This window comes from Gossypium hirsutum, chromosome D03 (genome assembly GCF_007990345.1).
Source record: "Gossypium hirsutum isolate 1008001.06 chromosome D03, Gossypium_hirsutum_v2.1, whole genome shotgun sequence".
Taxonomy (NCBI): Eukaryota; Viridiplantae; Streptophyta; class Magnoliopsida; order Malvales; family Malvaceae; genus Gossypium; species Gossypium hirsutum.
The window spans coordinates 7,034,482-7,106,570 of NC_053439.1; the positions used below are offsets into that span (position 1 = coordinate 7,034,482).

Sequence of the window (72,089 nt, forward strand, 5' to 3'; positions counted from 1 at the left end):
ATTGGTATATTTTGATATGTATATATATGGCCTTAACATGTTTGATGAGTGTTTGAAATGGTTGATGGATGGAAAACATATAGGTATATTGATGATTGGTTTGAGAAAATATATTTGGTAAAATATGCATATATGTGTATTAAGTTAATTTGGTAAGATTGGATACTTGGATATATGTGGTAATATATCATGTTCAAGACATGATTTTGACTTGTTTTGGTTGCTTTGTTATGGCTTGTGAATGTGCAAATTAATGTGTTAGGTGAGAAATGTGGCTTGGAAATGACCTATTTTTGTCCACACGGGTAGAAACACGGACGCATGTCTCAACCGTGTGTGACACACGGCCATGTGACATGGTCGTGTGTCTCAATCGTGTGTGACACACGGCCATGTGACACGGTCGTGTGTCCCTTGTATTTTAAAATTTTTTGCATAAGTCAGTATACTCAAAATTTTTCACACGGCCTAGCACCCAGGCGTGTGGTTTGGCCGTGTGTCCCTTGCATCTTATAAATTGCAAAACTGAATGTTCAAATTATTCACACGGCCTGGCACACGGGCGTGTGGCTTGGCCGTGTGACCTCTGCACCTTATTAATGCAAGTCAGTATGCTTACATGGCCTAGCACACGGGCATGTGACTTGGGTGTGCGACCCAAGTCAGAGAGCTCCCAAGTTTGGACACGAGCTGGGACATGGCCGTGTGTCCCTATTTCGAATACTCACATAGCCTGAGATACGAGCATGTCTTTTGACCGTGTAAGACACACAGCCTAGCCACATGGGCGTGTGTCCCCTGCACCTTTAAAATTTTTTTATATTTTCCGAAAAATTTTCTAAGTACCCGATTTAGTCCCAATTTGTTTCTAAAGTGTATTTTGGGCCTCGAGGGCTTGCTATTTCCAAAGTTTGATGTGGCAACCATATCACCATTTGTGTAATACTATCCCAACTTGATATTTTCACATATTACTAAAAAAAGAACCGTTAATAGATTTAACGACTATCGTTTATGTCAATATTGAAAATTTGAAATTCGAAAATTATGGAGACTTAAATTTTGAATTTAACCAAATGGATTTAACTGTTACCATTTAAATCAAGACTGAAATTGAATAATTCAAAACACAAAACTAAAATAGATCAAATTGAACTATAGAGACTAAATTCAACTTAAGCATAATAAAATATTAATAGTAGAATTTGATCATAAAAAAACTATATCCTAATTTTATTTTATCTTTTAAAAATTGAAATTTTCATTAAAAGGAAGAGAAAGTACTACTATGCAATATCTCAAAATTTATTATTATAAATTTCAGCTTATAAAGTAAAAAAAAAAAATCACATAGGATAGAAATAGTTGTTTGCGTATACAGCTAGGTAAATATAGAAATAAATAGAGTAAAATTAAAGTAGTTTCTATACAAATACACTAAATTATTGTATCAAATTACCCTGGAATCAAAAACTATATGTAATTTAGAGATTTTTCCCTTATAATTATAGGTATAATTCCTATTTTTGTAAATAAATTTAAATTTATTTCTGGATACATAGAATCACTGGTTGAGCCACCATGTTTTTGTACAATAATGTGGATTAAAAAACTCATAATAAAAAAAACACTTTGCAATATATGAATGGGTGTGAACCCATGGCAGTAACAGCCTCAGCTCATATGCCTTCAGACAACAAAACATAAATGGAACAATCATCTGTTCTAAAGGATTCTTTCAAGTCATTTTATGTGATTTTCTTTTTGTGTCTATTCATGCCAGCTTTGGCATGCCATGCAGGCCACCCCTATGGCCGATGGCTGGACCAGATGAGGTTTCATTCCATGCACGTCATTAACTAACAAAATGGGTGGCCCCTAGTTGCCCTATTTAGGGTGGGCATAGAAAAAGATTTTGGTTAAGAACTAAGGATATGGTCCAAATCGAATCAGACATTTAATTTAATTGATTCATGTAATAATTTTTTTTTGAAGTTATAATAGTTTTAATATATTCAATCATTACAAGATGCAATAATTAATTCAACAACTAAATTGAATAATTAATTAGAAAATTTACATATTTTATATAAAATAAGACTCGAACCTAAGATCCGAGGGCCCTATCTTACCATTACTATCAACTTAGGGGCAGTGACAAATCTAAAAATACGACTTAAAGGGGGCAAGGGAGAAGTCAGAAATTTTTGTTGGAGGGGCCGGAATTAAATTATATATTTTTATGATAGTAAAAATACAATTTCGCCATTTAAATATCCTATATCTCTATAATTTTTAGAGGACTAAATCAAATTTTTATTATTTTTTGGGGGTCAAGTGTAATTTTATTATTACTAATTTAAAATTTCATAAATTATAAAAGGCCTAATGAAAAATTTTCCATTTTAAGGGGGTCGGGGTCCCTGCTAGCTCCCCTCAGATCCGCCCTTGCCTAGGAGTGAGCCAAAAAATTGGAGGTGAAATTAAGTTGTATATTTTTACAATAGTGAAATTGTAATTTCACCATTTTAATAGCCTATATCTTTATAGATTTTAAAAGATTAATTAAATTTTTTATTATTTTAGAAGTCAAAATACAATACTAATTTTAAATTTTATAAATTATAAAAAAAATTAAAAGTTAAAATTTTGAGCACCCCTGCCCGCTCTCCAAATTCTACCTCTGCATTGAACTAAGGGTGGGTTTGGATGGACGGTGCGTTTACTTGTGGTTAATGTAAAAATAGCGGTGGCGGTGATATTAGATACTGTAGCGTGAGACAAAAAGCAAGCTAAACGCACCGTACCGTACCCAATCGCCCATCCAAACCCATCCTAAGAAATCATTGACGATTCAAGCAATAATCTTCAAAGTTTGAATTCTCTTCTATTTAAAGGATGGGTCTGTAGAGGTGATATTAATCGATTTAATGGTCACATTCTTGGCCATCTAATTACTTCTAGAGGTTGTTTGCTGTCATGGGTTTTGGGCACAAGGTAGCCCCAAATCACATTTATATTGTCTCCTTTGACAGACCAACCCTACTGATTTGAAGCATGGCAGGTTTAATCACTGCCTGGACCATACTCCATATTGCTTTTTTTAAATCTTTAACACTGTTTTTGACTTGGGAGCACCAAGAATACAAATATTTTAGTTGTTTTTTTCCTTTCAAGTCAACTATGGAGAAAGCTACTTAAGATCTTATCATTATTTTGCAATAATAATAATAATAATTCTATTTCACAATCTGATTCCTTATTACGTTCATTGTTACATGATTGAATGTTTTTCTTTTCGTATCAAATATAACGCCGAATCACATGCACCGCACATGGAACTTAATCCTTAGCCGACTAACCCATTGTCTTGGTATTGGATTATTATCAAGCAAAGATTCTTTTCTTTTTTTCCAGGTGAAAGTTGTTTTTTTATGAATATTAAATTTAAATTTTTAGAGGGATTAAATGTTGTTGAGAGGCAAATTTTTTCGAGAGAAATCTTCGAAATGTTATTCTTTGGATAATTGGCAAGACTCTTAACAACATCATGGTATTATCTCGTGGTAGGATTTTTCTCACTACTTTGCAGAGAGTCCAAGTGCCTTAAAAGGTCTGTCATGAGCGCAAGTTCACAAAGTTAGGAGTATGTTAGTTGGTAGAGATATGACTTACAAGGCTCATGAGAGAAGTGTCAGTGTAATGCGTGATGGTAATTATGTAAATAGCTTGACCTACGTGCAAGAGAGACACGAACTACCAACCTGAGACATATAGGCCATTTACTTGCACATATGGTATCACTTGGGGAAATACCTCGATATATATTCTTAGGTGTTTGGTAGGCTGCCCAACAAACAACACTTTGAAAACTTTTTTGGAAATAGTTTCCTCCTCAACAAATATAATTTTAACTTTTTATAAACTTAAAATTTTATAATTTTAGAGGGATCAAAATATAAGTTTACAGTTTTGAAAGAAAAAGAATTGAAATATACATTTTAGGTTTGAGGGAAACGTTAGAAAAATCTTATTACCTTTAAGTTTAAGTGTGCTTGGATAAGAAATTTTAAAATTTTAGAGATTTTTTAAATGTTAGTATTTTAGAACTCATTAATTTGAAATATTAGTCATTGTAATTGTTTTGTTTGTATAAATAATTATTTTAAAAAATATTAGGTTATTGGAGTTATAAAAATAAAAAATAATTATAAAACAAATTTATTGATATTAAGAATAAATAATATAAAAAATTATGGTAAAAAATATAAATATTTTTAATACAATAATTTTTTTAAACTACCTTAGATTGGCTTTATCTCAAGCGGACTATTCTGAATTTGTCATTTTTCCTTTTATTGTAGATATTTTAATTTCGAATTGTAATGGTTGTTGGACAAAATACATTAGCGAACAAATATAAATATAAATATTAAATACAAGATATGAACAAATAATATAAAAAAATATTTATATTTATATAAAAACACCAGATCTAAACAAAACAAATTAAATAAATATTTATATTTATTTAAAACATCATATCTAAAAATAATTAAATAAACAAAATTTTGAAAAACCAGAAATCGAATAAGGGAATCGAGTTTTACTAGATGTTGAGTCATGTTTTCACAGTTTTCTTAAGACAGATTCAGCTGCTCCTATGGTACTTGGAGAAACGTTGGTCGTCTGTCTCCTAGGATACAACAACAAAATGATCACGGCAGTAGTACCTATGCAGTGGTCAACGAACAAACCTTGCCTTCTTCTATCACCGTAACTTTTGAAAATTTGGAGAGAAAAAGAAAAGATTTTTTTTTAAAGTGAAATAAATTCGTTGTGTCTCTAAATAATTCTACAGTATTCTTTAGGCTTTTATAGGCACTCAATATGGAGGAATTTTAGAAATTTCCATAAATAAATATACAAATCTGCATTAAATGAGTCTTTAAATCAATTTGAATAAAATCAATCAATTTGATTTGGAATCAAATCAAATCGAGATATTTTTCATTTTAAAACAGATTCTATATAATATTTGCTGAGAAAAAAAATTATGTATTGAGATAAAATATCTGCAAGTTCTTTTTGGGTCTGACTAGTCCGGACATTTCGCGTCACTCACGTCGTACAGGTGCGCCCTAACCCCAATGGGTTTGGATCTGCACCACTTGCGCGCGAGGCAAGGTTTCAACCTTAGTCATTCAATAACCCTCAAGCGGATTCTCATATATATACATATCTCACACTTGGTATTTAACCAATGTGAGATCTAAGCTTTTCTTTTCCTCAACAAACGTTCACAAATAGCTTACTTTGAGCATCAATTTCTCATTCATCACTCATTCATTTTGAACATATGGCATACCGTTGTAAAGGTATCATAGAGTAAAATATAAAACCACAATTTTATGCTTCAACTCTCCACCTTTACCAATCAAGAATATACCTCAAAGTTTCCAAAAATTACATTTTTTCCAACAATCCCCCACATGAATGAAAATTGATAATTTTAACGAAAAACATTGACTCGATGTGGTGATAGAATCTACGATCGATAGTTGCATAGGATAGGTAGATATCCACCCTTAAACCTTCCATTGTGAAAGTATATTTACTTTACTAGCTAACCAGTAGATGCGATGTTCTTGAACTGTTCTGCCGTTTGTGTAAACGATGATATACTTCACACAACTACATCCCTGGTAAGGTTTTTAGTACTCATGGGTATGTTCATATGGTCGTGAATATCTTTTTAGTTATGCAAAAGTTTGAGAGAAATATGCCCCAATAGTCTCCTCGAAGCGACCCCATTTCACTCTCACATAAGTGACTTATGTTGCTCGGCTCACCGAAACACACAACGGTCATTAAAAGCATTGCTTAACCTATCCCATTTTTAGTCACTGTTTACATCATAGGAATGGACTTGGGATAATAACCCCCACAATGACCTCACAGGTCTATGTAAGTAGGTTGTCCCTTTGAACCTAGATCATGGGATCTCCAATCAGCTAGGTCGGGTTTTTCTTCACATAGCGCCTTTTATTTTCATGAGCTTTAGTCTCATTCCTTTCAATATTTTATCAACATGATCTTAATTTAAGCCTTTAGTTAGCAGATCCGCAATGTTTTTTTTTACAAAATCAATAGAGAATTCCATTTAAGATCAGTTGTTTAATGGTATTGTGTCGATGACGCATATGTCTCGACTTACCATTATACATTATGTTAGCAAGACACCCCCACACTTTCAAGTGGTTGTAGGATGGTTTTTTACCTTTCCATAACTCATATGGTGTCTTATCCCTTTTCTTGCGGGACACCTTATTTAAAAGGTAATTAGTTCATTAAAAAGTTTCCCCCCACATTTTTTATGATAACCCAAAGCTTTCTAGTAAGGCGTTCATCATTTCCTTTAGATTTCTATTTTTTCGTTCGGCTACTCCATTTGATTGATGAGAGTATAGTGGTGTTACTTCATGAATAATGTCATGTTGTGTATAGTATTCATCAAATGGTTCAACATATTTACCACCACGATTACTTCTCACGATCTTAATCTTTTTATTAAGTTAGTTTTCAACTTCCTACTTATATAGAATAAATTTCTCTATAGCTTCATCTTTGCTCTTAAGCAAATATACATAGAAATATTTTGTGATATCATCGATGAAGATAATAAGTTATTTATTCCCTCCTATCATTTGAACAAACTTTAAGTCACAAACATCGCTATGTATTAGATCAAGTGGTTCTGTGCTTCTTTCAACAGTTTGAAATGAAAACCTTGTTAATTTTGCCTCAACACATGTTTCACATTTATGATTAGAATTAATGTGAAACGAAGGAATGTTTTTAAGTTAATTAATGTTTGTAAAGTATCGTAATTAACATGTCCGAGCCTACCATGCCATAAATCAAATGACTCAAGCATATAAACAGAGGAAGAAGCGACATTCTTATTCATTGTCTTTGTTTTTACAGAAATTGCATTAAGTTTCCACATGTCATTTAATATATATCACCATCCCACAAACATTCCCCATTTAGACAAAACTAGCTTCTAGGATTCAAACAGCATCCTAAAACCGTGTACACCTAGGAGTGTCCCAAAAACAAGGTTCTTTCGTATGTCAGGCACATACAACACATTTTGGAGCTTGAGTTATTTGCCAGAAGTCAACTTCAAGACCACAATACCCTTCCCCTTGATCTTGGAAGTCGTAGTATTGCCCATATAGAGCTTCTTCCCATTTTCACAAGGCTTCAACTCAGAAAATGAGTCTTTGTCGCAACAGATATGACATGTGGCACCAGTATCAAGCCACCATTCTCTTAGATTTGAGTCAACCATGTTGACTTTAGAAATCATAGCACATAAATCCATATCTTCCACAGCATTGGTGGGAGTTTCCAGTTTCTGTTAAGATTTCTGAAACGAAACTAGAATTAGAAAAATTATCAACTTTTGTTAGACAGCAGGAATTTAATAAAATCCGAAACAAAAGTTTATATAGTCTAATCGAAAAATACAATAAAACAATGCACCGGGTAGGTAACCCTGAAAGATATGTGGTGCACTTGACACGCTTAAATACCTAGTCTTTCAAAAAACCAATTCTAGACATGCACTTTCATATTGTCTTTTTAATTCACAATTGATAAATTTCTTTTTCTTTGATGTCACAATTTTAAAGCTACAATTTAAAGCCATAATTAAGGTCACAATAAACAAAAAAATTAATTTCCAGTTAATATTACCATTTGATTTTGTTAAGCGGCAGAATTAAAATTCTGAAACAAAATCAAAATCAATTCTATTGAACGACAGGATTGAATCTCGAAACAAAATTATTTAATTAAATCTTATTTGGAAATAAAATCAAAATCGAATAAAATATGTTAAATGGCAGGAATAATCCCGGAACAGAATTATTCAATTAATTCTCATTTGGAAACAAAATCAAAATCGAATAAAATCTATTAATGACGGGAATAAATTCCGGAACAGAATTATTCAATTAATTCTCATCTGGAAACAAAATAAAAATCAAATCAAATATGTTAAATGGCAAGAATAAATCCTGAAATAGAATTATTCAATTAATTCTCGTTTGGAAACAAAATCAAAATGAAACAAAATCTGTTAAACAGCGGGAATAAATCCCGAAACAGAATTATTTAATTTTAACTTTTTTATGCTCAAACATAATACGTTTTTTTCGCCTAGGTGTCTCGTTCGTCTTGGATTAGAGAACTGTAAAATAATAAGTTTATCTTAAGATTGTTGGACAAAATACGTTAGCGAACAAATATAAATATTTATATTTATATTAAATACAATATCTGAACAAATAATATAAACAAATATTTATATTTATGTAAAAACATCATATCTAAACAAAAAAAATTAAATAAATATTTATATTTATTTAAAATATCATATTTGAAAACAATTAAATAAACAAGATCTTGAAAAACTAGAAATCGAATAAGGGAATCGAGTTTTACTAGATATTGAAGCCTGGTTTCACAGTTTCCTTAAGACAGATTCGGCCGCTCCTATGGTACTTGAAGAAACGTTGGTCGTCTGTCTCCCAGGATACAACAATAAAATAATCGCGGCAGTAATACCTATGCAGTGATCAATAAACAAACCTTGCCTTATTCTATTACCGAAACTTTAAAAAATTTGGAGAGAAAAAGAAAAGAATTTTTAGAGTGAAATAAATTTGTTGTGTGTCTTTAAAGAATTTTGCAATATTCTTTAAGTTTTTATAAGCATTCAATATGGAGGAATTTTGAAAATTTCCATAAATAAATATACAAATCTGCATTAAATGAGCCTTTAAATCAATTTGAATAAATCAATCAATTTGATTTGGAATCAAATCAAATCGAGATATTTGTCATTTTAAAACAGATTCTATATAATATCTGCTAAGAAAAAAAATTACTTATTAGGCTAAAATATCTACAAGTTCTTTTTAGGCCCAAGCAGTTCGAACATTTCGCATCGCCCATGTCATGCAAGTGCACCCTAACCCTAATGAGTTTGGATCTACACCACCTGAGCACGAAACAAGATTTCAAACTTAGTCATTCAATAACCCTCAAGCGGGTTCTCATATATATACATATCTCACACTTGATATTTAACCAATGTGGGATCTAAACTTTTCTTTTCCTCAACAACTATTCACAAGTGGCTTACTTTAAGCATCAATTTATCATTTATCACTCATTCATTTTGAGCATATAGTAAATCGTTGTAAAGGAATCATGAAGTAGAATATAAAACTATAAATGTATGACTCAACTCTCCACGTTTACCAATCGAGAATATGCCTCAAAGTTTACAAAAATTATATTTTTTTCCAACAATGGTGATAATGCGGAAAGCTAGGGTCGGATGTATTAGGTAAGCCTATTGACTTGGGGTTCGTTTCTTTTCCTCATTGTCTTTGTTTTTTCGAATTATTTAAATGATATGATATTTTCGTAAAAAAAGGTTATTTTATTTTATTTTATTTTATTTTACTGTGGGACATATATATTAAATTAAATAAAGTTATAACAAATTTTGAAAAACCACTTTTTTTTAGGTGAAATTTGAATAAAAAATTTTATCTACTCAAATCCACTCTTGAAATTCCTCACAATTTTTGAATTTCTTTATTATTTTTCCTAAACAAATAATTTCATTCTTTTTAAATTTTGAAAATCTTAATTAAAATAAATTTTCTCCAATAAATCTCTTACCAAAAACATCCCAGAAAAATGTAGTGACATGTTGGCTGCTATTGATCAATGTGTAATCAAACAAGGGGAAAAAGAAAGAAATATGTATTATTACTCAAAATTAGCTAAAAGTATCATGGAGCCCTTGTATTAGGAGTTAGATTATAGTTTAACTTTCTACTAAAAATGAGCAAATTAGTCCCTGTATGTTAGACAAAGAGTAAATTGCTCATTTCTATTAAAAATTTCATCCCTTTATATTGTTAAAAATTAGCTCAACTGATAGAATAACTAGATAATAGCACGTGGCATACTACGTGTACCTCATATTGACGTACAAGACTTATTTTTAACAATAAAAATAAAAAAAAATAACAAAACTAGTTTATTTTTTATTTAACGCATGAAAACTAATTTACTAATTTTTTGAGTATAAAAACTAAAATACAATCTGATTTTTAATATAAAAACTTTCATAATACTTTTACCAATAAAATTAAAATATCATCATATTTTGTATTTGCACTAAAGATTTAGGTTTATTTCATTTTTTAAATATGTTTCTTGTTAAGATTCATCATTAATTGTGAAAATCATATTTGTCAGCAATCCTAAATTAAGTAATAAAGCTAAACCCAAAATTTGTAGACTTTATGCCGTATAAAAATGTTTAAGGGTTGGTTGGACAAAGAATCATATGTATCGAATTGATGGGTAAGATATTCATCATTACAAGTATGATTTTTGTTTGAATCACATTAATTAATTGGTGTTAGAATTCTGCTCTCTTCTTGTAATTCATCGTAAAAATAAAAGATATGTTGTAGAAATATAAATTTGATATAGGGATGTTTTAATCATTGCTACCAAGTAATAATAATACATAAATGTTTTTATATTAAATAATTTAAATAATTAAAACATGCCAAATCATATTCTAATATATTGTTTTACATTTTACCGTCGTGATTAGACTTGACCTAACTGATAGCCAGATTTATTAAATGCAGGGTTGATGCCCACCCTCAAGTTGAAAGAGAAATTGCAAAAGCATAATTTAAAAAGTTATTTGGTGGTGGGGGCAGAGTTGGGGTTGGTGGCATTGCTGACCCTCAAGCAGCCTCAGACAAACACCAGACATGTGGGCTCTAAGTGAAGATAGGGCTGAGCCACTATTCACCACTCCTTCACTTCCAAGAATATTGAAGGATTGATTTGTACTAATTCCTAATTACTATACATAATTTATGCAAGTTCTGCATAATTTTAGTTGCATAATTTAAATTTCATTTGGATTCAACTCCTACTATACCCTTAGTTTAATGATAGAGTTTAGATTTTAAAAATTTTGTGAACTCATATTTGAATTTCACCAATATAAATTGTGTGAATTTTTTTATTTTTAATTTATTTTGGTTTTAATCATATTATGTATGAGCTATATTCATATTTATTTTATTTTATTTTATTTTATTTTAAATTTGAATATATTGTAATCGTTTGTTGATACAAATGTTAAAATGAGAGGAGATAAAAAAGAAAAAATGGTAGTGCAAGTAAGGTTGGTTCACTTAAAGAGGCAGAGGAGAAGGGTAAGGTAGTAAAGAAGATTGAGTGCTTGGAAGTGCTTAAAATTGTTGGAAATGTTAAAATATTCCTCTTTCATTGTTCTATAGGGTATTTATAGGGAAAGGTCTCGTGCCCAATGATGTAACATCAAGGAAAAATTCAAGACATAGTGATTGTGCGATCAACTAGGTGGCGAGACCATTGTACATAGGTTGTCATCGAGTGTGGTGCGACTTTAACATAGTACGAGGTTGTTATACTTAATAGCCTCCTATTGGAGATAGTGTATTCCTACATGACCAGTCACTGTAAAGTGGTAAACCATTTGGGTACTTTTTAAGTAAGGAGTTAAATGTTGTAAAGTGGAGAGTTATCTATAAATATTTCTTAGATATGTTTTTGTGGTGCCACGTGTCCTTATAAGATATAGGTATAATATTATAATTTTATTATATTTTATAATGTTGAATGTTGTTTAAGCTATTCGAATATACTTGTAATTATTTGTAGTTTTTTTTCTAAAAATAACACTATTGCAGCTATTTTTAATCTTGATCACCTATTTAAATGGTTTTTGAATGTCGATATACTTGAATGAATGCAGTTGTTTTTATTTGAATTTTTCTCTCATAGGATAGGCTTTTTTTATTCTTAGCCTTTAATTAATTAGGCGTATAAATCATGTTTTGGTGTATGTTGATTCAGAGGACAAGGAAGACCCCCCTTGACTTGATAATTTTAGCACCCTTCACGTAGATTTTCGTGTGTGAATGTCTCGACCACCCCTCTGAAAATGATTGGTGTCTGATTTTCTAATTCCATCAATTAATGACTTGTTTTTCGCATCATCTATTCACTCAACAATTTATTTATGATGATTTTCCCATTGCATTATGCCAAAAATTCTAATTTATTAAGGGCACTTTTATTTTTTCTTCTTTGTGCGAATTTCACCTATAGTTACATGGTTTTAGGTCTAGAATTAGATATAGCCACATATAGTTACCTTAGTATTATTTTGCTTTTGCATTTTATTTTCTCGATGTTTTGACTATTTAAGTTTGTAAGATCTAATTTGTTCTTAATTTTTCTTTATTCTACTGTATTTATGTATCTCTTACTTTAACTACAAATATTCATGTTTGTTAAATATAAGACTCATATTTGATAGCTTAGAATAATTACTTAGAATTTAATTGTTTAATTAGTTATAATATTTTATGATGAATAATGTGGTTGTGTTAGGTTTGAAGAAGTCTTATGTTTGTTGAATAAGTTCCTAATTATTAGGAGCATATCTTAGTTTTTTATTGTTTTTGAATTAGTCTTTGTTTCAGTTTTTTAGTTTCTTAAGTTAATGTGATACGTTAGCTTCTTTTTAACTTTTCTATTTTTGTAAGGCTATTTAAAGCCACTGCTGTTTGCTTTCAAAGTTATGAGAAATACAGATTGCATTTCTCTGTTTGCTGTTTGCATTTTGTAAGAGCCCATTTTTGCCCGGCCCAATAAACCAAATGAAAAACCAAAAATAATAATAAATAATAATACAGTCCAATTATAAAAAAACATCTTTAGTTTATTACAACGGAGCCCAAATCGTTTTTAACCCAAACCTAAACCTGATCCTAAGCCCAACAAACCCGATTCCAGCCCAATAACCAAAACCAGCCCAGATTTTTATAGAAACCCTAAACAGATTCAGAAATCACAGGCGCCGCAGCAATGGGATCCAGGCCTTCGCACGTGCATCACCGCTACGTGCCACGCCTCTATGCGCTGCGCCGAGCCACGCCACGTCACCGTACGGCCTCCGTACACCTGCAACACACAAAGAGCGCAAGCAGCAACCACGCACAAAAAAACAGCAGCAAAACGCAAAAAAAGGCCAGAGGATAACAACAAAAAATAGAGGGATTTCTTTTGTATTTCCGGCTATAAAAGCCATCAAGATTTGTAAAAGGAACCTTTTTTTTACACAACGCATACTGTATCAAAAATCAAAAAAGAAATAAAAACCGAGAGAAGGTGACTCTTTCTTCTTTTCCTTCTAATTTTTCTTTGCTTTTTTTCTCTGTTCTTCTATTTTGTTATGGTATATAGATGTATATAAGAAAAGGGGTTAAAGGAGGAGGAGCAGCATACCTGGCTTTGCCCACTCCGTCGCAATCAGAGATCGGCGAAGATCAGCCTGGTCATCGGCGGCGTTCAAAGGGGTTAAGGTTGAAACCGTAGCAGAATTCTCCTTTTTTTATTTTTTTTAAGAAATGAAGCAGAAATGATTTTAAGGAAAAAGTTTTGTTTTAAATAACGAAAAGGAAACGACGCCGTTTCACAGTATAGATTGGCGAGGTGACCCGACCCGGGGAAGGATTCGCGCGTCCAGCCTTTCTGGTCTATTTACGTGGCGAGTCCCTCTGGTTTTGTGGAGTCTCGATTTGATTTTCTTCAATTCTTTGAATTTGTATCGCATATTTGTTTTTGTTTTCACTTGGATCCAATTTTAAACGGCGCCGTTTTCTGTGTTAAGTTCTTCTTATTTATTTTTTGCGTTTAATTGCTAATTTAGTCCCGTAACATTAAGTCAGATTTTAATTTAGTGCACGTTGGTCTTTCTTTTTTATTTTTTATATTAGATTTTTTATATATTTAATCCTATTTTGACATATATATCAAAATTTAGTATTATTTTAATATTTAGCTTTTGATAGTTTTTTTATTTCATTATTACCATATAACAAGTTAATATTTTGTATTATTGATCATATCTTTTAAATTCACCGTGCAATATTTTTATTATTATTTTTGTTATACGTTTTAGGAAAATGTTAATATTTAATTTATTATTCATTAATACACATTTTTGAAGATTTGATATAATTTATATGTATATTTTTGTTTTATCTTTGTTTAAAAATTTATCTTTTTAATATATTATATATCAAAAATTTACATAATAATATTTTTTACATATAACACAATTCTTCATACACATGTGAATTATTAATTATTTTAAAAATATGTGTTAACGTTATGATATTAGATATTATTAAGATTATGGATTTCAAGAATTTTTAATATGTTTATGTAGATATTTTAAATCGATTTTATTTATATGTAATTCATTAAAAAAATTATGTATGAAATTTTATATATATGTATGGTATATTTGTATGATTATGTTGTATACTATTTTTATGAAATTAATAAATGTATATTAGTTGTTACGAATTCGTTTCAAAATATTGTTCTATAATGCTATTATCATTTCATGCCAAGTTTATTATAAATTCATGTATAATGTGAGTAAAATTGTTGTTACTTCATTTGTATTTATTTATTGCTTATTCGGCTACTTCTTAGTCTAAGTTTGAATTATCATTGATCTTTTACATTACATGCTTCTCTTAAAATTTTTACTTTTCTCATTCTATTTCATATTAAAAAAGGCTAGTGTTCATAATTCTCGAAAGAATTGTGCCCTAACTTACTGGGTTCCAATTTTTCTCGATGAATTTAGTTAGCCACGTGCTTATTTTATTAAAACCGTCCAATTTTAAAACGAAGCATCTAGGATTTCAGAATGTTGAATCCTAACTTACTGAATGTGACATTCTGTTATCCTGATTTTAAAATAAAGGCAATGTTTAATGTTTAGGAATTTCGAGAAATTGAACCCTAACTCACTGGATTTTGATTTCTCGTTAGACTTAAATGACCAAATGACCTTCTCAAAATACATGGATTATAAAAAAGACATATTTAATTTCAAAGATCGAATTGTTGCACCCTAACTCACTGAGTGTAGCAATTTATTTCTTCAAAATGAGTCTGCCTATTATTCAATTTGGTTTATTCAAATTTAAACTTCAAAGATCATATTTTAAAATCTTTTCAAATTCTCGACACTAAGACATTAAATAATCAATTCGGTACCAATTTTGGGCGTCACGAGGGTGCTAACCCTTCCTCGTGCGTAACCGATTCCCGAACCTGTTTTCTTAAAATTTGCAGACCTAAAATTATTTTCAAGGTGATCCGATCACACCTCAATAAAAGTCGGTGGCGACTCCCATTTTATTTTAAAATCGATCCCTATTTTTTTCAATTTAAAAATGGTCTAAACACTTATGTTTGTTGAATAAGTTCCTAATTATTAGGAGCATATCTTAGTTTGTTATTTTTTTTGAATTAGTCTTTGTTTCAGTTTTTTAGTTTCTTGAGTTAGTGGGATACGTTAGCTTCTTTTTAACTTTTCTATTTTTGTAAGGCTATTTAAAGCCACTGCTGTTTGCTTTCAAAGTTATGAGAAATACAGATTGCATTGTGTTGCATTTCTCTGTTAAGTTCATCATTTTATTTTACATTTGGTATCGGAGTCAAGTCCAAGAGGCCTGATTGAAGAAAAGAATAGAGTTTTCTTTTGAGAAAAACATGAGAGAAGAGTGTGAAGAATGGCAGAAAGCAATTCCAACAGTGGTGTGTTTGTGCAACCTGCTATTCCCAAGTTTGATGGGTACCATGAACACTGGGCAAAGTTGATGGAGAATTTCCTTCGAACAAAGGAATTTTGGAGCCTAGTAGAAGATGGAATAGATGAAATTCCAGTAAGGAGAGAACCATCTGAAGAAGAGGTAAAGTTGTTTGAAGAACAGCAATTGAAAAATAAGAAAGTGAAGTATTATCTCTACCAAGCAATAAGTAGAGAAATCATGGAGACCATTCTCAATGATGATACATCCAAACAGATATGGGATTCAATGAAGCAGAAATTCAAAGGATCAACAAGGGTCAAGAGAGCACAACTTCAAGCTCTAAAAACTAAGTTTGAAATATTGAGAATGAAGGAAGGAGAAATTGTCAATGCTTATTTCGCAAGCACTCTCTCAATTGCCAAGAAGATAAAAGCATGCTAAGAGAATGTCAAAGAAGTTGATATTACAAGAAAGATTCTGCGATCCTTAGTTCTTAAATTTATTATGTTGTATGCTCAATTGAGGAATCAAACAATGTTGATACTCTAAAGGTAGATGAACTTCAGAGCAGTCTGTTGATTCATGAATAAAGAATGACAGGACCAATTGAGGAAGAGCATGTCTTGAAGGTCACAAATGAAGATCGAGGTGGAAGAGGCAGAGGTTAGACTAGAGGTCGAGGAAGAGGTAGAGGCTGTGGCAGACAGAGTGTAGATAAAGCAACTGTAGAATGCTACAAGTGTCACAATCTGGGGCATTATCACTATGAATGTCCCAATTGGAAAAAGAAAGCTCATTATGCAGAAATTGATGATGAAAACGAGAGGCTGCTGATGGCAGAATTAGATCCGAAGCAAAACAAAAGGGAAGGAATATGGTTTCTTGATTCCAGGTGTTCAAATCATGTCTGGAAACAAAGAATGGTTCACAAGACTTGATGAAGGATTCAAGCATTCGGTAAAACTTGAGAATGACTCTAAACTAATGGTGAAAGGGGAAGGAGACATCAAGCTGGAATTTGGAGGAAAAGTCCAAACAGTAAGTGATGTGTATTTTGTACCTAATTTATGCAATAATTTGCTCAGTATAGGTCAATTACAAGATCGAGGCATCACTATTCTGATCAAACATGGAGCTTGCAAGCTATACCATCCAACTCGTGGGCTTATAATGGAAAGTACAATGACTGCCAACATAATGTTTGTGGTCACCACAAATATTCTGATAGGGGGTTGCGCGCGGACGCAGATCAAGTGGCCAAGTCACGAGAAAAGTCCTAAGAAAGCTTTAGACAATCGGATCTGAAATGAAACAGAAAATTAACTTAGAATCAATTAGATCTAAAACGAAAATACCCAAAACACTAAAAGATCAGCCAAGAATTAAAAACACTTATGAATAGCTAATCTTGGAAGCCAAGAACACGGAATTGAATTCAAGAGAGACTCCAAACAGCCGAATCTGAAAAGAAGAACCCAAAAAACAACAAAGTCAATTCAAACTCAGCAGATCACAAAAATCAATTTGAATTAGATCTAAGTTTGGGGCGGCAAGAAAGAGGGAATTTGTGAATCAAAAATGTTTCTTATTGTCCAAGGATGTTGCCGAACAGATTCTTGAAGGTTGAAAGGGCTGGAAAGGCAATAAGAGAGTTTAAAAAAGTTAGTCAATGAAATCGACATAAGCAGAAAAATTAAGAAGATTGAACAGCAAGAAAAATAAAGAAAAAGTCCTAAGAAGCCTTGAAATCGAAAAATATTTCACAACTCCCTTCAAACGGTTCTAATCTCCCTTCCACTGTAGAACAATGGCAAGAAGAAGGCTGAAGATGGCTCCTACAATCAAAAAGATTGTTAAAACTCTTTCTAAAGAAAACTCAAGAAAAAATTCTTGGAGAACTCAAAGAGAATTTTCACTCAACAAACAAATCTAATTTCAATGTATTATTTCCAAGTGTTTTCATAAGGTGGCCGGTCAAGCCTATTTATAGGCCTTCTAACTATTTTCCTAATCTTATTAGGAAACAAAAAAACCTAATTAATAATTTAAAAGGGGAAATTCGACCAAGGCTTTTAATGAGCTACTTGGGCTGAATTTTTACATAGGAATTAAATCATAAAGTATAAAAAATTAAAACTAGGTACTTAAAGAATAATTTTACAAATTGAGCCGCTTTGATAATTTGGCCTGATTTTCAACTAAGTTTAATTTAAATTTCTTGATTGGGCCTAGAACATCTTATTGGGCCTTGCCTTCAAGAACTTGGGCTTGTAATCTGTTTTCTACCAAAATTGGTTCGTTGCTGCTCGTAACTGAGATCCAATGCGCCTTAGCTGTAAGATTCGGTTTCTTAGACCAAGATTTCCAAGATTTGAAATCTTGATTTTCTTGATTCTTGAAATCGCTCAAAACAACAAAATTGGACCAAGATTCGGTTTCTTGATTTTCTTGAAAACAAGAAAGTGAATCTTGATTTTCTTTTTCCTTCGTGTACGCATCTAAGGCCTTGCTAATAAATTCTTGAATGGTTCCATTTAGTTTTGAACGCATTTGTCTGGCCTTTGACCTCGTTATTGGGCCTTGTGGTAATTTGAGCCCATCACGTTCTTGAGCTTGAGTTGAGCCTTTGTAACTCGTATCATATTCTCATGACATCAGCCACCTGCTTCAACATATACAATGAGGATTCCAAGGATATTTGACACAAACGATATGGACATCTAAGATACAAACATTTGGCATTATTGCATAACAATGAGATGGTTTAAGGGCTTCCCAAAATCAGAACACTAACAAATAGATGCACTAGCTGCATGGCAAAGAAACAACATAGAGAAGTTATTCCAAAGAAGAGTAAATTGAAAGTAGCAAAACAACTGCATCTCATCCACTTTGATATTTGTGGCCCCATTTCACCTACATCATATAGCAAAAAGAGGTGCATGTTAACTTTCATAGATGATTTTCGTCGAAAGTTGTGGGTTCATTTTCTGAATGAGAAGAGTGAGGCATTTATAACTTTCAAAAATTTTAAAATAATGGTGGAAAAAGAGTATGGTTTATCATTGTGCAATTTAAGAACAAACAGAGGAGGAGAATTCAACTCTAAGGAGTTCTCAAATTTTTGCAAGGCACAAGGCATCAAAAGGCAACTCACAACAGCTTATACGCTTGAGCAAAATGGAGTTGTTGAGCGTAAAAACTATACCATTCTCAACATGGTGAGATGCTTGCTTGAAAAGAAAAATACCCAAAATTTTGTGGCCAGATGCTGTAAAGTGGACGTGTCATGTGTTAAACAGAAGTCCCACTGCCTACTTGAAGAATAAAACCCCTGAAGAATGCTAAAGTAACCTCAAACCCAATGTTTAATACTTTCGGGTGTTTAGATGCATTGAAAATGTTCATGTACTCGAGGTAAAAAGACAAAAGCTAAATGTAAGAAGCCAAAAGCAAGTTCTAATCGGCTATAGCGAAGAATCCAAAGGGTGCAAAATGATTGATCCATTAACAAAGAAAATCACCATCAGCAAAGACGTGGTTTTTGAAGAAAATGAAGGATATGATTGGAACAGTACAAAAGAAGAAACCATAAATGATGTATTAGATTGGGGAGAAGCCTATGAAGATGCATACAATCAAAATGATGAAGATGAATCAGATTTAAACGATGAAGATTTAGCTGATGAGAACTCCACCTCAAGAGACGTAGCAAACCTCTCCAATGATGAAGCAGTAGCTCCTCAAACTCGAGAAAGAAAGGCTCCAGCATATCTAGATGATTACACGAGTGGAGAAGGTCTCTCAGAAGATGAAGTACAAAACTTTGTGTTATTTTTATCTACTGATAATCATTTATCCTGTGAACAAGCGGTAAAATCAAAAGATTGGAGGAAGGCAGTGGATCTTGAAATTGAAGTAATAGAGAATAATCATACATGAAAGTTGGTAAAAGCTCCCTCCGGTGTGAAAGTGACTGGAGTCAAGTGGGTCTATCGGACAAAATTGAACAAAAATAGAGAAATTGATAAGTGCAAGGCGAGACTGGTGGCCAAGGGATATGTTCAAGAGAAAGGGAAAAATTATAATGAGGTGTTCGCTCCTGTAGCAAGATGGGATACTATACGAATGGTATTAGCTCTTGCAGCAAGAAATGGCTGGAAAGTCTTTCAGCTCGAGGTCAAAAGTGACTTTCTACATGGTGAACTCAGTGAAGATGTATACGTCGCTCAACCACAAGGTTATAAAGTGATGGGAGAAGAGGACAAAGTGTAAAAATATAAGAAAGCTCTCTACGACTAAAAACAAGCTCCGGGAGCATGGTTCAGCAGAATTGAAGGATACTTTATCAACGAAGGTTTCAAAAAGAGCTGATGCAATCACACTTTGTTTGTCAAGAAGCATGAGGATAACAAGATTCTCATTGTAAGTCTCTACGTTGATGATCTCATTTTTACAAGTAATGATTTGTTAATTATGCAAGGTTTCAAAAACTCAATGAAAAATAAGTTTGAAATGACTGACCTAGGTGAGATGAAGTACTTTTTGGGAATAGAAGTATATCAAGGCACTAATGGGATCTTCATCAACCAAAAGAAATATGCCAATGAAGTTCTTGAAAAATTCAAAATGGGGGCTTGCAATGGAGTCAGGAATCCAATAGTTTCTAAAGCAAATTATCAAAGGAGGAAGAAGGAGCACAAGTCGATGGAACCTTATTCAAGCAAATCGTAGGAAGTTTGATGTACATGACAGTCATAATACCTGATCTGATGTACAGTGTATGTTTGATCAGTAGATACATGTCAAATTCAGTGGAAGCACATATGTTGGTAGCTAAAAGAATTCTAAGATATGTTCAACCTACCACAGATTCAAGAGAAATTGCACACATGAACTGATGGCATACACAGACAGTGATTATGCTGGAGATTTGAGTGATCGAAAGAGTACTTCAGACTATTTCTTTATGCTAAATAGAGGAGCAATAGCTTGGGCATCAAAGAAGCAACCCATTATTACTCTGTCAACTACAGAAGCAAAGTATGTAGTTGTTGCCTCATGTGCTTGAAAGTGTATGGATGCAGCGAATTTGGAAGCAAATTAAAGGTACCCAAAACAAATCAGTCAAAATTCTTTATGATAACTCCTCTACCATTAAGCTTGCAAAAAATTCAGTCTTTCATGGAATAAGTAAACATATTGATGTAAGGTTTCACTTTCTAAGAAATCTTATATCTGATGGATCAATTAGCATGGAGTACTGCGGAACTGGTGAGTAAGTAGCTGACATTATGACCAAACTCTTAAAGCTCGATCAATTCGAAAAACTCTGAGAAGCACTTGGCGTTCGAAGTTGCAGTTATATAAACTAACATACAGGTGATATGTTTAGTTTAGGGGAGGGTTTTGTTAGGTTTGAAGAAGTCTTATGTTTGTTGAATAAGTTCCAAATTATTAGGAGCATATCTTAGTTTGTTATTTTTTTTGAATTAGTCTTTGTTTCAGTTTTTTAGTTTCCTGAGTTAGTGGGATATGTTAGCTTCTTTTTAGCTTTTTTATTTTTGTAAGGCTGTTTAAAGCCATTGCTATTTGCTTTCTAAGTTATGAGAAATACAGATTGCACTGTGTTGCATTTCTCTGTTGAGTTCATCATTTTATTTTACAGGTTGTGTATGTGAAAATATGTAATTTATTGTTATATAGATATGAGATCTAGTTCGAGTGAACCTTACTTGTGTGTTTTTCGACTAGAATTGGGTCTCTTTCATGCTTAATGCTATTTGTAAATTAAATTCTATGCATTTGTTATAAGATTATTTATTGATAAAGGAAATAATTAATGAAGTTTGCCTTGGTTATCGAGAAGGTAAGAAGAAATTGGTTGCTTAACATTCATTGATAACTATAACCAATTTCATCATAGAATATTGGAATTTATCTCTGCATTGATGATCAAACCCATGAATCAAAACTGAGATTTTTCCTTTCACTAGGTTTTCATCATATTGATTTTCTTAAATTTTAATTACGATCTTTCTTTTGACAATTTTAATTGAAAATTTAGTTTTTAATTTTAAAATTCCCTTTTTACATTTATTCTACATGTTTTTACTAAAGGAATAAAATTATCACTTGTCTTTGTGGATTTGAACTTACTCATCACTATCTACAAATATTTATATTGAGTAGGAAATTTATTTTTGTTGGTTTTGACAACCACCAAATTTTGGTGTCATTGTCAGAGACTAGTTTTAGTAGTCTTATTTATTTTTAGCATCCTTAACCTTTGATCAATATTGTAAGTTCACACCACTTCGAATGCAGATAAGACTTCCTTACAAGAGTGAATGAGGTAAATATTTCCTTTCTTAAGAATTGAATTTCTGACTTAACCTCTCTTGTTCGGCAATTGGCTTTAGAAAATTTTCAACAAGTGAAGGCTTGTGGGATTTATGTTGATTATGGTTACCATATTGATATGTGTCCCACATCCCAATAAGATTCCTATGAGTGTGTCAATGCAATTGAATGATTTTCTAGTTGGTCACAATAGAGATATGATCCCTATATCAATACTTACGATCATAAATGGATAGATTATTCGGATTTTGGCTCTGAACCAAATTTGTTTGCTCCAACACAACCATAATCTTCAAATTTAGGTATGCCTCTAGAAGAAATTGTTAAATCACTTGCAATTAACATACAACAATTTTAATAATAGACAAGTGCGAGTATTTAGAATCTAGAGAAGTAGGTTAGTCAACTGGAGACTGTAATGAGTAGATTGGAATCTCAAGAAGAAGTCAACAATGAAGTGGTTGCTCTGTAATGACCCAATTTTCAATGGTACCATAAAATAGGATTCGAGAACCCCATTTTCGTAAATCGAGTCCATAAATATTAAATGTGAATATTTATGGAGTTAATATAGAAATATATTAAAGATTGGTCAAGTAATTTTGTTGAATAAATTGTAAAGTTCAATCGTTATAGAGTTCCAATTAACAAAAGGCTTGGGGAATCTAAATAGCAATTAGCCAAAAGTTTAAAATGGTAATTAAATCATTTTAAAGTTGGAGTTAGTGGATGATGATGTCATTCCATTAAGTTAAATTAATAATTAAATTAATGTTAGTAAACCATGATTAAACCAAATTAAGTTAGATTAATTAGTCCCTAATTAGCACATATATAAAGTTAATGGAGGAAAGATGTTACCATCTTCTTCATTCCACCATTGTCATCCAAAAAAAAAAAAGAAAACCTAAGAAAATTTTCATGGCATTCGACCATTAATTGGTAAGTAAATCCAAGTCATTTTCTTGTAATTTTTATAGATTTGAGGTCATGAGAGCTTGTGTAACAGCCTATTTTTTAGTGGTGATGAAAATAGTGGTTTCGAGACCACAAATTCGACGAGTAAATTCATATAATTAATATTTAATTACATGAGTCAATAGTAATTTTATAATGAATTTTGATTTGAGGAACTTTAACCAAATGAATTAAAAGTTAGTATAAAAGGTTCGGTTCAAAAGTCAAATGGTTATTGAAAATGAGGTATTAGGACCTCGTTTCCGTATTTTAAAGCTATAAATATTTTTATTAAATAATTACAGAGTCATATTATAGGTGAATTGAAGTTTGATCCGGTAATTTTGATGATTGGTTGCTTAATTTAGGTAAAATGACTAAATTGTAAAAAAAAGTCAAAGTTAATCGCTATAGATTTAAAATACTAAAGGGACCAAAATGGTTATTAGACCATGGTCAAAAAGTCCAAGCGGTGGTAACATGATTAAACCCACTAACTTTTGGACTATTTGTTCATTTAGTCCCAATTAGTTTAGGATTAAATTGAAATAAAGTTTAATTAATCATTAATTAAAAATAATTGAAGGACCAATTGTTTAATTAAACCCTCCTTAGATGGTAATTATACCATAATCTCATTTGATGGACAAATATGGACATGATTTAGTAATTTCATAAGTTATATTTAAGGGTTAATTTAGTAAATAGTTAAAAATGCAAGTTAAATTAAAGAAATTAAAAGATAAAATTAGCATTTCCTTTCTTCTTCATAAGGAGAGAACCGAAACACCATATCTAGGGCATGGAAGCTTCGGCCAAGCTTGATTTCTTCGATTGAATGAGTAAACCTCGCATGTTTTTAGTAATTTTTATGTTTTTGAGTTCGTATTAGTTCAATCTAGCTAATCCTGTGACTAATTTGTAAAACTGTTGACAGTTGTGAATTATTTCATTGATGGTTTTTGTATATTCTTGGAATTTTATGATGGATTATTAATTTTGGTTGTTAAATAGGACAATTTTGTAAAGTAGTTTTGATGATTTTAACGTTTAAGGACTAAAATGTTAAAATGACAAGTTACTTGTAGTTGATGTGAAATAATTGCAAAAATGGGTTGTAGAAAGGCACTTTAATATTTGGCTAATTTGAAATTTGAATAAATTGCATAAAAGTAAAATATTGGGGTAACTTTGTAAAAATATAAAAAAGACTTAATTGCATAAAATGAGTTAATTTTAATTTTAGAATTAGTTGATTGAATGGAATTATTATTCTAGATCAAGTATGGGTTGAAAATCGAGGCATAAAAAAGTTACAGAATAGTCCTTGTACCTTATCGTGCTACAGTTTAGTCAGGTAAATTCATAAAATTTCTTTTATGTTACAATGATTCCATATATATTACATGTTTATTATAATTAGATCCAATGTTCAACTTAACTATTGAATGATTTGAGAATAAATAATAAATGAATATGGTGAACACGTGATGTTTCTGGATAGCAGGCCTCGAGCTGGTGTTATCTATCAAGCTTTGTGCCTAGTAGGCTTTGTGACGGTGTGTTTATCGGGCTTTGTGCCTAGCAGGCTTTGTGTCGGTGTTATCTATTTGGCGTTAAGTGGTGATTATTTAGCAGGTACTATGTACCAGTGATACTGGCCGTAGCAATGGCTTGAGATCTTGCATGTGTTTGTGGATTTCTTGTAGCTTGTGTGAGCAACATTGTGAGCCGATCAAAGTTCTGAAATTAACTCGAATGAGTGATACCCTGAAATTATGTAAAATGAGATTTTACTAAACGATGACTTTGGAATATGATTTGAATTAATGTATTGTATAATACTCGCCTAATGTGAGTTGTGATTGACAGGAACTTTGTTATTTAATTTTATATTTTGATTTGTTAACTTAAATTTGGTAAAATTTATCGTTTTATTTAACGAACTTACTAAGCTTCAAATAAGCTTACTCGTGCTTTGTCATTATTTTATAGATTACATTTTGTGGTCGGGAGATCGGATCAACTCGCAGAATCACACTATCCCGAGGACTCTTTTGGTAGATTTGGTAAACATTTGGCTTATAAGGTATATAATAGGGCAAATGGCTATTATGCTATAATTCATGGCTATGTGTGATGTTTTGTACTTGATGAATGAATAGTAGTCTTTGTGGTATGATTATTAACCTTAAGTAAACTTGAGTAGGAGGTCAAGATGGTAAGTGTCATATTAAGTTGGAATGATGTGTTTGGAATGTGTTAGTTGGTGTATATTATGGATTATAGATAGTTGTTTGATAATGAGTAGCATGAGCATTATAATATGTTTGGTACATGATACTTTGGTTAGTTTTAGATGAATGGAAATCGCATGTTTTAGTTGATTTAAAATGTGTTTATAGACTTGTGAATATGTTAAATGAGTTGATATAGATACCTATCCAATTGCATAAAGAATAGGCTTGGATTTGATCATTTTTACACACATACGGCCTGGGACACAGGTTGACACACAGTTGTGTGTCACACACGGGCAGCCCACATGGGCGTGTCCTGACTGTATTAGGTGTAGGGTTCACACAAGCTAGCACACGAGCTGAGACACAGGCATGTCGCCTAAGTAATTGAGTTACACGGTTGAGCACACAAGCATGTAGGGTAGACACACGGGCGTGTGGGATAGCCACACGGCCGTGTGACCCCTATAGTAAAATTTTTTAATTTTTCCCTGAATGTTCTGATTTATTCCAATTTGGTCCCTGAATGTTCCTAACCTATTTTTAGGACTTCGAAGGCTCGATTTAAGGCTATAAATGTAGGTTCTATTTCATTCTAAATCATATATGTATTTATGAAATTTATTTGATAATTGGATGTCAATTAATATGAAAGGTTTTGAGATGTACAGTAATACTCTATAACCCTATTCTAGCGACAGAAATGGATTATGGGTGTTACAGCTTGATTTAGCTAGCTTATGTATCAATCTGTGAAACTGTTAAAATTTTAGAAAGTTTTCATTGTCGATTTCTTGAAGAATTAGGCTTGAAATTGATAAATTTTAAGCTTAGAATATGAGAAGGGTTAGATTGTAAAGTTAATTTAGCTTGTTTGTTAACTTTGTTACATTAGGGATCAAATTGAATAAATGTTACATTAGGGATCATGAAATTATGTTAGAAATAGATTTTGGAAAAATCCAGTTCAAAAATGATTTTCTTGCACATCGAAAAATTAAAATTTAAAAAATCGAGCTAATTTGTCATATTTATAATAATAAACCCTAAACTAAATTCCCACCTATGTTTTCGAATAGACGAATCCTTATCGTTCCCAATTTTTAACCAAAAAGTCTTCTCCACTATTCTCATACCACGAATGTAACAACTATCTGGCAAAGTTTCAGTATATGGTTACTATATAACGTGTTTTGGTAAAATAAGTGTTAATGTTTCATGCATGCATGTTCAGATTCGATGAAGTAATAATCTGATATGTTCAAATATCCTTATTTTTTAGCTAAGACGAGACTAAAGGTCTGAGTGACAAAGGCAAATGACCTACTATTTAGACTTTGTTATTTTTCTGGTGAGTTCCTTCTTTCTTCCATGGGTTGTGATTATCTTTACTTTATAATATTGTAAGGTAAATATTCTTACTCTGTAAAGGATGATCAATATATGTGTGTATAATGGTTGTCTGTCCAGAGTCATTAGTTTGGGTTCTGTATGTCTAGGATAAGAAGTATGAGCCATTTTCATGTTAAGCCACTACATTTGCTTTTGAAATGAATGATATGATATGAACTGATCAATGGAAATAGAGTTAAAGGAAATATGTTGTGTAGCCTTTGGTAGGGCAGATATATATTGCAAATCGGGTTGGCATAACACAATTAAACATGCTACTGAATGATTCTGAAATGGGGAGCTATAAGAAGAGAATGTATATGAATGAAACCAAAACATCTAATATGAATCTAACTCTGAATTCTGGGTATATGACTGGCATGAAAATGGAATGTTTGTGTTATGATTGTGTTGGCATATAGAATTCGCCCATGTGACATGTCATTGGCCCATTGAGTCTATCTGAGTTTTGTATACACTAGGAGGCATATTTTATGGTTACGAGTGATTCTTTTGCAAGATTGAAGTGTGTTATTAGTATTTTTACTTAAGATTTCCATGGAACTAACTAAGTTCTTTGAAACTTACCCAGTTACTCTTTCCTTCTCAGGCTTGCTGTTGAAGGAAGACTTTCTGTAGGACTACGAAGACCGGGTCGGGTATGGGGTGTTACATGTATTTATTTGAATATATTTGGTAATAAAGCATGAGAAGCATATGATTACTTCGCTAGCTACACAATGAGCTTCAAAAGAAATCGTGGCCCAACTGAGTAACTGGAGGCAGGTCCTTGGGTCGTTATCTATCTTCACGTTAAAAGGCTCGGTATTTTATAATATGTTTGGTTGATGTAGTTATGATTAAAACCAAAGGTTGTTTAGGGATGTTACATGGGAAGCTCTGATACTAATTGTTAAAATTTATAGTTGTTAATTGCTAAGAAAATAGAGTTTTTGAGTAGACGTGATGGTTGCAGTGCCTACTAAAGGTGGCACGGTGACAAGAAAGACAAAACAAGAACACAACAATTTATTTATGTAGTTTGGTTTCATTATGTCTGTAGAGCTTAGTTCAATGACATAATCCACTATCTTTAAACCCAATGCTACAAATGATTTAAATCCTATCACACCCTAGTATAGCAACTTCACCTTTGTACCTAAAGAACTAGATCACTCACCTCTAAGTGCTCAAACTCTTAATACAAAACCTATACAAATGATTTCGAGGCTTGCTAACATGCTAGATTAATTACAATCAATTCCTCTATCAAACTGCCACTAAAATAACATAGACAATATAATAATAAAGTCCAAGATAAATTAAGAATGTTTGAGATAAGTCTTCAATTCAATCCTAATCCAATTTTCATAACTCAAGGGATTTGATTTCTTAATTTGACTCGATCCGATTTTCAAGATATGCTGCTTTGAATGGATCGTTCTTCATAAATGAGCTTTCATATTTCCACAATAACATGATTCACAGCCCAAAGATTTTACTTCAAAAATTGTCTACTCCAAAAATGACAAGTTAAATTGGCTTGTCACGGTGTTAACCGTAATAACAGCTACCATTGACACTACACTACGTGAGATACTTGCCTCAATAGAGTACTTATTCCTTTTATAATCATTTTTGTATGGTTGAATGATGATGCCGCTATATAATTCTTTTAATATATTTAAAGGGTAAATCTATATTCGTATATGATACACGGATACTGAATATTAATACTATAGAAAAGTGAAAAATACAAGTGACAGAACCATAAATGTTGTACTTTAAGTGCATAGAAAATTAGGTACACAAACCCGTCAGTGCTAGAAGTTGTTCCCTGGTCCTTATTCCTGATGCAAGTAGAGTAAGCAAAATTGATAAGACGACACCAACAAAACAACGAAGAATTAAACCAAAGTTTCATATAATAATGTGACATTAGTGAAAAGTAAAAAACCTTTTTATTTTTTAAGATTGGAAGTACAATATATTTTGAAGTAGTGATTGATATTTTTTTTTACTTAAGATGCAAGCTTCAAACTTCAATATCGTACATTCTAGTAAATTTAATTTTTTTTATAAATTCTTAAAAGAAATAAATAATTTGTAAAGTCAATTCATTCAATAGCATTATATTAATATTAGATTATGGCACTCTCGCAACATAGGTAAAAAAACGATGAATATAATAAATAAAAAAATTGAAGCTTTGATTGGAATGGTAAATTTGATATTTTATAATTTGTTTGTTATGTTTGGTTATTAATGTAATACCATGAGGAACGAGGAAAATGCTTATTTAATATATATGTTTTAAAAAAGTTAGACATAAAATAAAGAATAATTAATATAAATTTAAACATGTAATTAGAAATATGAATAAAAACTTAAATAAGCTCTCTGCCACGAACAAGACATATGAGTGGTTAAAAATTACCAAGTATGATAAGTTTATAGCTAACCCATGAGTAAAACATGTGGAAAAAACAATAGTGTCTTAAATTTAAGTTATATTTGTTATTTTGTAAAAAGAATGATTTTTAGTTATTTCTTTTATTTATTGAGATTCAATTGAAAAATAACTAAAAACTTATATTTTTTAAAAAGCAATTTATATTATTGTAAAGATTTTATTTTTATCTTTTTATATAAATTTTATATAAAATCAATAAATAACCTAACACTATAATATTTAAACCTTCAACTTTATTATTTACTCTTTCTTTCTTCTTCTTCGTAAGAATTATTAGAAAAAATATATCAACACGATTTGCAGTAGTTTAACATCAGTCTCATGTTTAAAACCTTCATTAGTCTCATGTTTAATCTCTTAATATTTAGTATTACATAATTAAAATTTTATTTTTAAGTAATTTTACTGATCAGTTTCAAGTTAAGTACTCGTAAATAAGGGTGGATGTAAAATGATAAAATCCCCATTGCTTTCAATCATGAAGATGCAAACTTAAACATGACACCTTCAGTGCTGTTAAACTGTGGAGCCTTTCTTTTCTGAGCCTTATATTAGTATTTCATGCCAGACAGCAGGAGACATTGATGTTGACTCTAAGAGGCCACATTACTCGCTTAGCCTTACTACAAAATTTGATGTCATTTTCGATTAATGCACCACTTGTCAATCCATGTATGCAATATGTAGATAACCAGTACTAGTTTCCTTTCTATATAAGACCAACCAACTTGACCCATGTTTGTTCACACCCAAAATATTGTAATAAACCAAAGCAGAAAAAAACGAAGAAATTCTAATATGGCTAGGGTTCCTTGCAAGCATCTTATTCTTGCTGCATTTTTCCTCTTCTTCTTCATCTCCACAACTGCTACAGGTAAATCTTCAATCTCCAACTCATCAACTATCTATCTGTTTTTTTTTCTTTTTTTGATAAGGGATAGTGAGTAAGGGTTGTTAAGAGATTTAACTCGATACTGGTGTTAATTTCCTTTTTCAGCACGAAATCTACCGGTGGCCAAGGAAACTCAAAAACCCCATGATCTTCAAGAGCTTACATCAACAAAAGACCATGGAGAACCTAATATTAGTGTTGATGAATTAGTATCTATGGACTACACTCCAGCAACAAGAAAGCCACCGATCCATAATTAATTGGCAAAATTTTGTAAAAACAAGTACTAGCTAGCTAGTTCAGTTCTTTCGTTCTTTTCACTTTGGACCTGCTTTTGTTTGAGTGTATACATTTATACATAGTAGAAAGGATAAAGTAATGAAAGAAACGATTTACACATATATGAGAATCAAGAATTGGTATACATATATATTTATATATTATATGCTTATACCTAAGCATTCACAGTCTCTAGGGTTTAGCTTCTTTTTCTTTTTCATTTTCTTTTTTTGTATATAAAAAGTCATGCAGGTTATCAATATGAACTAGCCATAGAGAAAGCCTTGGATTGTGTACATGTTAGTCTTCAATAATGGATACAAAAGAATACCTATGTTTCAATATCATTAAACTGATTATAAATCTGCCTATATATTGGTGCAATAGCAGCAACAGCGACATAAGTTAAAAGTTCTTTTCCTTTTTTCTTATGAAACACATAAAATGAAAGCAGCAAATAAGAAAGATTCATAAATAGTGTCAGTAAACCAAATGATAATATGACATTAAAAATGAAGTCAGTTGAATTTATTTTTTAAGTTTTTATTACATATCACCAGTTGATTCACTAGGGTTTAATGGTGGAAATGATGAGAGATTGGGCTTAGATAAAAGTGATGAGGAAGTTTGGAACACGATGAAAGAGTGTTGGACTTTGCTCATTAGACTAAGAAAATGAACCAGATATGGTTGTGCAGTGTTTAGAAGGTGAATTGAGTTTAGAGAATAACCATGAATTGTGCAATCGTAGTAGGGAACAAAGAGTGTTGATGGGCACAACGATGAAGAGAGAAGGTACGAGACTGAAGAGCAAAACGGGTAGCATCTAAAAGGATCTCAAATGGTCCATCTCAACCAATGTGTCTCCAAAGGGTCTCAATTGATATAAATTTTAAATGGAAATGTTTTGACGATGAAGCTTAGCAGATGAAATAAAAAGAATCGCATACAAGATCATAAGAAAAAGAGAAGAAAAAGAACTTTTATGTGCTCATCACTAGAATTATTGCAGATTCATCTCTTTTAGTTTTAGCTTGATGGTTTACTTGGGGTTGGAAGTTTTTATGCCGCCATTGTAATTTGACTTATGATCAGGATTGATGAGGTATAGTGATCACGTAATTTTTAAGATGTTAGAAAGATGTTTATGTCTTGGATTCATGAATACTGTTGAAGGCTCTGTTTTAGGAAGGGAGGTGGTGTTTTATAATTTGCCAAATGAACTGTTGTAACTTTTTTTATTAGGTTAAAAAAAATATTATATTAATTATATATATTTATATTGAATCACTAACCTAATAACAATTAAATTTATTACCTAAAACTTAAAAATAAAAAATTTTACCCAACTAAATATTCCAACCAAAATATAAAATATTAAAAATTATATTTAATACAATAAAATATTTATTATATTTTTTTGAGTTTTTTTAATAAAATAAAACATTGATTATATTTATGGTAGTATTTTTTAGTATTAATATTTTTTTAATATATTTTTATTATGTTAGATAACTTTTATTTTAGTGTTCTTTTAGTGCATTACATTTTTTAAATAAAACTTAATCTTAAAAAAATTAAATACAAACAGGTCCGATTGGATTCGGGTTTACATTTCTTAAATAGGATCAAACTTGAATAAAAAAGTAAACTGGGCCAAACCAAATTTGAATTTAAAAATTTAATTTAAATACAGGTTATATATATGATTAATGAAAGATCATATGTATAGTTTAATATTTCAAAAACTTTCTTTGTTATTTGGATATTAGTATTTCTTTCAAGGGGCTGTTAGGTTAAGATGATCTATTTTGAAATTATAATATGTATTTTTTTTATGAAAAATACATATTATCATTATTAAGAAACCTACATTGAGGCAATAACACAGTATTATCATTAATAGTGTTATTTAATAGTATAGGGGTAAATATTTCAAAAATTAATAATATATGAGTAATTTCAATATTATTATAAATTTAATTAATTTTAGCAAACTAATATCCATTAGCATTATATTTAAACTAACTCTTAAACTTATGGTTTTTTTTTATTAAATCAAATGTTTGATGTGAAATTCACACACGAATTTAAAGGTTAAAGTTAAAATATTTGATTTTTGACTGAATTATATTCAGTTTCTAATTTCTTTCACCTTCAATCTTATATTTTGATAAAATTAGAAAAAATAATCTTACAAATAAAAAAAAAAACCATAACAATAGAAATAAGATATTGAGTAGAAATTACAAATTGAGAGAAATATCCAATTTAAAAACACCCAATATATCACTGTTTTGAGCATGCGTAAATCCAACTTTTTCCCTCCATCTCACCATAAATTATATCAATCGAAAATAAAAATAATTTTATTATTAGAATCAAATTCCAGATGACTAAGCAACAACATAATTAATCTTAATTTAGGAATGAAATTCTTTTATTCTATAAATCACTTCCCATCTAACGGAGTAGATTTAGCTGAATTCCCATCTCTCTTCATCACTCGAATCAGGTTATCTTTGGTTTCGGTATTATATAAATCGGACAATCTCTCAAGCCTGGCGAAGGCGATAGCTCTTAGGCGGCCACTGCGAATGTTTTTGAGAAACAAGCCTTTGAATTTGTCATCATCAACACATATACATCAATTTAAAAACTCCTTCTCACCGAATATAACTGGATTTCAATCACAAATTATATTTAAAATGTGAAACAATTATAAAGATATAATAAAAGGTCTCAGACATCCAAGGAAGGATAAAAGCAGCACAAGCTCTCAAGCCCGGCGAAAAGCGAAAGCTCTCAGGCGGCCACTGCGAATGTTTTGAGAAACAAGCCTTACAACTTATCATCATAAACCCATACACATGAAATATATTATCATTTGACTCAATTTTATGAATACCGTTTATCAATGGAACTGAAAAAATAGGAAAAATATACAACCAGATTTCTGAGAAAATAATTGGATTTTCAAGCGCAAATAATGAAAAACAACTATATACAAGTCATAAAAGGTCTCAAACATCCAAGGAAGGAATGAAGCAGCACAAGCTCTCAAGCCCGGCGAAAGGCGAAAGCTCTTAGTCGGCCACTGCGAATGTTTTGAGAAACAAGCCTTTGGATTATCATCATAAACCTATACACAACAAATATATTTTCCTTTGACTGAATTTTAAGAATATCGTTTATCTATTGAACTGAATAAAAATAAAAGGGGAAAAAATGTACAACCAGATTTCTGAGGAAGTGACTGGGTTTTCAAGCACAAATAGTGAAAACAACAACCATATAGAAGTCATAAAAGGTCTCAGACATCCAAGGAAGGAAGGAAGCAGCACAAGCTCTCAAGCCCGGCGAAAGGCGAAAGCTCTTAGACGGCCACTGCGAATGTTTTGAGAAACAAGCCTTACAACTTATCATCATCGACTTTATATTTGACTTCGTAACGTAGCAAGTAAAACACTACATGGCAACTGACTTCACACAACACCCCAAAATTATGCATTCAATTATCATATTGCAAATAAACATATCTAAAAATAAGGCAGCAAAAGCAACAAACAAACAGAGCCTAAACAGAGATGCTCGATCATTGAAAATTTGAAACAATGAAGCATAAAATAAGTTGATGACTAGTAAAAATCAGATTTAATTAACATAAAAGAAAAACATATTTATACTACGGGGTTAAAAAAAGTCTCAGACATCCAAGGAAGGAGCAAAACAGCAGAAGCTAGTAAAAATCAGATTTAATTAACATAAAAGAAAAACATATTTATACTACGGGGTTAAAAAAAAGTCTCAGACATCCAAGGAAGGAGCAAAACAGCAGAAGCTCTCAAGCCCGGCGAAAGGCGAAAGCTCTCAGGCGGCCACTGCGAATGTTTCTGAGAAACAAGCCTTTGATTTATCATCATCGACACAATTCATTCCAAACAAACTAAGCTAAAACCATTTCCAGATAAAAAAAAATTAAAAAGGAATAAACCTATACTGAAAGGTCGATAGTTTTGGGGCTGATGCGAGAAGAGTAAGAGTAGAAGGGTTTATAAAGAGGACTGGGGTTAGGGTTTGTAGCCGTTTCTATGAATTAGGGTTTTTATCTGATGGAAGGGGTTTCTCTTATTACAAGTTTCTCTAATTTGGGCTTTATTAAATTAAGAACGTTATTTTATGGGCTTCTCGAAGTTTCAGGAGATTGCTCGAAACAGGTTTCACGTTTCTTGTCTCACTTATATCTTGGTCTACCCAAACGGAAAAAAAGAATTTGTTTTTTTTTAAGTTTTTTTCGTTTAGGGACATTTATTTTTAATTTTTAAGTAGTAATAGATATAATTAATTTATAAATTATTCATAATTTTTTAATGCAAATTTATTATTAAAATATACTTCATATTTATTATTAAACATAAAAATGAATGAAAAGTATTTCTCACCTAAGGTTGTATATGGATTATGAGCAGAACTGTCAATCAGTTAGGTTGAGGTTCAGTTCTGAAAAAAAATTCAAGTTTAAGCTCATTTTTTATCCGGTTCAGTCCATCTAAAATGTTTATTTTACTATTAAAATTTTAAAAATATATAAAAAAAATATTTTTAAGTGACATTTTATAATTGAATTTAAATTTAAAAATATTTTTTTATTAAAATTGAATACGCTACGGAGTTGGGCCAACTCAAACTACACAAACCCTTGTCTAAGTGTGACCCAAGCCGGGTCGGGCGAAGTACTTATGAGCAAGTTTAATTAATTAGTCAACCTATGACTCTAACATGTGCACTTATCCTTTAAATATATTATTTAAAAATAAATTTTATATTCAAGCAATAACTAAAATATGATTGCTTTACAAATAAAGGGAGGTGGCATTTTTATTTGGGATATGTGTTAACTTTTGTCAAAGATTAATACTAATAGAAGGAGATGTGTCAATTTTTATCAAGAATTAACACAGCTAGAGGGAGTAATAAGTTTAGATAACTTTGCCATTTTCACTTTATTTGTTGATTAACCTTTTTTATATTGGTATTGAAACCTCTCTTTTTTTTTGCCGTATATTGATACTTGAAATTTACTTAAAACTCAAATGAATGTCGAGAGAAATTGTGATGACCCAATTAAAATATGTTAGGTGTTTGATGTTTTTAAGTTCAAATTAATATTGATATTAATATTAAAAATGATATTTTTAATTAAATGAAAATTGTTATAAAATAAAGAGAGATGGAGAGAACAAAAAATAAAAAATATATATGAAAGCAATAGAGGATGTACTTTATTCATCACAATGTTTCATCAGAGCCTCTATTTATAAGCATAAGAAGTATAAAAGAAGTAGAAATCTAATTCTAATAACTATTAGAATTTAAAATACAATTAAAACTTTATCTTGATCATGATAGACATCTACTTAATAATATATTTTTCTCTCTAAAGTTCTTAACCGAACTTATCAAACTTTTACAGGTTTGTGGCATTCACCTTTGTCTTATCACTTCGTTTTTCCATCCCGAAGTGTGGCGACTTCCTTATACCAAGGTTTGAGTAATTCATCAAGTTTAAGCAGGTCGGGTTCCCTTATAACTACAGTTCCTTAAATCATTCAAGTACTTCGAGTCAAGGTTTCACCTCGATTTAAATCTATTCAAGACAATCCATCGTTCAAGCAATTTTTCGAATTTTCTAAGTTCCGGTAAATCGCATCAATCTCTAAACTCCAAGCTTTTGGAGAAGAAGTTTTATCATGGGTGCAAACGGGTTTAGGCATTTAAAATAAATAAAATAAGTATTTTCATTTTTAATTTGTTCTTTTAAAATAAATAACATTAGTTGATAAAATAATTATTATGACATATGATAAAATTGTTCACATGTTAATATTTGATTGGGCCCCTTTTTTTTAATGTCAGTTTCAATTTTTATTAGAATGTATAAGCGCGAAGCAAAGTTCGGGTATTAATATAGGAAAAATAAATTAATATCAATGTAGAAAAATATGTATAATTTAAGAACTAACTTGTGAATATACATAAAAACTCATGGCATTTTATTTTGTGTATGTCTCTAACAAAATATTTCATGTCTTATTTCTCAAACAAATAAAATGAAATTGGAGAGAAAAATTAAGCATCTAGGCTTCCCTTTTGATCAAAGTAGTCGTTGGGGTAAAGAACGAAGAAAAATGATGATGATGATGATGATGATGATGATTATTATTATTATTATTATTATTATTATTATTATTATTATTATTATTATTATTATTATTATTATTATTATTATTATTATTATTAAAACATGTTATTTGTATTGTTTGAGGGCAAATTTAACCAAAATAATTAAAAATGATAAAATTTTTATAAAAGTAATATTATAAAAAAAATGTAAAACACAAAATGTTAATCTTTTGTACTTATATTAATAAATAAATAATATATTTTGAAGAAAGGAATTTCATCTATTAATTTTTATTTAATTTTGTTTAAAGTAAAATAGATTAACCGTTATTAAACTCAATAATCGCATGAGGGGGTAAATTGGTTTTTTAAAATATTTAAGAAAAGTATAACAAATAAAGGGGACTCGATAATTTATAGATTGCCTACCTCCACTACTTTAACTTACCACAACTAAAGATTTATCGAATTCACTAGATTTCAACCTTTCAAGGACAATGTTTAACATTTACAAACACTATCTTTTTAATAGGCAAGATAGAGTCACTTCCCTTAAGGTTTTCTACCCAAAAAACCTTAAGCAAACCCTTACAAAGTTGATAAATAAGAACAAGGATTAAAGACACCTCTCAAAGGAAAATATTACAATCATAAAACTCACTCAATGACAATACAACACTCAAAAGAATTAAAAAGATTGTTACTCAAGTGTGTGTAAGAAGAACAAAGAGAACATCATTGAAAAGATTTGATTTTTGTACAATTGACTTTACAAACTTGTTTATTATCTTCAATATGGAGCTATTAACTTGTATTTATGCCTTCTATCAACCTTAGAGTCGTTTGGAGACATTGGGAGTAAACTAAAGTCATTCCAGCAATAAATTCAAGCATTAACTGCATACTGTAGACTAGAGGTGATCATGGATCGGGCCGGGCCCAGGTAAAATTTTAGGCCCATTTTCTAGGCTGGGCTCCGAAATATGGGCCTAAAAATTTATCCAAGCCCTACCCGAAAGAAAATTGCTAAGCCCGAGCCCGGCTTGGTCCATATTAAATTTTACAACACCAAAATAGCATATTTTAAAAAGAAAATAGCATATTAAATTTTAAAAAGTATATTTTATTAAAAATAAATATATATTTAATATATAATTCGGGCCGGGCTAAGCCCAGGCCAAAAAAATTTTACCCGAGGCCCGGCCCATTTTCTAAACAAGCCTCATTTTTTTGCCCAAACCCATATTTTGGGCCTATATGTTTACCCAAACCCTCCCATTTTTCGAGTGGGCCGTCTAGCCAGGCCGGGTAGCCCAACCCATGATCACATCTACTGTAGACCACTTGTATCGTTACAAGTGGACTTATGCCAGTAGAAGTCTTTAAAAATGTGATTGTTGGAGCCTGATCTATTCATAGAAGTTTGAGGGTTTTAAGGGTTTTGACTTGTGTCGATAGTTCTACTGATAGAAGGTACAAAAGAAACTAAAAATTCTCACTGACTTACTTGTATCGATAGTGTAACACCCCTTACCCGAGACCGTTGCTGGAGTCGAGCATGAGGCGTTACTTGACTTAACTTAAAAGTTCGGGGCATAAAAATTTATTTTTAAAAGTTATTTCACTATTCATAATAAGGTTGTCCACCTACGCAGTAGTCACTAAATTAATTATAACTCGAGCTACGAAACTAAAAATTTAGATCCGTAAATTTTCCCTGAAACTAAACTCATATATATTTTTACCATAAATTTTTAAGAATTTTTTGTTTAGCCAATTAGTACAGTTTATTAGTTAAAGTCTCCCATATTTCACCACTTGACTGTCCTGACCTCTTGCCACTAAAAATATTTTTTCTCATTGTAGAATTTTCATATGGTGTTATAACTTGTTTCTAAAGAAAATAGACTCAATAAGGAATCTATTAATATAAATTAAAACTCATAACTATTTTTTTAAAATTTTTAGTGATTTTCTAAACTTAGAATAGGGGACTCCAAAAACAGTTCTGACCCTGTCTCACCAAAATTTTCATATCTCAAAATATAAAATTCCTTCTGTTAAACCGTTATTTTTCCATGAAAATAGACTCAAAAATATTTCATTCTATATATAATACACCCTCTAATTCATTTTATACTAGCCTAAGTGATTTTTCAAAATCACATCACTGCTGCTGTTTGAAATCTGTTTCTTTGCAAATTATTACTCTTTCTTGGTTCTATGCATAATTTATCATATAGACATGTATAACAACAAACACCTTCATACTTAGCCATTTTGACAACCATTCATCATTAGATATTTACACATCTTTCTTTAACAAAATCATAATACAACATTCAAAATAAGTAAGTCCCTATACATGCCATAGTTCAAACATAGTTCATCATAAAATACCAAGTCGTTATGGTTGATAGTGTGGACGATCTCCGATGTCTTTAGGATCCTCGACTTTGATTAATAATGCTATATAAAAAGAAAATAAACAAAATAAGCATAATGCTTAGTAAGTTTACAAGTAAATAAATAGCAACATTAAACACAAATAATAATAACCAAGTAACATAATCTTTAATTTCCTCTTTACTTGATCTCTTACTCATTCACTTACTTGTTTACTTAGATAACTCATAATTATGACTTACTTTTCTCTTGCTGAAATGTTGATTCTCAATGGGTAACGTAATATACTCTTAACTCTCATAACTCACTTGAACTTGTCATTTATGCTTTAAACTGAACTTTCATGAACATAAGTTATTTACTAGCCCGTTGAACCACATTGGAATAATAAGGATACTTGGGTCTCTTTCTGATAATAACATGCCAAAGCCATGTCCCAGACATGGTCTTACATGGGGTGTTTCATGTACTGCCAATGTCATATCCCAGATATGGTCTTACATGGGAGTTCTTATATTGGTGCCCATGCCATGTCCCAGACATGGTCTTACGAGGGACCTCTCATCTCGGTGCCAAAGCCATGTCCTAGACATGGTCTTACATGGGACCTCTCGTCTCGGTGCCAATGCCATGTCCCAGACATGGTTTTACATGGGACCTCTCATGATCTCAAGGATGCCAATGTCATGTCCCAGACATGGTCTTACATGGGATCTCTTTACCCAAATGTCATAACATTTGTATACAATACATTCCTAATGTTTCAACGGGGCTTGTATCACTAATTCTCTGTCATCTCATACTTGAGTCAACATTAGATAAATTCATGAATTAAATATATAATTTCTGGAAAATAACAACATTAATAATAATTATTAAAATATTACATTTATTTACCGTAAACTTACCTCAGTACCAAATATAGCCAAATCTATCACTTAGTCTTCAATCTTATTCTTTCCTCAATCTAACCTCGACTTCCATTCTTCTTGATCTATAATAGCAAATTTAACTTATTTAATACTCACATTCATTAAAACAGCCCTCGACTCTAACTTTGGAAAAATTATAATTTTGCCCCTAAACTTTTACATGATTACACTTTTGCCCCAAAGCTCGGAAATTAAACTTCATCTCTTATTCTTATGTTTTACAACATGCTGAACATTTTTCTCTTCTATGACAACATCAAATTCTCACTCTAACATCTACTTATGAACATTAGGTATTTTACCGATTATGAAGTTTTACTCGTTTTCGCTTAAAATCGACTAGCAAAAGTTGTTTAACATAATTTCTAGCTTCATATTATACCTTAAAACATCAAAATAAACACTTTTCACCTATGGGTATTTTTCCAAATATAAACCTTAGGTTAAATTATTGCTAGAATAAGCTAAATTAAGCTACCGGGATCTCAAAAACGTAAAGAACATTAAAAACAGGACTTGGAATCACTTACTATGAGCTTGAGAAAGTGTGAAAACCCTAGCTATGGTGTCCTTCAAATTTTGGCAGCAAGCTTTTTGGAGAAGATGATATTTTTGCCATCTTTTTTCCCTTTTTATTCTTTTTATTATTCAATGACTAAAATACCCTTCATTAAAACTTTAGTTATTTTTATCTATGCATGCCTATTTTTGTCCATGCAAATTTTATGGTCTAATTACTATTTAAGGACCTCTACTTTGATTATGCACTTCAAATAAACCCTTTATCATCTAAAACTCATATTTACCCACTTTTGCAATTAAGTCCTAATAGGCAATTTAGGCATGCAATCAATAAAATTTCTTATCAATACTCTAATACTTATATCTAATCACTCGATAAATCATAAAAAAATTAATAATAATTTCTCTTTAAATTGGATTTGTGGTTGCGAAACCACTATTCTGATAACCTTAAATTTGGGCCATTACAGGTAGAATTTCCCTCAAGTATCGATACAACTAAATAAGTATTAGTAGAAGAGCCCCCATGTAACACCCCTAACCCGTATCCTTATCTAGAATAGGATTATAGAGCATTACAGGAGTTTACAAATTAATTTTCAGACATTTCATTTCATCAAGCATTCATATTTATAACCAATCAAAATCAAAACATTTATGAGCTAACATTAACCAATTTAACTTATACAAGTCATTATAGCCAGAATCAAATCATCCAAAATTATCAATAGAACTAATGGATAATGTGATATATCTCCAACAAGCTTCCAACCCAATCGAGCTTCCGATAATCATTTGAAAACATCTAATAATTATACCTATTACCAATAATAATTCAATTCCAATAATAAAACACACATATATATAATATTCATTACCAAATAGCATTCACTTCTATTAAAATTATACAAAATATAGATCATACTAACTTACCAGGCTAAATTGCAGAAATAGCAAAATCCAGGGACATTTTGGAAAATTTCTATTTTTCTCGAATTTCCACCCAATCTTGGTCTAAATTAATATTTCATTCAATTTACTAATTTAAATAATAAAATAATTCATTTCATGCAATTTGGCCACTTTTTGAAATTTTTACAAATTTACCCTTAAAATTTCACATTTGTTCAATTTAGTCCCTGAACTTAAAACATGTAAATTGGTCATTTTTAATGAAAACTCATGTTAGTTGAATAATCATATATTTTTCCTCCTCCTCTCCATTCCACATCCTTAATGTATATAACATGCTTATATGTAACATTATCTATAATTTCACCATTTATTTATATATTCATTCAAAGCTATCCACTTAAGTCATAGTCACTAAATTATTTATATATTGAGCTACAGAACTCCAAATTGAGATCTGTTAATTTTCTCTAAAACTAGACTCACATATATTCTTACCATAAAATTTTCAGAATTTTTTGTTTAGCCAATAAGTACAGTTTATTCTTTAAAGTCACCTCTATTCTACTGTCTGACAGTTCCGACCCTTCTCCACTAAAATTTAATTATCTCCTTGTACAAAATTTAGATGATATTATTGTTTATTTCTATTGAAAATATAATCTTTAAGTATTTTAAACATATAAATTATAACCCATAATTATTTTTTTACAATTTTTTATGATTTTCCAAAGTCAGAACAGGAGAACCCGAAATCATTGTGACCTTATCTCACAAAATCTATTATATCTGATGATTTACAATTCCATTACTTACACCGTTTCTTCTATGAGAAACTAGATTCAGTAAGCTTTAATTCCATATTGTTTTTCATCCTCTAATTTCATTTTCACAATTTATGGTGATTTTTCAAAGTTAACCTATTGTTGTTGTCCAAAATTGTTTTAGTGCAAAATGTTAATTACTAAGTTTATAACTTCCTTATTCCCTTTCTCTATAATATTTCTCATCACTTTCACTTATTTCGCTTCACTAATATATCAAGAACATAAGACTTTATATAAGAAAACTCTACTATAACATCTTTTCCATGCTATTTCAATAATATCAAACTTAAAAATATATTGAAATCTCAATGTTCTTACCTTGTCTTATTGATTTCAATCTTTAACTTGATTTTCTCTCTCCTCCAGCTTCAATTTCTTGAATCCAACTTGATATTCTAGCTCCCCATAGTCTCCTTGTTATCTTTCTCTCTTGATGGATATGGAAATTCTTTTGATTTCTAGGTGAAAATGGTAAGTTTTTGGAGGAATGACCAAATTGTAAAGAAAGCAAAACTTTCCTTCTTTCTCTCTTCTCCTCACATTGGATGCATGGAAGATGATGAGTTGGTTGCTTTTCATATTTCTTTCCACAAATATATATACTAAATAAATTAATAATAAAATAATAAAATATCATTTAAAAATCAAATTAAAATATTAATAAACTAATATTTATTTAATTAATTAATCTAAAATATCACCAACATCATCATTGCCTTCTAGATTTCTCTCTCTTCTAATTGACCATTTTGCCTTTTATGTTCTTTTAAAACTCCATCCTTGAGTCATCACTTAATTTGGTAAAATTACGATTTAGTCTCTCAAAATTCTTCACCTTTTCAATTTGATCCTAATTCATCCATTTTCCTTGGTTTCTAGATTATTCTACCCTTAAAATATTTACAGTATTGGTCATTCAAATTTTTCATATTTACACTTTAACCCCTTTAAATTTTGAGTATTTACTCTTGGGCCACAAAACTTTTCTCACTTTTGCGATTTAATCCTTTCTTTAATTAATTTGTCATAATATACTTCTCAATGTTGACATAACTCAAAATTACCCTTTTTATCACTTTATTTTCTTATTTTACTATATCAGGAATTATCTTACTTTCTTACTGTAGTAATTTTTTTTGGGTATTACACCCCAAATATCGGTGGAAGTCTAAAGGAAATTCTGGGGTGCTCTCTGACTTGCTTCTATCAATCCAAAATGTGAACTTGTATCGTTAGAAGTATACTAATTTGGTAAAAATGGTTCTAAATTGAGATTTTTCAAAGGCATTTTATAATTTCAAGTTTACGAATACTTCGAAAATAATTTTATGAGCTTATATCAATTAATTGCAAATTTGACTATGATCACGCCACGGCGTACGAACACAAAGCAGAGAATTGACACAAAATCTCAGGAACTAAAGCGGCTTAGCTGCAAGTGTGACGGGTCAATTGTAATATTTTTAAGTGTTACAATTGAACACTTAGAGCATTCCAAGGATCAAACCCAAGAGAGGTCGAGAAATAAGGTGAATAACAATGATAACGCATGCAATTTACGACAAGTCATCATTTAAGGTTAATTACACTAAATTACACCTAGGAGAACTAAATTAAATAACAGTAAAAAGTAAACAAATATCAATTCAATGAGATAAAGTGGTCAATTGATATCCATGTTGCTAGTTAATTCATGGATTAGGGATCTAAATTGCTCAAACTCCTAATTGGTCCAATTTTACCTTTCCGTCACCATTTTACCTAATTAGACGAATTAGTCTAGTTTATCTCTCGACCTCATTAAACTAAATTGGATCAATAAAATTGGTTCGCAATAGGATCTCGTCTCGTTCTCACCTATTTAAATGTTAACCTAGAGGCGTCAATTCTAGGTTTTGAAGCCTAATCAATTTAGTCCAATTATTACAATTTAGTGTCTGGCCTAGAAACTAACTATGCCACATTTCAATCAACCAACCACCATAAGGCTCAATGCCTACTCATCATTAACGTACAAATACCAGCCAATTTCATACTTAGATGATTCATCAAATAACCATAAATGGACAAGATTTAGAGTTTCTTAGTGACTCTTGAAGGAGTCTCTGTTGAAGAGGATGGCAACAAGAAAGATGATGAAACCACAACCAAAGATGATATTTTTATACTTTTGAAAGCTAACAAGAATAAAATCTATTGAATGCTTTACCATAAATGGACAAGATTTAGAGTTTCTTAGTGACTCTTGAAGGAGTCTTTGTTGAAGAGGATGGCAACAAGAAAGATGATGAAACCACAACCAAAGATGATATTTTTATACTTTTGAAAGCTAACAAGAATAAAATCTATTGAATGCTTTAAAGAGAACTTTAAATAACAAAAGAAAGTTTTGTATATACTTACAAGAAAACAAAAGGTACAACAAAAATGAAGAAGAAACTAACAACCACCGACTACTAAGCTAAGAAAGGAAAACTTAAAAAACTACAAATGGTGAAAGAAATAAGAAAAAAAATATGACAAAAAGATGATAAAAGAGCTTCTCTCTTCTTCTTCTTCTTCTTTTTTTTTTTTGCATTAAGTTGCCTTTACTACAACAAATTCTATAACCTTAATAGTTGACAAAATGCCCTTGAAGAGAATGATTTGACTTGAGTTGATGGTGGACACAAAATTGGCCCTGTAATATTTACACCTATTAGACTTCAGTGTCTCGACACCCAAGATTTAGTGCCGCAACATCCTTAGCAATAGGCACAATCTTGGCTTGGGGGTTATTGATGTCGTGACACCAACTAGGCTGTGTCGCGACATACTCGATAATGGCACTGGGCTCATTCACTTCAACCATCGGCTTAGAGTCACGACCTCGAAGGCTTGAATTTGAGACATTGAGGCTCGATGTCACACACAACACACCTAGTGTCACGACTTCCATAGTAGATAGCTCCAAGTTGGTTTTCATTGAAGTTTGCTTCCTTGAGGCAATGAAGGGATAGTGTCGCGACACACAAAGTAGTTTATGTTTTCCTCAAAGTTGGGCCTTAACCATCTCCCTAAACAAACTCAAATCAAACATTAGACTTTCAGTGGCATAGTTTTGTCAAATTGGGTCTCAAAAGGAGTAAAATGTAAGAAAAACTATCATTAACACTAGCAAACTAAAGATCAACAAAAAGCATTAAAATGACTCATAAATTGCTTGAGAATAAACTCATCAAGTGTTTGAGATAGATTAATTTGACATATCAAACTAAGTGAAAGTTTATAATTTGACTTTGTTATATCAAAACATTTGAAAAACTAGGGCTAACAACGTTATTAAAAATACCCTCAAAGCTCGACCAAAATGCAAACAAAGTAAAATATACGAAATATGAGTAGTTAGTTAATCATCATCTCAATACTTTATTGGCACGGAATAATAAATGATTAATTAAAATCTTTAAACCTTATCTTTCGCGCCTCACTTTCAAGAAAAAACACGTTTCTTAACGACGACGCTACTGTTACATAGTTGGAGAACTATGATTGTATCAACTGTTTCGTTCGACGCAGGGGACACAATAGAAAAGAAAGTTCTGAACCTTTCAATGTCCCTCCAAACATTCTAACTCCTTTTGATAGAGTTGACTTGCCTCCCCACCAATCAATTTTGTCTAAACTCCAACATCTTTTATTCATTTCTTTATTATTATAGTATCTTAAATCACATAAAACAAAAACATAATTTCCAAGTAGAGTATCTTATCCAGAAATAAAGGGAAATGTGCTAAAAATACATTTTTTGGAGAGAATGCCAATAAAGAGCTTCAACCATTTTTTTTATATGGAATTTTATGTCTGACTTAGTGATGATTTTTTTTTTCTTTTAATTTGTTTCATTGAAATGTTTTCTTAATATGATATGCAAAGTGTTGTTTTTAATACTTATATACAGAGAAAAATTATACGAAATATTATTCTCATTCCTATTCAATAGAACATAAATAATCAGATTTGTCCTCTTGATATAAAACATTTTAGAAATAAAAACTGCTAATTCGGAAAACAATTATATAGATCAAATAAAATATCGAACCCTCAAAAGGAGAAGTAAGAAAAAAAAACACAATAATCACATTGTTTAGGGCAAACAATGACCAAAAAGGAAAAAATCATATGACTTTATTTAGTGGTTGATGTATACTGAGAGGAATCTGATGACCAAGAATGCACCGAAAAATCTCCAATACCGCCACCTTCACTACTGTTACCCAAGTTGAACTGATAACCCGACGCTTGAAGCGGAAAAACCATAGGATATGAAGTCGGCGGCGAAGCAGGCGATGACGACGATAAGGAAGACGATTGTGCTCGAGAACTTACTGATGAAGACAAAACTGTTCGATCGTATGGATAAATGGGTTGATTTTGCCGCAGCTGCTGTAGTTGTTGCTCTCTTGGGAAACTACTGGTGGAAGAACCCAAAAAAAGCTGAGAATAATCGAGATATCCGCCGGCAACTTGAGGATTTGGGACCGAGTAATGAGACTGGGAGTGGTGAACGATTGGTTCAGTAGATGTAGGAATGGAGAAATGGGTGTTTGGGGAATCGGAAATGGGGAAATGGGTTGCTGTTTGATTGGGGGGAACTGATCGGAGCTTGACATTTTCAGGGAAGTTAAGCTTGGCTTTGTTGCCTCGGAAACGAAGGGCTGCTTCATCGTAGGCTCTGGCTGCATCCTCAGCGGTGTCAAATGTGCCTAACCAAACTCTAGCAGCTTTGAATGGGTCTCTTATCTCCGCTGCCCACTTACCCCATGGTCTCTGTCGGACTCCCCTGTATCTCCTCCTTGGTTCTTCTCTGTTGTTGTTCTCGTTGCTATTGTATTCATATGTTGGGACCAATTGCGCTGGGGTGTTTGCCTCTGTCACTGCAAAAAACAGGGGATGGCTTAACTTAATACAACATATACTATAATTGGCAAAGGTTAAAAACTTAGCATACGTGGAAAGTCTATAACTTTGACTCAGCTTAAAAAAGAACAATTAATAATAGTTTGAAATTTCTACTATGTTGCTTACCTCCTGCAACAGCAGAAGACGAGCCACCATGTGGCAAGTGGACAAATTGCGAACAAAGATTAGCAACAGACTCGACCGCCATCCGTCCGACACCACCACTACCGGTAGCACAACCGTCGACCTCTTCCCTTCCTCTCTTTATCCCACAAAATCCCAATGAAGGGTTGATATTGTTAGACCGCCAATCCAAGTATTCATTCCCTGAAAGCTCTTCATCATCAGCAGGCACATCGCCGGCAACGACATGAGTCAAAGCTGAAACCATAACGGACATCTCCCTGTCCCTACAAACATCGGACAACATCAATGACGACGATGGCACCGCCTCCGCCACCGCCGCAGACGACGACCCGTCTTCTCTCGTCATCATCAACTGATACATCAATGATCCTTGATAGTCTTGGTCTACGTCACCGGCTCCCCTGCTATTCTCACCGACCACTCTTCCTTTCTGGTTCGCCACCTCTGTAATGATTACGCAGTAATTTGCAAAAATCAAATCGTACAAAACTTAACCAAGTTCTTTCTTTTTCAGTTCAACATAAAAATTAAAAAAACAAAAAAAAAAACAAGACTTATATAGGGGATTCGAGAATGTGTGTCGGACACTGAATCTCCTCGGAACAAAGGACAGTTTGGCTCAAATGAAAGCCGCTTTTTAAAAATTTACTAAAGGTCTGTGGATAATTTATTAAAGAAAAAGAAATGGAATTTTGTACTTTGGAAAAAAAAATGACCTGGCAAGTGGGCAAATTGAGATTTGTGTACTAGAAATTACGTTTTCAAGTGTGAAAGGGGACAAACGAACCGACTATTGATATTATTGTTTAGATTAATGGTATTAAAATTTGATAATTAATTTAAATATATTTACGCACGTGATGAAAAAGATGTGTTTAATGATGTAAGAACTAAGATGTGAGTGGGGTCTTGGAAAAGGTGAGGCATCGGATGTACGATAGCAGTGACTTGCACAAATTTACCCTAATGAACCATTTTTAAGAAATTTTAGCTCAAACTCCTTTAATTTAAATTATTACAACTCAAAAAGAAAAAACAAGTTTTGCTTTTTGTATTTCATTATCAAAAGAAAAGTTAAAATTTGTTGTCTTTTTGTCATTTCACATTGTCATATCAAACACTTGCAAAGGTTTAGTTGATGGTGTACAATGCATCTAAGTTCTTAATCCAAAGCTGAACCCAAAAGTTGTAGTGATTTTTTTTTTTTGTTTAATTTCAATGGGAGAGGACATTGAAATAGGAAACGTGCAAACTTCATAATTTTTGCCACACCTTTTAGTTGTAGTATATTGAAATAGGAAACGGCGTCCAAAAATGTATAGTGAGTTTTTTCACTCTTCATCTTTTTTTTCTTACAATAGAAAAGGTCAACTACTTTGACAGATGTGGTGGCGTATTTTGATTGGATAGAACGGCGGTGGTGAGGATCTAAAAGCTGACCCCAGGTCAAAGATTGTTATCAGAAGACGCGGTTTGTTACTAGTTGAATAGGTTAGGTGGGGGCCATCGCAGTTTCACCAAGTTGTTTGAGCGTACGTTCCTATTTTTCCCTTTGGACTACTGTCCGACATTGTTTTGTTTTTTAAGGAAATTCATTAATTTAATAATTCGTTTTGAGTGGTGAAAGAAAAATTTTATTAACACAATCAAGGTTTTAACCTCAAAATGAGTAAAATATTCTGATATAGATAATTAACTTCATCACAGCAAAGTGATTATAAGCACATAATATAATAAGGAAATCAACTACGGATGATCCAAAGTGATGAGTAAAAATTGGTAAAAGAACCAAGCATAAGTAACACTAGAAAAGACAACGAGAAAAGTATCCCTAAAATCACTTACAAAAGCATGACTACATGCATAAGTAAGACTAAAAAACGTGCTACAAGAATAAACAAAAATTCCTAAAACTGAAACTTATTAAACAATGAAAATAAACAAATATATATAATTTAAGACAATACGGGTCCAAACCAACTCGTGGACTCATTTATTATTTTGACATGCTCTCAAAACAAAAATATATTGAGAAACCAACAAATAGCCACCTACTTTCCAAAAAAAAAGTTGGTGGTCGATGGAGTTTAAGCGGCGACAAACACTCACAACTTATAAATATAACAAAGATATCCAAAAAAGAAATAATACACATAGATTCCAATGCAAATAAATATCATCTAATTTCACATTGAAAGTTTTGCAATTGTTGTTCCTTTATTGATTTATTGGATCTTTTGTTTGTTTTTTTCACAAAAGGAAATGTTGCTAATAAAAAAATTTAATCACTGCATTGTTTTTTATCCACAACTAAGGCAGTAGCTGGTAATAAAAATAAGGGTATGTTCATACATCTTTAGCAAGCGAAAGAAATATGAATTTAGTAATTAAAAGTTGGAGGGTTGAATTGAAAAAAGAACAAGTAGTTGGGAAGTTGTGGAGTAAATAACCAAATAATTATGAGAGATTAAACAAGAATGGCGCTTTCTAGAGGTATGTCATTGTCACTTATCATTCTTTTTATTCTTCCAAACCAAAACAAAATACACCATTTATGAAAAGAAATTACTACGTATTCAATATATAATAATTTCATTCTTATGATTATTGTCATGATTTTAACGATTGATGTGTTCAAATAAATTAATTTTTAATTTCTTCTTCTTTTTTAAAACTTTCTTTTCTTTTTCGGTTAAATTTCATTATTAGTCCTTGCGCCTTATGAAAATTACGAATTTAGTCTCTATACTTTTCGAATTACACAATTTTAGTCCTAACTCAAACTGTAGTAATTAAATCCGTTCGGTTGAACACAATTTCCAGTCATGTACTATGCCTGTAATTGTAGATTTAGTCTATATTCTCCAAACGAATCATTCTAAGTCCCTATACTTTTCAAATTTTGAAATTTTAGTCTTGATGCAACCGACAATCGTTAATCCATTAATTGGATTTTTAGTTAGCGATATGTGGAAATAAGAAGCTTGTATGATGTACCATTACATATATGATAATATGTTTGTCATATCAGATTTTGAAAATAGTAGAACTTAACTTAATGAATTTAATAGCTATCGTTTGATAATGACTAAATTTTAAAATTTGAAGAGTAAAGAGGCTAAGAATGACCAAATTAAAGGACAAGGACTAAATCCACAACTTGTATAAAGGACAGGGACTAATAATAGAATTTGACATTCTTTTCCTTCACAATATAAATCCCAACCTAATATAAATTTTTAGGTTAAATTGTGTTGTTAATCCCTGTACTTTGCAAAATTTGCAAATTTAGTCCTTATACTTTTATTTGATCAATTTCAGTCCATGTACTTTTCAAATTGCTCACTTTTAGTCCCTATACTTTTGTAATTATGAATTTTTAGTCTAGACCCTACAATTGCAATTAAACTTGTTTCGTTAAATTCAATTACTAGTCATGTACTATGCGTACAACTATAGATTTAGCCTATTTTCTCTAATCGAATCATTCTAAGTCCCTATACTTTTTGAATTTTGGAATTTTAGTATTGACGCAAATGACAGTCGTTAATCCATTAGTGAGTAATACGTGAAAATAATAAGCTGACATGACATTACACATATGATAATATATTTGGCGTATCAGATTTCAGAAATAACAGAACTTTACTTAATGAATTTAATAGTTACTCTTTGGTGATGACTGAAATTTTAAAATTTTTTATAAAGTACAGGAACTAAAAATGATTAAAAAAGTGCAGGGATTAAATCCATAAATCTTATAAAGTACAAGGACTAATGGCAAGATTAATTAACCAAAATTTTATGTTTATGAGAGACATCAACTTAGAATTAGTGCATTTAGATAATGTGAGATATAGTGTAGTGTTATTTACTCAGCACCGAAATTTAAACAGTAATTGATAACGTGTAGGTTGGTTTGGCAAAAAGGTGATGGACGTCGGTAAGACTTATCAAAACAAAAAGAAGGTATAATTCAGTGTAGATTAACCCCAAAGAATAAATAAAATTTCGTTTTCCAATCCCACAAGCCTCTTTTCAACTTGCAATTTGTGGGATTCTTTTTTTAATTGGATGGTATCGGTGATTAAATTATAGGGTTAAGTACGTTTAACTTGTTGGGACATGGATTATTAAAACCATCAAACAAAATATCCCTCCTTTTAGCCAACATATTTATGTATAATTAAATTTATAATAGATTTTTTTTTGGGTTCATAAATCCGTAGTAGGTTCACATTTGAGTGGTATCAAATCGATTTAAACTTTTTTTTATAATTAAACATATTCAAAACATACATAAATGAAACAAAAATTAAAATGTGGAAGATAAATCAAATAAATCGATAGATATAGATAGGGATAGTTGTCCAATTGAACCCTTTAAGATAAAAAAAAAAACTCAACAAATTCAATTAATGACTCTAATCAACCCTCCAAAAAATAATTCTTGGAAATTTGAAGGATGAGAATAGATTCCTACGACTTTTTGAAGAAAGTCAAGAAAAAAAAACACTTCTAAAAATTACAATAAAGAAATTGCACAAAAAAAGTAATTACAAGAGTTGAAATTTTTGTTAATGAATGAATTAATTGCTTTTAATGAACAATGAAGAGGTTAATTACATCCAAATAAAACCCTGAACTATAATGAAACTTTAATTAATTTAAATTTTCCTGTTTACTAAGAAACATAAAACTCTTAAAGAACTTTAAATATTTTAAAATATCCTAAAATTCAGAATAAATGAATAAAACCTAATAGATAAAATATTGAGTTCATACATAATCAAAATTAAACCTTAAACTCGAACCCAATATGATTTAAACTTGAATTGAAGCTTGAAACTCATAATTTCCCGTAATAATCTCATCCAAAAATTCTGCTAGCGCAATCTTTAGTAAAAATAGTCATAACTTGAGCTCCTGGATTCAAAATTGAGTGATTCAAAGTACGTTTCAAATATATGAAATGGCTCTTTGAACACTATGCAGACATCTTAACCCAAAAGTGTTTGACTTCCATCCAAAAATTCAATTCAAATCAACTGATCTACCAAATTAACTTAAAAATTAGCAGCTTGAATTGGCTTTAATAAATTTCACCTCATTCATGCATGTATCATTCTCAAACAAAGAAAGAAAGCTTTGGAGGAAGTTTAAGTTTCCAAATCCACATCCAATCCCCTAAAGTAGGTTGGGGAGGGTTGATAAGATTTGGAGCAATATGATAAGCCAATTTGATAGAAAAAAGACCATTCGAGGAGGCGTTCCAACACAAGGTATCAACACCATCAGGAAAGATGGATAATGGATGCACAAGAATACTGTCCCAAAAGAAATTGGGGATTTCAAACAACAAAGAACACAAACCGAATTGGAAATCTTTGACTAAGAAGTTTTCTTAGCCTGCCATAAGGGGGCCATGAATAAGAGAACGGATAGAACCCAACCCCGTCCAATCATCATGCCCAAAACTAACTCGGGAGCCATGTTTAATGATCTATTGGATACATTTCTCAATAATATGTTGCACACTCTTTAGGGCTTTCCATGTAACTAAGGAGTTAACTTTGGAGTTGTCATTTTGGAGGTACTTCGCATAAAAATTTGAGTCCATAATTCAAAGTTGGGATGCATAAGCTACCAACAGAGTTTAGTGAAATGAGCTTGGTTTTGAACTTTCATCTGGCGAACTTCAAGTCTCCCATCTTATTTCGATTTTGAGATGGTTGCCCAATTTGCCAGATGAATGCGAGTGCGAGATTTTGTCCCTCCCCAAAGGAAATTATGATTAATGTAATCAATGGCATTACATATGTTGGAAGGGAGTTTTTGAGATTGCATGAAATAGGAGAGGATAGATGTTGTAGTAGATTTTATAAGAATAAGTTCCCGATAAGGGAAAAGAAATTCGGTTTCCATGCATCTAGCAAGTTATGAACGAATTTTTTCGACAATAAAAACATAATCCTCTTTGCTGGCTCTTTTATGGTGGATTGGATAACCAAGATAGGGACCAAGGTCAAAAGTTTGTTGAAAGCGTAATAGATTTGTGACCCAAGATCTTTAATTTTTGGATAAATCTAATAGGATAACACCTAAAGCACACTGATAAAATAAATTACCGAACCATGTTTGTTATGGATTGTCCTATAGTGTGTAATCATTTGTTAATCTTATCATCATGGGACTTGATTGAATAAGGTAAGGAAATTATCATCTCTTTTTTACTATAAATCTAAAAATAGTAATAGTCGTTGAAATATTCTGGATATCCACCTTCGCGACTAATTTTCTTGTTATTAATGCTCTTTAAACAAGTAAACTATTCATTATATATAAATATATATGTCCACAAGTTTAGTAATTCCTCCGAACTGAAAATTTCTTTTTGGATTTAAAATATAAATTTCAGGAAAAATTAAACTCACATATTAAATATGGGTCAACATTGAAACCTTGAATTAAGCTCAATTTAACCTATTATTCTTATTTCTTCAAAAAAGGAGGGTAAATAAGGTAAGTTAGTGGGTAATTGATTGCCAACATCTTTGACCAGCCAAGATGAATGAGGCAAGTCAAAGTCGACATTGGATATAGTCCACAAGAAATGATACCAGGAACAACAGGGGTTGAAAACAATCAAATCATAGCATAAGCCAAAATATAAAAAATAAAAAGATTATTTGACAATGATGAATTAAAGAAGGTTGAAACCTTTCTAAACTAATGTTTGGAACCCTTGAGTTTTCTTAATTTTATTATTATATGTAATACATGTTGTCAACTTGAAGCATAGTCTCCAGTATATTACATGTTTCTCCTTCATTAACAAATTATCCATTTCTCTCCGCTGATTTGTCTTCCTTCGTAAGAGTTTTTTAAAATCAGATTGGCGATTAAATTGATTAAGTTATCGATTTGTTGATTCAATTGACTTGATTAAAAATCATTAAAATTTAAAAAAATCGGTTTAATTGATTTTTAAACAGTTCAATTAGTTCGTACTGATTTTCGGTCCAATCGATTTAATAGTATTCTTCGGACTGTTACTCTGACTGATTCTCGATCCAATCGACCGGTCCGATTCAATTCAAACATCATTGGTTATAGATAGTAGAAGAAGAAAGTTCAAAAGCCAACAACCTCAAAACTCAAGGATAAATGAGCATTCTTTGTTGACCTAGTTCTTCACTCCAAATACAGTGGAAGCAAAAGAAAACTTACGCCGGTAATATTACCGAACGATCATCAAAGAAAATGGGTACTGCCTTAAAACTCTTATCAGTAAATCCATATTTATAACTTCCAATGAGTTAATTTATTATTTGAGTTTGAATTCTGCATTGATTCTCATATTAGGGTTTGAACTTTTTTATCCAATTCAGTTTTTGAACTTGACAATTGTTCTCACATTGAATTTCAGCATTTTTTGTCTAAGTTAGTTCATGATATTTCTTTAAAAAAGTTCAAGCCCAATGTAGGAACAATTATTAAGTTCAGAGACTAACTTCGACAAAAAAAAATATTCAAATCTTAATGCGGGAACAATTGTCAAGTTTAAGGATTAAATTAAACAAAAAAGTTTAGGCCCAATATAAAACAATTGACAAATTTAGGGTTGAAATACTGCATTAACCTTATTCGATCAACCTATTCCAATCTTAAAGTTAATAGTCGTTACTTGTAAGAAAAATAATTAAAATAAATAGAATCAAACCCTTTTAGCAAATGGTCCCAATCTCCCAACAAGTAGAGTCACAATCATGTCGTAGGATATCCCCATGCTCTTATAGCTTCTTAACTATGAACTCAGAAATGATAGAGATGTTAATTGCTCAATTTTAAGTTGACTCCCACAATGCGTCCAAAATTATTAGGAAACTTGTGCCATTTATGCCATGAATTTCTTTTCAAGCAATTGTAGAAACCACCTAAACAATGGCACTTTGAAGATTTGACCAAGAAAATCATGTATATTATTAAATGGTAATGTCCAAATTCTAAGAGATTACTTGCAAGTCAAGTTAAACAAAATATATCTTTTTTCTAGAAGATTTAGTATTTATGAGTATAATTTATTTAGCATTTATTAGCATAATATATTTGACTTTGATTAGAATTAGGTTTTTTTTTCAACCTATAAATAGAAGTAATCAAAACTCCTCTTGTAATCATTCGAATTTGACATAGTGAATTTTTTTCTCATCTGCCTGTGATTTTTTCCAAAAAGGTTTTCACATAAAAATCCGTGTGTTCTTTATTTCTCTTTTCTTTGCGATATATTGTCATTATTGACGTTCTATTTTTAGTAATAATAATATGACTATGCCAAACTTTGAAGATGAATAATAGCCAGGTCCAATTTTTTGAGTTAAACCCATGTATCTGTACATTCAGAGGTCAAACAATAAAACAAGTCAATGTTTCAAAAAAGTAAAAGTACAAACTAAATAGCAATCAAAGGTCAAAATTCGACTAACTGCATTGTCAAAAAAATAATAATTTAAATGCTTCAATCTTTTAAAATGACTATTCAGTCTTCTATTTAAGGTTGGAGGAAAAGTGGGTAGGAGGTGCCTCACCCCACGTTACTCCATTCCATTCTCAACCACGGAATTTTGAACTTGACTTTGTGAGGTGGACCATTGCATACCCAACTATTGTGAGTGTAGGGAAAATTTGTTTTCAACGTCAACTATAACAGTCGGTTACAACGGTGATTGTAATTTAAGAAAAAGTGGCATGTTTGATTCACGAGATTGTAATTGGAGAAGAGTTCTAGTGTGATATATACTTATATTGATTTTGAAGAAATTAAAATCAAGCAAGAACTCTTTTGTAGGCTTTTAACCTGTCCAAGTTTCCTCGTTGAAGAGATTGTGTTTTCCTTCAAAGATTACAATAAAAAGGTTTCCACAATTTATTGATTATACTTTTGTAAGTCATTATGTGCTTATTTAAGAGAAAATTTGTCATTGATTTATGTATTAGATGAATAGATAACTTATTTTGTATAATAAATCAGGCTAGTCATATATGCCGAAAAGAAAAGTTAATTGGCCAAATAGGTCAGTTTTTTTTTAATTTCATTTTTGGAGAGAGTGTGTGAAAATGCATCTAACTGGGTGCACTTTCTGCACAATTGGCAAGAAAGCTCATCAAACTAGGTGAGATTTCTGCTGACATATCAGAGAAAGCGCGTCCAGTTAGATGCGTTTTCTTTAGAATTTTCAGAAGACATTTCAGTTAGACACGTTTTTTCTGACATGTCAGTAGTTGGACAAGCTTTCATATCCTTTACAAAAATAGCCCATTTCTTTAAATTTTCGAAAAAAACAGACATATTTGGCCAAGTAACAAACTTTTTTTTTTTGACATACATAAGTAATTTAACCAATAAATGGCATACTTACTACCGTTAATTGTTCTGTTCGCTCATTATGCTTCTCATTTACTATTATTTGTTGCTATTAATTTTATTCAAACCGTTTGAAGATTACAATTTTTATATAAATATTGACATAAAACAACCAATATTTAATAAATAATAATTAAAGCTTTTAGGTCAAGCGGAATCAAAAATGAATTTATACTAATAAATATTCAAATTATGGCCTGACTTTGTAATTAAATTTAGTTGAAAGCAAAAATAAACATTTTAAAATAAAATTATTTTTTTTAAGTTGATGAAAATGTTAAAGCTTATTGTAATACCCTATTTTGGCCCGGGTCTAAAGTGCCCGAATTACAAACGGGCCTATGTGGCCCAAACCAAACGGAGGCCCAAAATTAATCAGGCCCAAAACAATAGACAGAAACCTTAGGGTTTCTAAGGAAATCTTCTTGCGCCACAACCAGGCTCTTCGCACAAGCCGCGTCCCTGTACCTGCACATCAAGAAAGCAAACAGCAGTATATGGAAAGAAAAAGATTGCGAATCAAAGAAAACAGATTTGATTCCTTTATGATATTGTTTCATTCGGCTATAAAAAGCCACCAATATACTGTAATGGGGATAAAAAAATCAATAAGAAAAAGATAACAGCATTTCACGCGAAAACTGGATATTAAATCGGAGAATCAATCAAAAACGCAAAGGTTGATATTTTTTTTGTTTCAGTTATTTACTTTCTTTTATTTTTTTTCATACTAATAAAATAAAGGAAAAAGGGAAAGAGTTTTACCTTCGTGTGGTCTGTCACGCCGCGAGAAGACCGAGGGAGCCACCCCCGAGGATCGGCGGCCGGAAACCGAAGGGTTTCTTGATTTTCTTAGTATTTTTGGTTCAATTTTGGGGATTTGGAACCCGGATTTGGGTTTAGAAGGTCGCAAGGACCAGATTAGGGATTTTCCCTCTTTTCCGGCTACTGCAGACGACGGTGCCGGCGCCGGAGAACGGCGGCCGGCGCGGTGGCCGATGGTCGGGCTGGATGCCGGACGATTGGGTAGGGGAGAGTTTTTTTTGAAAGGTGTTTTGTTTTTAAAACAGAATGAAAAAATGAAAATTTTTGAATTATTTTTGGCTTAAATAGCCTTTTGGAAACGACGTCGTTTCATTAGGCCTCCCCAGGTGCTAAAACGACGTCGTTTTGGGGAGGCCGACCCGAATCTGACCCGACCTAGGATCCGCGTGTTTTTATGTGGAGGGGTAAATTGTGCTTTTAGCCCTTCCGCCTTTTAGGATTTTTGCAATTAAGTTTTTATTTTTTAAAATTTACCCCTTTAATTTATTTTCGATTTCAATTGGGTCCAATTTGAACGGCGTCGTTTTGGAGGAGAAGGGATAATTTCCTTTCCAGCCCCTCTATGTTATTCGCGTGTTCAATATGGTCCCTTTTGCCTCCAATTATTTGCGGATTTTCCCCAGACTCCTATTTCCAATTCAAATTAGTCCTTTTTTGTTATTTTTTAGAGAATTAATTAATTTCAAAATATAATTATAATTTTTATTATTTATTTATTTTTTTAATAATTTATATATGTAATTAATGTTTTCATAATTTATATATTTTTATTAATTAATTTCAATAATGTAATTATTATTTTTTATATATATGTAATTATTTTTTATAATTTATATATATAGATTTATTTTTTATATATATGTACATGTAAATATATTTACATATTTTTTAAAATGAACATTTTTATATTTATCTATATACGTATATGTCTTTGTTTTATTTATTTTTCAAAAATGCTCAAATACATATATTTTTTTAACATATATTTTAATTTATATATATTTTTATATATTTTTCTTTATTTTCATAAATGCATTATATATTTATATAAATTTTATAATTCAAAATTTTATATGTAAATCTTGTGTTCGTTTTTCTTCTTCATAATTTCAATAAATATATTATGTACCTTTTTATTCTTTACGTGTTTTGTTTATTTCCTTCTTTTGTTTATCGATTTATGTTTTCATTTATGTTTTAAAAGCATGTTTTTTTTTCTCATTTATTTGATATTCTTGCATTGTCATTGTTTATTTTTTTATGTATATTAGTTTCGTTTATTTATTTGTTTATATTATTTCTATGTCATTGTTGTATTTATTATTGTTGTATTCGTTATCGCGACATTTATACATACAATATAACATTACATCATCTCTTACTTGAATTTAAAAATAGAAATTTTTCAAAATAGAGATAATACTCGTATTTAGGATTTTCAAGAAAATTGAGCCCTAGCGTATTGGGTTCCGATTTTCTTCGTAAAATCTATCAATCGAGGATTGCTCTTCAATCAAACAAAGTAAAACTTGTCATCGGGAATTCAATATGTTGTGTCCTAACGTATTGGATGTGACACGTTGATTTCTCGAGATAAAGATTTTTTAAAAAAAATAAAGTAAATATTCAATGTTTGGGATTTTGAGAAATTGTGCCCTAACGTATTGGGCCGCGATTTCGTTATAAATTTTAAACAAATGAATATTCTCTTAAATTTTATTACACGAGTATTTTGGACAAACTCATTTTTGGAGAAATAAAATGTCGTGCCCTAACGCATTGGGTGTGACCTTTTCTTTTTCAAAATGAGAGAGTCTCAATAAATAATTTAATTTAATTAAGGATCATATTTTTAACTCTCGACGTTAAGACATTAATTCATCAATTTGGTACCAATTTGTGGGCGTTACGAGTGTGCTAATCCTTCCTCGAACGTAACTGACTCCCGAACCTGTTTTTCTAAAAACTCGTAGACCAAAGTCGTTTTAGATAATCCAATCACACCTTAATAAAATATTGGTGGCGACTCCATTTTTCATTGACAACTAATTTTTGTTTTTTCAAAAATAAAAATGGTTTCGACACTTATAATTTATGTAACGAGTCCACAAAAAAAATATTACTAATTGTTCAAAGTGAGAAGTAAAAATATTTTGATAAAGACGTTCCTCGATAATATCATCATGACTCTCAAAATCATGCGCGGTAGTAATACCAAACTAAATGCGACGAGTAATGGAAAGCCCTAAACTAATCCTTGACTAAACCTTAAAAATATTAATGTCATAATATCTTTCAAATCCTCTTAGCCATTATTATCCTATTGCAATAATTCTTATTAAGAATGCTCATGTTGTGATAATTCCACTCAAAAGGTAATAATGAATTAAATTTAAACCAAAATCAAATTAAACCTTTTAAATAAAATAAGAAACAAACATTTTCTATACTATCATTTCTATCCACAACAGTCAAATACAAGACCTAACAAATGTGGATTAAATGACTGAAATAACTGGCATTTCCGGCATAATGATTGACGGTACAAAAATTGCACTTGTTGAATCTTTGGACACATTTGTAGGAGGCGAACCTTTTACCTTGCTAGAGAGAACGCTTTGATTATGACTTGGAATTCATTAATTATTATTAATAATAAATTAACAATAAGCAAGCTTCAATACATAACAACCACTGATAATCTAAATTGTTAAACTTACAAAAATCACAGCTATACAAGGAAGTTAAATTAGATTAGATATTGTGAAGACAATTAAAATCCACATATAGAATCGCCATTCGTCGACACCAAATTCCCTGATTGCATGCTCTCAAAGCTTCAAAAAGGAACCACTCTTTAGCTCCCACAAGACATGCACTCTTCACGATTTGTAAGGGAACAGACCATTTGTGCCATTCTTGTTTCATCATCTTCTACTTTAGGCTTTTCCTATATTATGAACAGAAAATAATAAAAAAATTTAAAATCAATATAATTTGCAAATTTCATGACATTCTAGATGTTATGCAACTTCAACATGAATCAGAACAGTATGTCTTACCTTCAACATCGATATATCAACGGTGAATTTAATTGCATCAGCTGCTGCACGAGATCTTAAATAATACATTCCTGTCTTCAGACCCTGTATATACAGTCAAGGGAATCAGCAACCATCATGCAGCTACTGGCATTAATGTGTTTAATCATGATAAAAGCCAAGTTTTAATACCTTGGACCAGGCATAGAAGTGTAAGGATGTAAGTTTTCCGAAATTAGGTTGGTCCATATGTATATTTAAGCTTTGGCTCTGGTCTATGTAGCATCCTCGATCAACAGCCATATCAACTAACGTTTTTTGCTTAATTTCCCAAACAGTCCTAGTAAATCAGAAACAAATATATACTTTAACTTCATTCTGAAGTGGTAATGAGAGAAAAGGGGACTGAGGATTGAGACGAAGATGTCAAAAAAACCCAGCAATCCATACCGGTAAATTGCTTTCAATTCATGAGGTATTTCAGGAATATTTTGAACTGAACCATCTGCATGTATTATCTTGTTCTTAACAACAGGTGTCCAAAGACTCATCTCAGTTAAGTCATGAAGAAGATGCTTATTCACCACTACAAACTCACCACTGGAGAAAAAATAGAAAATAAGTTTTAAGCAATGGACAACTAAGAAATGGAGCAAGATGCATAAGAGAAAGCCAGGACAAACCTCAGAACTCTACGACTATAGATATTGGATGTATATGGTTCAAAGCACTCATTATTTCCAAGAATCTGGCTAGTTGATGCAGTTGGCATAGGTGCTAACAAAAGTGAATTTCTCACTCCATGCTTAGCTATGTTGTCTCTAAGAGCATTCCAGTCCCACCGATTTGAAGCAGTAACACCCCACATATCTTGCTGGAGAATACCCTGAAATTTAACAGGCAACTAAGTCATGAGCAAAACATATCAGCAAGAAATGAGCATTTAGTAAGATATTGCAATCACATCAAATATAACCAGAATACTTGTATCCATTTCAAAGAATTGCCAAAATCACATACCTTACTCACAGGACTCCCATTATATGTCTCATATGGTCCCTCTTTCTCAGCTATATTAGAAGAAGCTTTCAGAGCATGGTAGTATATGGTCTCAAATATGTCCTTGTTCAGCTGCTGAGCCTGAAATTCAAAACCAGTAAATTATCAGACAAAATAGATTCAACTTAAATGGTATATCAGATTCATATATTCATGATCAAATATACCTCAGGTGAATCAAAGGCCATGCCGAGTAAGATGAATGTATCTGCAAGCCCCTGAACTCCAATACCAATGGGTCTATGACGCAAATTTGATCTTTTTGCAGTTTCAACAGGGTAGTAATTAACATCAATTATTTTGTTAAGATTTCTTGTAACAATTTCAGTAACCTGTCACAACAGTGCAAGGAAAGACTTAACAATCATTATTAACAAATAATATCATGTGACATCATGCACCAACACAGAACTCATGATGCCATCACAATGATACACTAGATGGATGAAACACCATCTAGCAATATATGGATAAGTGCATTAGCAAAGTAAAGAATCAAACCTCAGCCAGTTTGTCAAAGTTGAAATATCTATTCTGAGAACCTCTACTACCAACAAGCTTACATGGATGAGAGTCCAGTGGAACCCCCTGAAGTAGATAAAAAGTCAAGGCTAATTAATTAAATTAACATGCAGACTCAAGATAGAGCAACATGTACAACATAAGCACCATTCAACACCTACCTTTTCCCTCACGTATCTTGGCAGTGCAATAGATGCCAGATTGCAAACAGCAGTTTCTGTTGGACTTGTGTATTCAATGATCTCAGTACACAGATTAGAAGATTTAATGGTGCCAAGATTTTGCTGGTTGCTTTTTCTATTGCACGTATCCTGGATAAACAGTGGGAGGCAAAGGGTCAACCACACAATACTCATCTGAGAACAGAAATACCCCATAAAATATAAAGCTTGTTTGGACAAATCACCTTAAATAGCATGTAAGGTGTACCAGTTTCTATCTGAGATTTCAGAATCTCAAACCACAAGTTCTGTGCTTGGACAACCTTCTTCGCTTTGCCCTGAATATCAAACAAGAAGACTTTAGGAAATGAATTCTAGTTGCAAAAAATATAAAAGCATTAACCAAATATATAACAGCGCTGCTAACCTCTCTTTCATAATGAATATACAGCTCCTCAAATTCTTCACCCCAACAATCTGCCAGTCCTGAAGATTCATTAGGACAGAATAATGACCACTGCCCATTACTCTGGACTCTTTGCATAAAAAGATCAGGCACCCATAGAGCATAAAATAGATCACGCGCCCGGTGCTCTTCCTACAGCAACAAAACTTAGACATTATTGGATATGATATGATACTATACAGTATTGCATCAAATCAGCCAAAGAAAGAGCTAAACACCCAAATAACACAGCTCATGCAAACAAATTCGAACTGCATAAAATACCTTTCCATGGTTCTTCCTGAGGTCCAGAAACTCAAAAATGTCAGCATGCCATGGCTCCAAATATATAGCAAAGGCACCTAAATGCATCAAAGACATCCTTTTTAATAAAAGGGCTACCAAACATTGTCAGAAAACATAGCATATAGAATTACAACAATTCAAGTATACCCTTTCTTTTCCCCCCTCCTTGATCAACATAACGAGCAGTGTCATTGAACACCCGCAGCATTGGGACAATGCCATTAGATGTACCATTTGTTCCACGAATGTAACTACTTGTAGCCCGAATATTGTGAACTGAGACACCAATTCCTCCAGCTGATTTGCTGATAATAGCACACTCCTTCAAAGTGTCATATATTCCCTCAATACTGTCATCTTTCATACACAGTAAAAAGCAGCTGCTCAACTGCCAGAACACAAGTCAAAGAACTACATATGTAAGCAAAAGAATTTAATGAACAATGACAATAAATAAGATGCCTCAATCTAATATTTGCACACAAAACTTACTTGAGGCCTTGGAGTTCCAGCATTGAAAAGTGTGGGAGAAGCATGAGTAAACCATCTTTGAGACATCATGTGATAAGTTTTTATAGCAGAATCAATGTCATTCTTATGAATTCCAACTGCAACCCTCATTAACATGTGTTGGGGCCTTTCTATAACCTTCCCTTGAACTTTCAAGAGGTAGGACCTCTCAAGGGTTTTGAAACCAAAATAATCATAGTCAAAGTCCCGATCATATATGATCTCACTATCCAACAGAGCAGCATTCTGAAACCAACACTAACAAAATTAAGCCTTTATACATGTAATCATTACATATAAGAGGAATTAGAAAGGATACACTATGTTGAAAATTCATAACTAAAAGGCAACAAAACAAAGCAAACACTAAAAACTCCACATAACTAGAAAGGGTCAGCATTTGATGCACTCACAATGTGATCATCTAATTCTGATGATGTATAAAATTATAAACAGTGAGGACATCAAATATAAATCCAGCTAAAGAAGGCTTTAAAAAGTATTAAAAAATACTGTATAAATTTTGTAAGGCCATGATTTTTGCAGTCAGTATCAACTATCATAATATAGATAATACACAACTTGTCAACATTCATAACACAAATGGATCACTTCCAATTCTACAAGCATAACAAGCTTTTGTAGGCTTAGTCCAACACAATTTTGTCATCAACCACAAGATAAAGGGTTTACCATTTTTTAAACTAGAAATTTCAACAGAGATCAAAAAGGCATCAGTAACTTGAGTGTAAAGCGACACTCTAGCCAAAAGATCTACCATATTTCAAACTAGAAAAGCAATAATCAAAACATGAGAGTAAAAAAGAATGAAACATAATCATAGTACCTTCATGATGATTTCATAAACATCATCAGCAATCAAAGGCGCCTTCAGTCCAGATCTCTCATGGAAATGGTTGTACATAATTTTAATCCTACATTTATAAACCACCCATCCTCAAAACATCAATCGCCTCTCTCCAAAAAAAAAAAAAGAAGCTTTATCAAATTAAATAGAAATCGCTTACGTCTCAGAGAATGACTTCCTAGTATTCTTATGTAAATTCGAAACAACAATCCTCGCCGCCAACTGCAATTACACATTTGAATTAGTAAAAGAATTTCAAAATGTTTAGAATCATTATTTTTAAAAAGAATAAAAAGAAACAAACTCACGGAAGCATAATCAGGGTGGTTCGCAGTCATAGCAGCGGCGGTTTCAGCAGCCAACTCATCAAGCTGGCTAGTAGTGACCCCTTTATAAACACCAGCGCAGACCTTCTGAGCAACAAGGACTGGATCGCAGTGATCGATGCTAAGTCCATAGCTCAACTTCTTCAACCTCGCCGTTATCTTATCGAAATGAACGGCCTCTTGCCTCCCGTCTCTCTTAACCACATACATTGTCAATCCTTCTCTACCTCTAAGCAATTTCGTCGAACAGGTTTCAGGCTTGCAGATAAAGAGTAACCATAAGCGCGGTTTATATAATGCGATAAAAGAAAAGAACAAATGGTTTTGAAATTTGAGATTTGTTTTGCTTGGGTTTCCCTCGTTATTAAAATTTCGTTTGGGATTTTTTTGAAATTTTCGCGCCAAAAGTGGATACAATGGGAGCGCCTTTCTTTTTCTTTTTTGCTCAAAACAATGGGAGCATGTTTTATCAATGGTTTTTCCTTTCCTTATCCCTTTTGAATCGTTCGAGTTGTTTGTTTTTGCACTCTTTAGTTTTCTTTTAGGAATAAATACAAGTTATATATATATTTTATATTTAAGATTGCTGGAAATTTAATTATTAAAGTATTTTTTATAATATCAAATAGATTTAGGGTTAGTATAGAAATATTTCTCAAAAGTGCTTATACTTTTCTAGAAGTTACAAATTTTAGATTCTCCCTAAAAGTGTTTTTTTGAGAAGTATTCCTAAATGCCCTCATGGGCCTATTCAAAATTTTCTCGTTTGCTAGGCTCAACCCGAAAAATAGGCTTAAAATTTTATCTAGACCCGATCCAAATAAAAATGCTAAAACCTAAGCCTGGCCTTGCCATATTATTTTAAATATATATAATACATTAAAAATATTGTAGAAACTAACATCGATAATGGCAATATAAAACGATCGCAAAGCAAAATAATAATAATAATAACACAGATTTTATGTGAAAATCCTTTCGGGAAAAAACCACGGGTAGAGAAAAAGAAATTCACTAATGTCAAATTCGAATTATACAATAGAAGTGTAGACTACATCTATTTATAGGTTGAAAAAACCTTATTCTAATAAATGTCAAATAGATGAAGTGTAGTAAGGTTGAAAAACATTATTCTAATAAATGTAAAATAAAAGAAGTATAGTTCTATATTGATTTTACTTTTATTTTATTTTACCACTGTATTTTATTTTAACAATGATTCGAGTCACTCAATTCTAACAATCTCCACCTTGACACGAATTATCAACAAACAAGTTCTTCACCACGAACTCTCAACGAATAAGTTCTCCACCTCTTCCACGAAACTACTTAAGGGGTGTTCTTCAACAATGAACACCAACTAAGTCCAAGCAATGCTCAAACTTGGTTATAGGAAGTGACTCAATGAACATATCTGTAGGATTATCATTAATATTAATTTTGCTCAGAACAATATCTTCACGAGCAATAATATCACACACAAAATGATACCGAACATCAATGTGCTTTGTTCTCTCATGAAACATTTGATCTTTCATAAGGAAGATGACACTTTAACTATCGCAAAACATTATACTGATTTGAAAGTCTTTACTGAGTTCATCGGAGAGTCTTTTTAACCAAATAGCTTATTTACAAGCTTCAATAATTGCCATGTACTTAGTTTCAGTAGTAGACAAAGTAATTGTAGTTTGCAAAGTGACTTTCCAACTAATTGTGCAACCCTCAATAGTAAAGACATACCCTATGAGAGATATTATTTTATCAAGGTCTCCAGCAAAATCAGAATCAACATACCTAATGACTCCATCTCCAGCTGCTTCTTTTGAAATAATGAGTCGTCATAAAAGAATCAAATCTCTTGTACCACTGCCTTGGTGACTGTTTAAGCCATAAAGGGACTTTTTTCTACAAGCAAAACATAGTCCTCATTTTCTAAGACTGTAAAACATTCTAGTTGTTGCATGTAAATATATTCATCAAGTTTTCTATGCAATAACAATATTTTTACATTGTAATGGGCCATTTTTGCCCGGGCCCATAAAAAAAAACCAATAAATAATAAGTCCAAAAAATTACATGCCCCAAAGAAAAATTATTACAAGCCCAAAATACAAAAACCCTAGCCCAAAATTTACAAGCCCACAACCTAAACTAATTCAGAAACCTTAAGTTTCCCATGTGAGTCGCACCCCTCTCTTCCTCGTGCCTAGGACTGTGCATAATTCAGTTAACCCGATTTTTTTGGTTAACCGACTGAATTCGGTTAATCGATCGGTTAACCGAAAAAATTCGGTCGGGGTCGGTTAATTTTTTTATTTTTTCGGTTAACGGTTAAATCAGTTCGAAACCGGTCGGTTAACCGAAAAAAATTGGGTAAACCGAATTTTGCAGGGTAGGCCTAAAATAGGTCAAATTAAACCCGGCCTAATTTTTTCTCAAGCTCAACACCGAACTTTTTGGGTAATTCGGGTAATTTTCAGGTAATTCGATTAATTCAGTTAATTCAGTTAATTCGGTTAATTCGGTTAATTCGGTTAATTCGGTTAATTCGGTTAATTCGGTTAATCGGGTAATTCGGGTAATTTTTAACAAAAAATAAAAAACACATAATTTTTGGTTAATTCGGTTAACCGACCTTATTAACCGAAAAAAATTCGGTTCGGTTAATTTTTTTTTAAAAATTCGGTTCGGTTAACGGTTAAAAATTTTGGAAGGTCAGTTAATTCGGTTATAGCAATTTCGGGTCGGTTAACCGAATGAACACCCCTACTCGTGCCTCCGTAGATTGCTCACCGCCCGAAGTCTGACATGCGTCTACAGCCTTGCACCAAAACTGCAAATAAGCCTCTTCTCTCTCCTCCGTTGACCAAGCGCAAAACCTACAAAAGGATGAAAGGACATGCAGAGACACCAGCACAACAGAAGCAACAGAAAATAGTGAAAATAAAAAAGAAATCAAATGTATCATTTGGCTATAAAAGCCCTAATCGATGTAATATTTTGACTCACAGCAAAATATACACAAAGAAAACAAAGATTTTGAAATAGAAAATCAAAAGGTGGTTTTTTTTTATTTTTTCCAAATAAATAAATAAAAGTAGTAAACTCTTACCGTCTGTTCGTCTCCCACCACCGTTGAGGATAACCTCTGGCAACCTGAACGTCTCAGAACCCATTAGGGCTCCGACGAGGGCTTGGAATGCAGCGAGACCGGAGGTTCCCTTCGCATTTCTTTTTTCTTTTTGTTTTATTATTAAAAAAAAGGTTTGATCTAGATTAGGGTTCTTTTAAAAAAATAAGGACTAAAAACATTTTATTTTTCGGCCACGGCGGAGCCATGGTAGAGGCTCACAGGTGTCCAGGCCGAAAGTGAAGAATACGAGAGCGAGTTTTCATTTAAAAAAAAACATAAACATAATGATTTTTTTTTACTTATATAAGCAAAGTCAAACGACGTCGTTTTGGCTAGTGTTCATAAGTCCCAAAACGATGTCATTTTGGCATTTGACCCGAAATTCGACCCAATACCCCTAGGACCCGCGTGTTTTTGGATGATAGGATATTTACGCATTTAGTCTTTCCGCTTTTAGACTCTTTTTCAATCTGGTCCTTATTTTAGCTTTTTTTTAATTTATCCATTTGATTTTTTTATTTCGGTCCTCCGACCATTTGATCTCCTGGGAACGCTGCATTTAAGGGACAAGGGGATTATTTCCTAATTGGTCCCTGTCCTTCCTTCACGCATTTGGTTTTAATCGCTTAACCTATTTTATTGTTGTTGACACCATTTTTTGGATAAAAACGGGGTCGACTTGGGTTTTGAAAAATAAAAAATGAAAATGGGAGTCGCCACCGATCCTTTTTGATGAGGTGTGATCGGGTCACCTTGAAATGTGATTGTTTTTAATAAACGATTTAATTTTATTAAAACAACGAGTTTGGTCCATGAAATTAAAAAAAACGGGTTCGGGAGTCGGTTACGTACGAGGAAGGATTAGCACCCTCGTAACGCCCAAAATTGGTACCTAGTTGATTAATTAATGTCTTAATGTCGAAAATTGAAAACTTTGAAGAATTTAAAAACAAGATCCTTGTATTAAAATGCAAATTTTTGGGAAAAGAAGCAATTTTACGTTAATCGAGAAAGAGAATTATATCCAGTAAGTTAGGGCACAATGTCTCAAATTCCCGATACGTAAAAAAAATGCTTATTTAAAAGATATTTTTGCTATCTTGGATTTAAAAGAGATCACGACCAGTGAGTTAGGACACGATCTTTTTTTAATTCTCGAGATCGTTTAAAACTTAAGTTTGAAAAGATTCGTGTATTTAGATTTATTACGAAAATCGAAACCCAGTAAGTTAGGGTACGACTTTCTCGAATCTAAACACAAAATTTTGTTTATTCAAAAATCATAATTTATGCATGTAATAAAATTAATCTAACATGAAATAGTAGAAATGAAACACGATGTTGATACACATGACAAAACAATAATGAATTTGGCAATGTAAGTATGAATAATACGAACAATCCTCAAAAACGAAATGAATAAATATAAGAGATAAGTCAATCATATTATAACAAGTAAATAAACGAATAAAATCAAAACATGCTTTTAAAGTAATATGAGCATGTAAATAGCAATAAAGAAAATGAATAAGGTTGAAAATGTGAAGGGGTATATACGTATATATATGTACATATAAGGTATAAAATATAAAGCATAAATAATATATAAGTATGTATATATATAACATAAAAAGAATTTATGTGCGTACATGTATTTAAAAAATGTATGCATATATATTTTAACATATATATAAAAAAACATATGTATGTACATGTGAATCTTAAAATTATAAAACATGAAGGATATATATACGTATATATACGGACTGTAAAACATGTGCATGCATTTAAGTACATTACAAAAATATATGTGTGTATATATAATAAACGTGGAACCAAAAAGTGTACAAGAATACATGATAATAATAATAATAATAATAATAATAACAATAATAATGATATTGATAATAATAATAATAATAATAACAACATCAAATTTGTCAAATTTAATAATAAACTAACCGAAATAACGAAAAAGGACTAAATTTGCATTTTAAAACAAGATTTTGGGGCGAATCAGAAAATGAATAAAGTATAAGGACCGAACTGAGTGCATGCATAAAGAAAAGGGACTAAATGGGGAATATTCCCGTCCTCCAGAATGCAGCACTTCACTTGAGGTTAAAATGAAGTCAAAATAATATTTCAGGGCCAAAATCAGGAATGAAATAAATTTAATTGCCAATCCCTGAAAGCCTGAGGGACTAGATCTGAAAATAACCCCAGTAGACCCAAAACACGCAGATCTGATAGCGGTCGGGTCGGGTCACTGCACGGGTATTGGCCATTAAACGGTGTCGTTTTAACACCTGAAGGCCTTACCTCAAACGACGCCGTTTTGTAATTTAAAAAAGAGAAAAAAATAATAAAATAATAAAATAAAACTTCCAAATTACCCTAATCTGCCATTCTTTGAGAAAACAAAGCAAAAATATGAAACCCTAGCCTCCCTCTTTTCCTCTCTATCGCTTCAAAACCTAGAAGCCACTCTTCCTCAACCCCGATTTGGACGGAATGAAGAAGAGCTTCGACGGCGCCGGGGTAAGTACTCTGTCTCCTTTCTTTTTTTTATTTTATATCTTCTTATATATACATATGTATGATAAAATAAGAAAAAATAATAATAAACAGACAGAAACAAACCAAGAAAACGTAATGAAAAAGAGAAAAGAAAAAAAACCTTCTCTTAGAAGATTTTCGATTTTTTTATTGATTCAGCAAGGTTTTTTTTATTCGAATCTCCTCCCTTTACATTTGTTTGATTCGGCTCTTATAGCCGATTACATTGCTACTTTTCTCCTATTCTTTTACTTTCGTTTCTGCCATTATCCCTGTTGCTCTTCCACTTTTGTTCTCTTTTTCATTCTGTTTGCAGGTACATGGCAAGGTCAACTTGCCGTTTTGGTGAAAGGCCGGCTGGAGGTGGCAGACTTCGGGCGTGGTGCGCGTTGAAGGCGCACATGGGGTAGCAGCGGCGCGAGGGGCGCCAGAAACCCTAGGGGTTCTGGCCATTCCAAAATATTTTAAGGTTTTGGGCCACCGTGCTTTGTTTCTGTAATTGGGCTTGCTGTAATTGTTATTTTGTTTTGTTTGGGTTTGGGCTTCTATTTATTTTGTTGGGCCCGGGCAAATGGGTCTGTACAATTGTTTAATTTGTTTAATTTATTATATTTTTACTTTAAATTTTGTTTATATCTCGATTTAGTCCCTTACTTTCAATCTTTTATATTTTATTTTCCTTTGTATTTATTTATTTATTCATATATTTACTCATTTATCTATTTATTTCTTTTTATTTTTGTGTTATTCCTTTTTTCTTACTATCATTATTATTATTTTATTTATTATTATCTATTTATGTATTTTATTACAAATTGCACCCTTAATTTCATTTACATTTCAATTTATTCCTTTATCTTCAATATTTTTATAAACTATTTTCCTCTATATTTGTTTATTTAAGTATTTATTTATTTCCTTGTCCTTTTTATATTGAAAATTGGTATTGTCCTTTTTTCTTTTATGTGCATATTTTGTCACCCGTTGTTATTATTTATGTTAATACTATAATGATTAATAATTATTGCTATTATTATTATCAAATTGTTGTTTTTATATTTATTTATTCCATCATCATTATAGAGTATTACCATTATTTACTAGCATAGTATTTTCGTTTTAGTGATGTATCCACTTGTTATGTCATCTTTTTTACCTGTTATCTTACATTATGCTAGTATTCGTGCCAAGTGTTACATTTAAACATATTTGTCCATTTTTATAACATACCCAAATAAATTAAATTTATACCATTTTAAGTGTTATGCTACTTTTTTTTCCCAAAGCATAAAAAGAAATTTGTAAAATTAAGATAATCACTACACCAAAGCAGGCTTTTAGCGACGCTTTTTTAGGCCTTTAGAAGCGCCGCAAATAATTTTAGCGGCGCTTTGAAAAGCGACGCAACAGAAGCCGCTAAGCCGCTAACTTTAGCGGCGTTTTTCGAAAAAAACGCCGCTAAAGGTGTTGGTCTATAGCGACGCTTCTAGCACAAACGCCCCTAAAGATCATGGTCTTTAGCGGCGTTTGTTGGGAAAGCGCTGCTATAGACCAGGGTCGTTAGCGGCGTTTTTGCGACAAGTGCTGCTAAAGATTAGGGTCTTTAGGCGCTTCTCCCTAAAACGCCGCTAACGACCCTGATCTATAGCGGCGCTT

General features: G+C 31.8%; 3 protein-coding genes, 1 long non-coding RNA gene and 4 other non-coding genes across 8 annotated transcripts; 2 read left to right on the forward strand and 6 right to left on the reverse strand.

The window, feature by feature from the left end:
- Positions 1 to 18,289: 18,289 nt before the first annotated feature.
- On the forward strand, positions 18,290 to 21,632 carry LOC121215326 (uncharacterized). Its single transcript, XR_005911126.1, has 2 exons — positions 18,290 to 20,210; positions 20,314 to 21,632. It is a non-coding gene; the product is annotated as an uncharacterized lncRNA (long non-coding RNA).
- Positions 21,633 to 23,327: 1,695 nt separating this feature from the next.
- Positions 23,328 to 27,773, forward strand: LOC121215328 (uncharacterized). The gene is made up of 3 exons (XM_041089709.1): positions 23,328 to 24,743; positions 25,101 to 25,194; positions 27,348 to 27,773. The coding sequence occupies exons 1-3, from the start codon at positions 24,596 to 24,598 to the stop codon at positions 27,445 to 27,447; spliced, it is 342 nt and encodes a 113-aa protein (XP_040945643.1). The 5' UTR covers positions 23,328 to 24,595; the 3' UTR covers positions 27,448 to 27,773.
- Positions 27,774 to 33,119: 5,346 nt separating this feature from the next.
- On the reverse strand, positions 33,120 to 33,244 carry LOC121215642 (small nucleolar RNA SNORD14). The gene has a single exon (XR_005911618.1). It is a non-coding gene; the product is annotated as a small nucleolar RNA SNORD14 (small nucleolar RNA).
- Positions 33,245 to 33,400: 156 nt separating this feature from the next.
- On the reverse strand, positions 33,401 to 33,524 carry LOC121215675 (small nucleolar RNA SNORD14). Its single transcript, XR_005911651.1, has one exon. It is a non-coding gene; the product is annotated as a small nucleolar RNA SNORD14 (small nucleolar RNA).
- Positions 33,525 to 33,690: 166 nt separating this feature from the next.
- LOC121215664 (small nucleolar RNA SNORD14) lies at positions 33,691 to 33,815 on the reverse strand. The gene has a single exon (XR_005911640.1). It is a non-coding gene; the product is annotated as a small nucleolar RNA SNORD14 (small nucleolar RNA).
- Positions 33,816 to 34,184: 369 nt separating this feature from the next.
- Positions 34,185 to 34,309, reverse strand: LOC121215653 (small nucleolar RNA SNORD14). The gene has a single exon (XR_005911629.1). It is a non-coding gene; the product is annotated as a small nucleolar RNA SNORD14 (small nucleolar RNA).
- An 11,789-nt stretch (positions 34,310 to 46,098) lies between these two features.
- Positions 46,099 to 47,877, reverse strand: LOC107950595 (ethylene-responsive transcription factor ABR1). Its single transcript, XM_016885473.2, has 2 exons — positions 47,231 to 47,877; positions 46,099 to 47,079 (listed from the first exon to the last, which is right to left on the reverse strand). Exons 1-2 carry the CDS (start codon positions 47,610 to 47,612, stop codon positions 46,331 to 46,333), a joined length of 1,131 nt encoding a protein of 376 aa, XP_016740962.1. The 5' UTR covers positions 47,613 to 47,877; the 3' UTR covers positions 46,099 to 46,330.
- Positions 47,878 to 60,125: 12,248 nt separating this feature from the next.
- LOC107950594 (ribonucleoside-diphosphate reductase large subunit) lies at positions 60,126 to 65,248 on the reverse strand. The gene is made up of 17 exons (XM_016885472.2): positions 64,721 to 65,248; positions 64,573 to 64,634; positions 64,392 to 64,479; positions 63,527 to 63,790; positions 63,182 to 63,422; positions 63,014 to 63,090; positions 62,711 to 62,881; positions 62,529 to 62,621; positions 62,284 to 62,433; positions 62,102 to 62,188; positions 61,768 to 61,932; positions 61,562 to 61,681; positions 61,225 to 61,427; positions 60,992 to 61,141; positions 60,734 to 60,881; positions 60,563 to 60,646; positions 60,126 to 60,450 (listed from the first exon to the last, which is right to left on the reverse strand). The coding sequence occupies exons 1-17, from the start codon at positions 64,946 to 64,948 to the stop codon at positions 60,358 to 60,360; spliced, it is 2,424 nt and encodes an 807-aa protein (XP_016740961.2). The 5' UTR covers positions 64,949 to 65,248; the 3' UTR covers positions 60,126 to 60,357.
- Between the last annotated feature and the right edge of the window lie 6,841 nt (positions 65,249 to 72,089).

Excerpts from the sequence above, each read along its gene's own strand:
- LOC107950595 (XM_016885473.2), bottom strand. The coding sequence starts at position 47,612 with ATGTATCAGTTGATGATGACGAGAGAAGACGGGTCGTCGTCTGCGGCG. Across the intron at positions 47,080-47,230 it reads GTCTTCTGCTGTTGCAGGAG|TGACAGAGGCAAACACCCCA; the intron begins GTAAGCAACATA and ends TGTTTTTTGCAG.
- LOC107950594 (XM_016885472.2), bottom strand. The coding sequence starts at position 64,948 with ATGTATGTGGTTAAGAGAGACGGGAGGCAAGAGGCCGTTCATTTCGAT. Across the intron at positions 64,635-64,720 it reads ACCACCCTGATTATGCTTCC|TTGGCGGCGAGGATTGTTGT; the intron begins GTGAGTTTGTTT and ends GTGTAATTGCAG. Across the intron at positions 62,622-62,710 it reads ATATTCATTATGAAAGAGAG|GGCAAAGCGAAGAAGGTTGT; the intron begins GTTAGCAGCGCT and ends TTTGATATTCAG.
- LOC121215328 (XM_041089709.1), top strand. The coding sequence starts at position 24,596 with ATGTTTCTGGATAGCAGGCCTCGAGCTGGTGTTATCTATCAAGCTTTG. Across the intron at positions 24,744-25,100 it reads AAGTGGTGATTATTTAGCAG|ATTACATTTTGTGGTCGGGA; the intron begins GTACTATGTACC and ends ATTATTTTATAG. Across the intron at positions 25,195-27,347 it reads GTAAACATTTGGCTTATAAG|GCTTGCTGTTGAAGGAAGAC; the intron begins GTATATAATAGG and ends TTTCCTTCTCAG.